At 31.3% G+C, this 60,948-nt stretch overlaps 6 protein-coding genes across 6 annotated transcripts; 5 read left to right on the top strand and 1 right to left on the bottom strand.

Annotated features, from left to right (window-relative positions):
- Positions 1-353: 353 nt before the first annotated feature.
- Positions 354-4,602, top strand: LOC132750957 (uncharacterized). The gene is made up of 4 exons (XM_060741052.1): positions 354-478; positions 1,225-1,788; positions 1,970-2,095; positions 2,628-4,602. The coding sequence occupies exons 1-4, from the start codon at positions 406-408 to the stop codon at positions 2,903-2,905; spliced, it is 1,041 nt and encodes a 346-aa protein (XP_060597035.1). The 5' UTR covers positions 354-405; the 3' UTR covers positions 2,906-4,602.
- Positions 4,603-13,138: 8,536 nt separating this feature from the next.
- On the top strand, positions 13,139-16,879 carry LOC132750918 (uncharacterized). The gene is made up of 4 exons (XM_060740989.1): positions 13,139-13,326; positions 14,192-14,755; positions 15,114-15,239; positions 15,979-16,879. The coding sequence occupies exons 1-4, from the start codon at positions 13,254-13,256 to the stop codon at positions 16,374-16,376; spliced, it is 1,161 nt and encodes a 386-aa protein (XP_060596972.1). The 5' UTR covers positions 13,139-13,253; the 3' UTR covers positions 16,377-16,879.
- A 7,165-nt stretch (positions 16,880-24,044) lies between these two features.
- LOC132750920 (uncharacterized) lies at positions 24,045-28,301 on the top strand. The gene is made up of 4 exons (XM_060740990.1): positions 24,045-24,236; positions 25,092-25,655; positions 26,019-26,144; positions 26,943-28,301. The coding sequence occupies exons 1-4, from the start codon at positions 24,164-24,166 to the stop codon at positions 27,314-27,316; spliced, it is 1,137 nt and encodes a 378-aa protein (XP_060596973.1). The 5' UTR covers positions 24,045-24,163; the 3' UTR covers positions 27,317-28,301.
- A 118-nt stretch (positions 28,302-28,419) lies between these two features.
- Positions 28,420-31,945, bottom strand: LOC132750921 (uncharacterized). Its single transcript, XM_060740991.1, has 4 exons — positions 31,802-31,945; positions 31,112-31,275; positions 30,598-30,690; positions 28,420-29,157 (listed from the first exon to the last, which is right to left on the bottom strand). The coding sequence occupies exons 1-4, from the start codon at positions 31,812-31,814 to the stop codon at positions 28,573-28,575; spliced, it is 855 nt and encodes a 284-aa protein (XP_060596974.1). The 5' UTR covers positions 31,815-31,945; the 3' UTR covers positions 28,420-28,572.
- A 10,248-nt stretch (positions 31,946-42,193) lies between these two features.
- Positions 42,194-44,584, top strand: LOC132750956 (uncharacterized). Its single transcript, XM_060741051.1, has 4 exons — positions 42,194-42,449; positions 42,764-42,887; positions 43,427-43,517; positions 44,326-44,584. Exons 1-4 carry the CDS (start codon positions 42,272-42,274, stop codon positions 44,419-44,421), a joined length of 489 nt encoding a protein of 162 aa, XP_060597034.1. The 5' UTR covers positions 42,194-42,271; the 3' UTR covers positions 44,422-44,584.
- A 743-nt stretch (positions 44,585-45,327) lies between these two features.
- On the top strand, positions 45,328-48,367 carry LOC132750906 (mucolipin-1-like). Its single transcript, XM_060740977.1, has 4 exons — positions 45,328-45,453; positions 45,701-45,832; positions 46,937-47,059; positions 48,200-48,367. Exons 1-4 carry the CDS (start codon positions 45,451-45,453, stop codon positions 48,365-48,367), a joined length of 426 nt encoding a protein of 141 aa, XP_060596960.1. The 5' UTR covers positions 45,328-45,450.
- Positions 48,368-60,948: the final 12,581 nt, after the last annotated feature.

Here is a 60,948-nt window from a genome sequence, read left to right as displayed (position 1 = left end):
ATGCAGCTAAAAGTAGCAAACTTAGGGGATATTATGGCTTTTTTTTATTAAGGTTCATAGAAAAGTTGTTGAAGCAATAAATGTTACATACCGCATGCATTTAATAAAACTGATAAATAAGAGGGTGGGTTAATTTGCATAACTTTAAACGGTTAATTACATGTATACGTTTAAAGTACATAAAGTATCTTTGTAAGTAAACTGTTTATTAGTGATACAAATTTTCTTTATCAACAAAACATTGTTCACAAATGTCAACACGTTATCAACCCTATATTACATTAGTTCAAAAAACATTTGCGTAATAACTAAAAATAGATCCTACATAGAAATTGGGTACTAGTATATGAAATCCCTAAACCGCTACGAATCAATATTTTTGGAGTTTCTATATTATTAGATAAAATGGAGTTTACTGTATTGATTGGTACAACAGTTGTGATTTTAATTTCTTTAGGAAATATGAATATAAGTTCAGGTACATTATTTCCACTAGTTAATTTTCAACAAAAAGAAACTTTTTAAAAAGTCGTATGTCGTGGCGCTAACTAAAGCTCAAGATCTCTATAACATTTTTAAAGTGTTAATTATCATTTATTTATTTTGATGCTTATTACATATAAATCGTTTAAAAGAACTGCTAACTAACTTATAATAGAATCTACTACTGTTTTATATGGATATAAACTTTCTCTTAAAAAAGTGCAATTTTTAAGGATCCCAACATCTTTATTTATAGCACAATCTTAGTTTTCCATTAACTAAACATAGATTCCCAGATCTAGTTAAAAAGTTATACAGTTTATTTAAGAATTTAGTAAATCTGTATGTCTAGTTATCATTAGGGGGTAACAATATTCTTAAAGTTTACCGTAACTCAGCAAATCGAAATTTGACGTTTATCTGTGAACAGAAATACTATTATGTATGACCAATACACATTTAAGTTCTGAATTTGTGCCACTTATACGCCTAACAACAGTTTTCTTGCAAACACGATTCTTCAGAACTATATCACAAAGTTTTATAAAGGCAAGTCACTTAAATTTTGATTTTGTAAACAAAATTATTATTCTAAATTAATACTAGCGATTTCAAGAATTGACAGACAGAAAGATTGGGGTGATTTTCATAATCTTTTAATATAATGTGAGATTTCGAATCTATTGCAAGTTAGTTTAGTTTAGCTTATTAATAAAGAAACATTTTGCAATTTTCTTTTAGGCACTAAGGATGCCGATGAGAAATTATCATGTAACCCGTATAGCGCTCTTATCATATGGTACACTGGTAGCGGAGAAGATAATTCCTTTTTTCAACAGAGAAGATTGTTGGTAGTGTTAATAAGTGACTTTCCTGAAAACACAAGTGTATCAATCGTCACAATTGGCGCTAAAGATGATATAAGACTACAGTTTAGAAAACAAGATAGAATTACGAATTGGAGAGACAAAATTTTACATCATGTGCCGGGAACGGCATCGAATCATACATTACCTTACACAGAAATACAAAAGGCAATACTATACCATAAGACTAATTCTAGTGAAGCAGAACTTGTTTATCTTCTAGTTAATGGCAAAACTGTAATACGCGATGTAGGAAACAATGGTATTAAAGAGCTTCGGAAAAAGAAAACGTTTGTTGTGTTATGTGAAATTCAAACGGAAAATAGATCACACACGTGGTTAAAATTTGCTAGCAATGAAAATTATTTTATCGCATTGGACAGTATAACAGGAGATGTCAATAAAACGAAGGAAATAATTCTGGCCAGGTCCTGTCAAGGTGAACATTATTATTAGTATTATAAAAGTACTTTAATTTGGGAAATGAGTAGAAAAGTTGTTTCTTAATTTTTATTGCTGTTTATAATTTGCTTGAAACACTTAGCAACCTTCTCACTTTCTTTTCTAAAGAGATTGATAAATATTGACACACAACACATTGTACATGGTTTCTTTTATAGATTCAAAATTTGTCTGCGACACTGACATGTACTGGTCAAGTGACAGGAAAGGATGTAATGCATGCACATATATATGTTCCAGTACCTGCAAGGTACAACCGGAGTATTGCTTTTATGCGTGTCCATGTATGTCTACTTACATTTCATTTTTTATATTTACCTGTCAAGTTATTTGATTCATCAATTGACCGAACAAAACAAAGCAAACATAAAAACAACAACAGTAAAATTGTTTAGTTTTCAGATATTTCTACAACAGCAGGTGTCAAGTCCCTTGTGGCAGCTGTAAAAGTACTTCACTTCAGCTTTGTTTTATTTTTCCGGTCCTTCGGATCATTGATTCCAGCACATTTAAGTGTTGAAAATTGAGTTCCACTCAAGCCAGTGGTAGGGCGCTTGAGGGATATAGCACTTTTTCATTATTTATCATGTACAGACCCATTCAAACCGAGTCTGCAATTTTCATGTAACTTTGCTGACTTAAATGTTTCAAAAGGACCACTCCAGGTAATCATGTCATGATTTAAGTGGATGTTTGAGAATTGCTTTATTATATCAAAGGAAATCGTATGATTTTATTTATTTTTACAGAAAAATATTAAGGCTTTTTAGATAATTGCAATTATATGTTTTGTATATATTTTTCTCTGTTTTGCAGTTTTTCACAAATATAAGCTTGCAAATAATATTAACAAGGACAAGGATTACACAAGTGAGCCATTACAAGAACATGCTAGGGAAGCATCCGACAATAACTCTTGGCTAATTATTACCCTGGTTGGCATTGTATGTATACTAGTATTAGCCACAGTTGCCCTCGTATACAAGAAAAAGGAAAAGTTATGGAGCTTCAAACACTATGTATGGAGTTTTAAAGAAAGAAGAAAATTCACAGAAGACGAGGTCAGTGAGCTCAATGAACAGCAAAACAATTGAAAATATAAAATGTCATCTACTGAATCCTATCATAGACGCCAGCATGAGTTACAACGTAACTCACACAGTGTCATTTAACCGGAACTGACTGTATTACATCAACACTGACCTTGAAATTGTGATTAATGTAATGTAGTGATGGGAATTCTGATAAACATATATTGGTTTAAACATATTTATATAAGCCCTATTTCGAAACAAGTTTTTGCAACTTAAATTAATCACTTTTGAGTCCGCTTCCTGGAACCAACCAGTGCTGGTTCCTGTCCGTGCTCTGCCTTGTGCCCTGTCCCGTTTTTGTTTTGGGTACGTCTTGGCTTCTTGCTACTGGTTCTTGTTGCTGGGTCGTGTTGGGGTTGCGCTCAGCGAATGCCGCCTTTCCTTGTTGATCTTGTTAATCATATTTCATATAAAGAAACAGGGTCGTGAAACGATTAACCACAAGGCCACCGTTCCCCTAACATATTTTAATAAATTAAAGCTTCGACCGTGGCGTGCCATGGTCAGTACTTTTCGGAGTTGGAGGTAAAATGACGTCATAAAGTGAATAGCGGTTAATTCCTGTAGGGTAAGTCACATCTATGTTTATTTTTCATAACATTTAGATAGTAAATTCGTTTAAATGTGCTGTTTGTCTGCAAAAATTGTAAAATGTGTTGTCAAACCGAACTTCTGTTAAAATAAAAATGCATTATTTAGGATACAAAATGTCTTTAGTTGTCTGCAATGAGTTAATATTTAACATTATAATGTTCGCTGAATGAACAAAATTGTAAACTAGACTTTAGAATATGTCCGCAGCTATTCACAATACTTATTTCTTTAGTATTTATCAGTTTATGTTTCTCTAAATATCACTACTATTAGTTCTTAAGTTACAATTAAGGGTTAGGGTTGGTGTTACATAGATCAGGCTAAGTGCTATGGGTTAGGGTTAGAGGATTAGTACACATGAATTTTACTGCGGACAGATTCTGTTAGCATACATTAAATAAGGCGTATCTTACTCCAGTGTCGTTTTAGTTTTGCAGTTGGCATTCACTAAGGTTATTACGCTAGATAAGCAGTTGACATTATTTAGTAACACTTTCCATCAGATAAGCGAGTAAACCTAGGCTTAATAGCAATTCGTCGCCTATTAAAGTTATAATTCGCTGTCTACCAATGATTACTTAGTAGACATCTTTATACATTATGTTTCTTTACTGACATACAGGCGATTGAATATTTTAAATGACAGGTAAATACAAAATAGTAGAGTTACTTGTAAAAGTAAAAAAAAGCTATATATCAATGAATAATATAATAGCTTATTGAAATAATAAACAATTGATAGTTATTTATCTACAAAAAAAGTTTACTGCTAATTAAACACATTGTATCTTGTTAAATTGACGGATACGAAAGCTGTTATATTACAGTACTATTATTTTAGCTATAGTCATTCTGTTTAATTGGATATCGTTTGAAAATAAAATCAAAACGCCCACAATTAGAAAAAAATGTTGTTATTTTAGATCACATTGTTGCATTTATGTGACCTGATTGTAGATAATTTATAATTATTATTATAATTATTATTATTATTATTGTTGTTGTTGATATTTATTAAGAACTGTACTTAGTTAAGATCTGTATGCAAATAACTGTTACATACCTCATGCATTTAAAATATGTTATGTAATATTGTCAATAAATTTAACGAAAGAGTAAATATTTTTATATTCTCTATTTATAATCTCCTCAGAAATACAAGGTTTTAGATGTTTTATTTATTATTAAATGTTTAAACGTAGGCCTTCCTAAGTATGCCTTTTATATACCAGTCGAAGGACGATTTTTATTGACGGTGTTTCATTTTCTTTACTACGACATTTCTATAATATTTGTGACAGAATTATGACCATATTTATACAGGTTTTGAAAAATAACTTGCATAACTTTCTTGACACTTATCAACCGCTTGGGTGACGAACATTTGTGGTACCAAAAACACAAAAATAAAAAGCTAAATTTATACTACTTGCATTACATATTGACCCGCCCCCGAAATGTCTTTTACACATTTTCTATAAAAAGGAACTACGAAGCAGGGGTAAATATCTAATAAGATTATATCATAGCCTTACGTTTCAATACAAATTTTGTAGCAACAGAGATAGTAATGGATATCAAAAAATTTGTATCCTCTCCCGTTTTTGGTTCGGCGCCTTTTTGGTGCCCTTTGCAGAACTGTATACGTTAGAACCATCATCTCATTTTAATCGATCCATTCAAAACCTTTTCTTTATAAACGATAAGGTCTGATATATATTTTGTTTCTAATAAAAATTTGCTTTTCTGAGGCACATTTTGTTTTTGAAGATGGCTCGCGGTAAAATGTTGTTACAAATCTTCAAAATCGGCAAGAAAAATGAAAAAGAAAAAAATGACCACAAGTTTATTGAATTATCCTCTTAGGAACACTTTTAACATCTTATTATAAGTTTAAAGTAAAGTCTCACTTTAAGAAATATGTTTAGTATTGTCAATAATTTATTTTACCAGAATCATCATATTTTCTGCAAATGTCACCATAACAACCTTACAAATTAACTACATTGTAATTACAAGAAAAGCATTGATGCAAAGCATCAAAGGGCGACGCCAAAAGAATTTGATCCAGGTTTGCACCTAAATACTTAACAAAAGATGTGTACTTTATAGCAGTACCATGTCATGTGACCTGGAGGCTAGGCCCAGTTTAAGTTGAAACTTAAACCAAAAAGAATAGACTCTGTCTTGCCAAGATGCAAAGACAATTTATAGTCAATAAACCAATCTTAAGATTTACTTTACCAGATACAAGGATACCTGAGTCATCATCATATAATCACAGGCACTAGTATCGGACCTGGGAAGAAAAAATATGACCAGATTGATAAAAAAACTGTTTTCATCTTAAAACCAAAGAAAAACAAAAACAAAATGTAAATAATAACCCCCTTTAAAAATATACTATTAACTTAAAGTATATTTTTAAAGGGGGTCATTATTTACAATTTTTTTTTGTTTGTGACACTTTTAAGATGATCACAGGTTTTTTTTTTATCAATCTGGTCATATTTTTTCTTCCCAGGTCTGATATTTGTGCATGTGCATATAATAAAAGCTTATTGCTTAGGGTTGCAGACATGTCATTTACATAATTATATTAGATATAAAAGAGGACCCAAAATGAACATCAGGGGGACACCAAAGGTACTCAGAGCAGTAGTAGGAGTACCAGCCACATTAACCAGCTGCTATCAGAGATAAGACTTGAACCATGTAAGAATGTCATTACATATGGCAGATGCTTGAAGTTCCATGAAGAAGAAGAAAAAGTATAGTGTGTAGCTTCTTTCCGGCCACCATCATCCTCTGGAATCACCTACCCATACAAGTTGTTGAGAAACCAACCTTGGAGGGGTTCAAGTCGGCGCTGACAAAACACACAACCACCAACTAGACACATTGCCAGTTTTTACCAGATTTTAAAAAGATGTAAATAGACAATTTTTAACTGTAAAGAGGAAACCAATTGCTGCGCATGTACATAGTTTTAGTTTCATCGCGATTATGCTCTATGAAGAGTGAGGCGATTACTGAAGATGATGATGTATCAACTGTATCAAATGCTTTTTGTAGATCTAAAAGTATCATGCAATACTGCCTTTGTCCATTTCAAATTAAATGCAATCTATTAAATGAATCAAACATGTGTCAGTTGAAAAACCACTTCTAAACCCTGACTTAAACTGCCTGACCATGACTCGAACCCATGACTTTCAGAAGACCAACTGAGCTATCCGGCCGGCTACACATTTTGTCTTTAAAAATTAAACAGTCCTAAACCTAAACCTATTTCCCCACTATATTGATTCATGTCCTTGAATTTCTGATGTTTACAGAGCATAGTGAATTAAACTCATGTTTATTTGCAGTCAAAGGATGAGAAAAACTTTCAGCTTGACCAGAACTCAAACCTGTGACCAACAGAATAATGTACCGCGGCTGTAGCGATTGAGCTTTGTATGCACATAGCATTAATAATTCCCAGTTTCTATTAAATAAATATGAAATCCTAACATTAACATTAACATTGGTACTAATGGATGGAATTCAAAATCTAGTAGAAAGAAAACTATAATATATAAACTCTATTATAGATACTATTATTAGCCAGCTAACACTGGGTATAAACATCTATAACCTGTAGACTGATCAATACATGTATTATCATTTATAAATTTAAATGCAAGTCTCATCCATCATAACTGTAAGTCTTTAAATACAGAAATACACATTATATCCATATACTATGATACACTTGTATGCACATTACATTAATAATTCTCAGGTTCCATTAAAAATAAATATAACATCCTATTAACATTGGTGTTTGGATGGAATTCATAATCTTGTAGAAAGAAAACTATAATGTACATGATATTGTATAGTATAAAAGTAAAAAAAAAATCCCAATAGTCTATATCATATAATAAAGATTAAATTGTGTGAGTGTCTAAACATTAAATGCCTATCTCTTACAGTAACAAATACTGTCTTTCTTTTAACCTTCCTTTAGTCTAACTGCATATATATATCAAGTGTTTAAAATGAGCACCTATATGTATAGCTTAAATATTCTACCTTTCATTTTCACCAAAGGTTATTTTATTAACAATTTATATACAAACACATAGAAAATAATAATTTCACATATTGATTGGAAGATTCCTCTAGCAGAATACCTAGGTATGTACTAACTGAACAAACTAGAAAAATCTGGTCTAGGGTATATAACGCCAGTAAAAAAAATATATATCAATATTCACTCATCAGGGCATCTATGCTTTTGATGACCTTACAACTGGTAATTTTATAAAACAAAAATAGTAAGTAATAACTAAGATAGACAGAAAATAACAAATAATTTAGTAAACATGAGTTACTTCCCCTTAAAATAGAAAAAAACCTGAAACCCAAAAAAAAACACCCTAAACATCAAATAATTAAGAAATGTTGCAGGCAAAGTTTTATTATGCCATGCAAATTAATGGTAAAGTATTCATAAAAAAAATAGATGGCCATGTGACAGCAGTAATTGCAGAAAATCGGAAAGCTGTCATCATCCGGATACTGGTACACTTTGTAAAAACAACCATTATGTGCAACAGATAAACGTAAAATGGATAAAATCAATAGCATAATCGTTTACAACAGTCCATTACCTATCCTTATACTCATTTGCAGTCGAACTTTCTTCTTGTAGGAAAATTTTGAAAATATATAAATGAATGAACGAATGGATACGGCATCAATGTAGACCACAACGATATTCGAAATCCGGGTTTTAGTATTGTCAATAAAACTTAGGGCCAAGCTGTTAAACTAAGCCTGCAATTTCGTGAAAATAATATCACAATGCACGTGCCTTTTATATAAAGTTATTAAATACAAATATAACAACATATTTGTTTACTTGATGTTTACGAATCAAAATAAATCTAATTAACACAACATGAAATTAACTGCTAATAATAACAGCTCCTTCCATAGGCCAAAATAAAAAGCATTCCATAAGAGACGACGCCGCTCACCGGCGTCGCCAATAAATGTTTATAAATTGGATTTATCACCCATGCATATGGATGCCGCTCATGTTTAAAAATACACAATTGTAAAACCCTTTAACTAATTATAGATAATTTCAAAAGCTGGTATTAAATGAAGAAAATAAATAATCTCAAGTTCACTTATGTTATCACTACGAACAAATATATTTTTTTCGATTTTCTAAATAAGTTACATTTGGACACATGATAACAAGTTCAGGTATTTTATTTCACTAGTGGATTAAAAATACACAACAAAACACAAATATAGTATTATACGCTGAATGAAGTTGCATTGAATCAAAATACAATGTTCTGTTTTGTAATTTAATGCTTCTTTCTTAGCGGAATACGACAGTTTTTTTTCTTAGCGGATTACCACAGATAATGTATAAAATATGCGCAGGTAATCCTGATGTTAACAAATAGATATTAAAAATAGTTACAGTTTTATCTTGTGGAAAGCCACAACTATATCACTTGGAAATCCAAAGTCTAACTGTCCAAATTAATATTTTATCCTTACAATATTTCTAAAAATGGATAAGTTTTAAACTGACCTATTGAATTTTAACTTCTTAAAACCGCCTCCGTGGTCGAGAGGTTAGAGTCGACGACTTCTAATCCAGTTACCTCTCTGGCGTGGGTTCGATCCCCGGGAGATGCTTTGGTAGTTTAGCGCGGAGGAAGGTAGTCTAGTACTGGTGTATCTCTCCAGGAACGATGGCTAGGAAACTACCCGCCTATATGACTGAAATACTGTTGGGAAAGGCGTAAAATCAAACAAACAAACAAACAAACAAAAACTTCTTAAAATACAAAATGACCTATCAGTTTAAATACAAAATAAGGTAGCATAGCAACATGGGATTCATAATTTTACTTTACAACAATCACCACATGGATATTTTATCAGTCATAGGTTTAACAAGTTAATAAATACAGACAGCTAAATCGACATTATCACCTGAGTATAATAAAACTTTTAGCACATTTGATTGGACAAAGAGGAAAAGCCACATTTAATCTTCCGGTTACATAATTATTTATTAGACATCTGTAATAAAAACATTAACTATTTGTAACTTAAACATATTTGAAATTTCACACATTTTTGAACATATAGTCTTTTTAGATAATTTTAAAAGTTAAAAGCATGCATATTTATTCATAAGTTTTTCGTTAAAGAATTTCTTGGTTTTTCGGCTGCACAACAATAGTACAAATACAAAAAGTCAAATATCGTGGCGCTTTTTAAAGCACAAATAAAGAATCAATTCCTTTACGCATTAATTACAATGGATAAGCTTCATGCTCCTTTAATTAAACCTCTTTAGGGAACTATGTCACAGAATGTTACCATTAATTTAAAGAGAAAGTAAATGTTTATTATCCATATAAAGACTGAAATCCCAACATCTATATATAGCACACTACACACAAAGATAACAATACAAATAGATTCATTTAATATTAAAGAAATGGGGAGGTTTATTAAAGATTTAAATAATATAGTTAATCGCATTGCCTGTCTGTCTGTTCATAGACATAAGAGACATTGCGTTTTGTATGCAACGTGACGTTATAAGTTTCATTTGTTTAAACTTCCATTATGGTTAAATAAGATAAGCAGACGATCAAAAGAATGATCCAATAGTGCAGACCTGGTAAATAGTTTGCAAGTCTAGAATTTTATACGGATCTTATTTTAATTATTAAATGTACACCTGGATGAGCCGATGGGTATAAGGTCCAGGTCTTTCACACAGCGATATTCAAGACCAAACGGCAATAAGAATGAGTTTGACATACTTCAGGATCTCACCGTAAGTCAGGTGCAAGACCCATATTCGTAGGCTAGCTCGGCCAGGATTGCAAAGAGATTCAAAACCAAAAATGTATTATTTTTTATATGCTTAAGGTCGATTATTTTTAATATTACTTTGAAATTACATAGCGCAAATGTTCACCATTTTGTAATCCGAACTAGATGCTATTTTCAACACTAATCTTCGTTAACTCTCTGGGATGAAACAGAACATACATTCCTTTAATATTTTGGGCCATGGGCCTTTTTTACCTTGAATTCATATGCAATTGTACGAAAGGAATTTTATATGATTAAAGTAGGATTTGCATAAGTCATTTTAAAAGTTCAAACTGAAATCTTTAACACTCTAAAAGAGGCTAAATAATTCGAAAACAATCTGAAAATGAACTTGATGTAAACCTTGTTAAATAATATTAAGGATTTCAAACCTAGCACCGACTTGAGCGATACAATTTGCAACATCAACGACCCCGAATAACCAGAAAAATATAAAACGGCTGCACCTAGTTTGAAAACCTCCGAATCGCCGCCCAGGGAAACGTGTATTAAATCTTCATGTTCTTCTTTAGTTTTTTAAAATTGTTCTTTTTGAAAATTGGAAAAAATGGTAATATTTTGAAAGTTAAAAATATTTTTTATTTGAAATTAATATTAACTTTTGGAGAATTGTAAGTCAATAGAGGAATATGTTCTTAACATTTAAAGAATATATTCTGTATTTATTTTGTATCTTTTTAAACTACTTTTCAAACGAATGCCTATAATGACTAAGAGTGATGATTTTTGCGCTTTAAAACTTCCCAGCAGTATTATAACTACTGACAGTTCCTAGGCGGTACCCTCTGTGTATCTTTTCTTGTTTCACGTGTATGTCTTGTTTATTGTTACCTGTTTTGTATGTATGTCAAAACGTTTTATAATGTCACATCTTGTCAAATTACCGTTAGCAGTAAGTATTTCCCTTTTAGTTCCCCTTATGTCCAATTTTGTGCCCCGTCTTTTCCTTACACCAAAACCTTGTCCATTTAATTCCTTTTAGTTTTTATCATTGTCCTTATTTCAGGTCCATTTCCTCTCTTCACCGCGCTTTGTGTCCGTTTTTGGTTTGGTGCCTTAAGCAAAATCGTAAAGTTTAGAACCATAATTTAATTTTGTTCAGAAAAGACTTCTATATAATTTTGATAAAATGGAGGAATTTGATTTCCGATCAAACAAAGACAATAAAAAACATGTATAAACCTATAGTACTAAAATATTTAATGTTTGTCTTTATTTTTGTAAGATAATGTATATTTCTCTGAGGCACACTTTGTGTTTGATGTTGGCTCTCGAAGAAGGGTTGTTACAAATCTTCAAATTCGGCACAAATACAAAAAGTAAAAAGTAAAGAGAGGAAGTTTACCATTTACGCTTTAAATATTTAAGATGCTGTATCATAAACTTTTCAAGATCAAATGTTTATGTACAATTCAAGGTTGGAGGCGAACTAGATGACCGTTTGTACTATACAGAACTTTGATTGAACATAAAATTTCAATTTCAAATGTATTCTAATAAATTTAAAAAATACTACAATAAACAGTGTGATGATATACGATTCTTTCAAGTGTTTTGCATACGTTAAATAAAACCGAGAGCAGAAGTCTATAAGCTAACATTAATTTCATGTGACGTTGTAGTCCATACTTTATTCCTAAATGGCATACCTATGTACCTCATGAAAAATGGTTTCTTCAAAGATTATCATTGAAAAGATACGAATGATATGTAATAGTTGTAGTATATGAAACGAGTTAGTTACGAGGATATAACACTGGCTGGGGCGACATCAAGGGGTGTTTTTGCTAAAAATTGTCGAGACCGTTCGGCCGAGACAATTTCTTTTTTCAGAAACATCCCGAGATGTCGCCCCAGCCAGTGTTATACCCCTGTAACTTACGAGTTTCATTTACTGTACTGTAACTGTTTTTTTTGCATTTTCATTTTTTTATAAAAGAAATCAGAAAAAAAAACAAAAAAAAAACAAACAAACAAACAAAAACGTGCATTTATCTATCTCTTGTGCTCTTTCACTTTTTTACCTTCTCACTCCAAGATACCAGCTAATGTCGTAAGCTACCTTTACAACTATAAATAATATTGCAATCTTAAAACAACGTCCAATGATAGAGACTGATAGTTAACTGATAGTTATTCGGATTCAAGATTTAAGGGTTTCTTCAGTGGAAAAAAATCATGTCGCGGATGTACCTTTTGATTTCAGCAGTTGCATAATTATATAAGAATAATTCATTTCATTAATTTTCTTTTTTACTTATGCTTCTTTTTTGTTTAGTTTGCTACTGAATGTTCGTAACCGCTGCTACAATTGGAACCTCAGTGAAAAAACTATACTGATAAAAAACGAGAAAAAAAAAACGAAAAAAAAAAAAAAAAAAAAAAAAAAAAAAAAAAGGAAAAGAACTCAACTGCTATATAGCAGTTGAGATTTTGGCCTATATGAATCAATGAAAAACTGTACTGCTATATATCAATACAGTTTAAAAGTGTACCAATACAGTTTAAAAGTGTACTGAGTATAATGAGATAGTAAGAACAATTAAAGAAAAAGTTCCAAACCATGCGATAATGCATTATTGTATAATAATGATGGGTGATACTAAATGTACGGGAACTACTTCTTTTCATAAAAAATGGGTAGTTCCGATACCCTTCTATAATTAGAATATATTGGGATTTCCACAATTGGTGTGACGAGCCGAATTTTTTGTTACGTAATATAAATTTTTCAATATAGCTACGATTTTGTACGGGAACTATTCGCATGCCAGTACGGATAAATATTATTTCGATATTAATATGAAAGTTATTAGATAAAATGAAGTTCACTGTATTGGTTCATACAACAATTGTGATTTCAATTACATTAGGACATGCGAATACAATATCAGGTATATATTTATTCAACTAGTCGATTTAAAAGATAAATAATACATGGAGGATATTCAAGTTTAATCTATAATAACAGGATTTAATTTCATTGAGTTGTATGATAAATGAAAAAAAATCAAGTGAAATATGACAATTTTATTACACAAAATGAAGATAAATCATGTATTTATAGAAAAATAACTTGAATTATCTGTTTATAATATACATTTTTCTCTTTTTATACTTTACAATTTGAAAGACCCCATCCCTCCCTAAATTTTGTGCATTGACTGAATTAGAAAAAAGTTGTTCTGCAAGACACCAGTGAAAAGACGGAAAATATGTTTCAGTGAACAAAATCTCGTGAAAATGTTGAAAATGAACTACGCATTTAATTTCATCTGTATTTCTCAATATTTCATTTATACGTATAAAATGAAATAAAACACGCCTTGACAACAGTTAAATACGATAGTCGAATGGCTCGGCGCTATTTAAAGCATACACGAATGCGCTATTAAACTGGAATTCCGATATCTATATATAGCACACTGGGTTTTTCATTTATCTAACAATAGATTTCAGAAATTGAAATGATTAAATAAGGATGTTCTTTAGTCAATATATAAGTTCAAACTGAAAACTTTAAAGCTCGTTAATCTCTCTAAAATAGACAGAATGATTAGAAAAAAGTCTGAAATGAACTCTGTAAACCTTGGTTAAGATATCAAAGATTTCACGTCCTACATTTTTTTAAAAGACTGAGAGAGTTATTGCTAATGATACATCTTTTAACACAAATTTCATACAACTCATTATCGAATTATCTAAATTATATATGAAATTTATTTTAAACAATAACCAATAACCGTTTTTGGCTTTCAGGTACTGAGGTAGACGACGAGGAATCAACATGTAACCCTTATAGCGCTCTTTTCATGTGGTACATGGGTAGTGGAGAAGATAATTCATTTTTTCAACAGATGAGGTTGTTGGTAATGTTAATAAGTGAATTCCCTGAAAACACAAGTGTATCTATGATAACAATCGGCGCTAAAGATGATATAACACTGTCTTTTAGGAAACAAGGCGGAAACACTAATTGGAGTGACAAAATTTTACAATTGTCAGGAAACACTTCGATTCATGCAACCTCGTATACAGAAAAAGTACGAATGACAATCTCAAACTTCCATAGAAGTAAATCAACTGACGCACAAATTGTGTATCTCCAAGTCGATAGCAAATCTGAAATACACGATGAAGAAAATGGTTTTGAAGAGCTCAGCAAAATGAAAACGTTTGTGATATTTGCAGAAGTAAATACAAGTATAGCAGAAACATGGGTAAAACTTGCAATCAATACACAGCATTTTGTCGTATGGGATAGTAGAAGCGAAGACGAAATAGAGAAAACAAAGAATATTATACTGGCCAGGTCCTGTCAAGGTGATTATTATATTGGATTCATAATGAAAGTAAAAATTATTAAGATTAAATGATTCTCTTTGTTGAACAAGAGCAGTCAATATAACCTATATCATTGATTTTCAAATAAAGCTCATGTAAATAATACAAAGGTTTAAGTTTTGATGACATTTTCTTAACATTTTTCGTTTTTTAAAATCTTTAATTCAATGTTATTCAAATAATGCTCCTGCATATTGTAAGGTTAAAGGTTTGGTGACATTTTTCACTTGTGTGGTTTTTGTTTTTTTATTTGCATTTTTAAAACTTTTCTGTCAAAGATAACAGATAAATATATTAGACACCTAATATCTAATACTTTACATGGTTTCATTATTAGATTCCCTGTTTGTCTGTGATACTGACAATTACTGGTCAAGTGATAGGAACAGATGTAATTCATGCACGTACATATGTACAAGTACGTACAAGAGACAAACAGAGTATTGCGTCAATGCATGCCCATGTGAGTTTATTTTACGTTTTTTTATTTACTTTTAGTATCTGCAATAAACCAATTTCACAGATTTATTGTAAATCTAACTGAGACAGTAAAGGTTGAATGACATGCATATAAAATACAGTTATCGTTAAATAAATTGATAAATAGAAAAAAAATATTCATTTAAAAGATAATCAAATATAAATTTCTGCTCATTTTCAATCAAAGCCGTAAATTCAAAACCGTAAAATAAAATCGCAAAATTGAAATTACTGAAAGGTCGGTTTGATTTAGCCTGTTCATGGATGGCAGTGTTAAATGCATTATACTTTCCACGTTCCAAGCACCGACTTAAGCAAGACAAAATATTTAAAAGATAAAAAAGGAATCTAATATAGTGTATTAAAAAAGCCATTGTCTTATTCATACGACGATGTTATTGTAACTTAAAAGTGTCACACCTACGTACATTACGCGGAAAGCGGCATGGCTACACATTAACAGGGTGTTAGGGCCACAGTCAATGCATCTCTTAGCTCCAGCAGGTGAGGTGGTTTGCTTTAAAATGACCCTGGTGTTGCTTTAAGTTGTTAACATTTGGTGTTAGCCATAATGATCTTTCCTGTTCCGGCGCAATATGACCTTAATTGTGTTGGTGCGCTGTAAAACCAAACAAAACATTCAAACATTTGCAGGAGATTAAAATGATATGTTCCTTGATAGCATTTTGACAATGTTTAGTTTTCTTTTTTCTTTCTTGCAGTTTTTCACCAATCTCTACTGGGCAATGATGTTACTACTGGTGACGGTCTGAATAATGAATCTGGTGACTTTCCCAATTATGAATCATCACAAAAACATTCTGGATATGTAGGCTTTATTTTCAAATGGCTATTTATTATTGCAATCATAGTATTTACTATTGCTGTATGCATGAAAAGAAAACAGATATCAAAGAAATTAAGTTCTGCAAAGAAATGGAAAGCTGATTCTCTGAAAAGCAGACTATATCATCCTCAAGCAGAGCAAAACAATGACATACATTATAACACACATTCATACGGTGTATCATCTGGACCTTTAGGCATATCTGGAAATCTAACTTCAAGAGATGATCTCAGTGGAAAATCTGATATTGAACTTAAAGTAATGTCATATTAAAATAAAATGGTTGTAACGTTACATCAGATGTTCCATCAAGAGAAAAGCTGGAATATCATAACAAAGTATTTACATAACCTGTGTAATATTTTGTCCTAAATTAAGCTTAGTAATTTTATTATTTTCTTCATTTTTGATGAAAAAGAATGATTTTATATGTAGATTTCATGCAAACCGTAGTAGTTTTCTTAAAGAATTTGTAAACTTATCCTTCTTTTCAGTTGCTCTCGAATAAATGCTTATTTCATGTACATTTTGAATTCTATTTGCAAGGTCAAACCATTAAATTTGTAGTTTGATAAACCTACTTGGTGATATTTATCTGCTTAAGTAGTAAAGAAAGCAATTAAAATCCTTATAATTGAATATAATTACAAAATACAGACACATAGAGTGGTCATATTAAGCCTGTACCAGTGTGTTATTTTTGTCACTTCTTGTATTTTGATCAAGTTTTTTTCTATAATTATTATTTTATTATTCATTATATTTATGTATATTTCTGTTTTTCTTTTAAAAAAGGGCTTAAAATAATTAAAAATTTCAGTCGGTCTATTTCTTCGCCTATTTAAAAAAAAAGTTTTTAATTACATGTATAAATGTTTGTAAAAAATAAAAAAATGATGTTTTTGGAAAAATTAAAAAATGACTAATTACCTTCCAAAAATGGGCTTTTAAAAGATTTTTTAATTTTTTTTAAATTCCCCCTAAAATTTTCCATTCAAAGTAAAAAACCATGAAAAACCTCCAAAAAAGCAAAGAAAAACGGAGGAAATCCCCCCCTATATTTCCTTGGTGAAAGAATTATTTTTCCAAAATAATCCTATGTTTAAATGTTTTATTAAGAAGTTTAACCCCCCGGTTTTCCAAAAATCAAAAAAAAACAGGCCGTAAAAATCGGATAAAGGTTTGTTTTTTAAAATTTTAATTTTTAAAGGGCCCCCCAAATCAAAAAAAAATTTTTTTTTTCCCAAGAATATTTTTAAAAAAAGCGTCACAAATCCAAAGTTTATTAATTTGCACAATACTCTCCTTTTTTTAGAACAAAATAATGATAATAAATACAAAAACATGTAGGGCTGAATTTAAAAAAAAAGCGTTTTCAAACACATAACTCAACCCTGATTGATATCACAGAACAATTTTTATCACATTTACTTACATAACACGATAAAGCATTTTAAAGTTTTTTTTATGGTATCAAGTCCTGAATAAACAGTAATTTATACGGCCTTGGAGTATGGGGGTGAGGGTGCACTTGGGTCAGGAAATGAAGCAGTTGGTGGGTATGCCGGATCCGTGTCGGAATAAGACGGCGGCGGGGGCGGATACATCCCCCTGTAAATTGTTGTTGCTGTTGCCTTTGTTGTGACATCAACATTGGAGAAAAATATTGTTATCTCAAAAATCTTTTGAAATCCATAAAATCCTTACTGAATGTTTTTAATTTACATGCACATCATTACAGTTTGGTATGTACATCGTTTGTGTTTAATAATGAATACACTTTTTTTCAAAAACTGCAAATATTATATGAAGACTTGATTTAGATAAATTATAATGGTGGAAGAAGACCTCAGGTCCCTTTGTGCATTGCTTCAGACAAGAGAGGGTACTAAAGTTGCAACACCTAGGGCCAAGGGCATCACCAAAGTAACTCTCATAAAATTAAGTTCTTTGCACCCTAGAGTTCTTTTCGCGTATAAAATATCTTTTTCTTGAATAGTCAAAAAGTAAACATCCGTTTTCAAGTTATTGTAATGTGAATAATTTTGTGTCAAACTGGAACATACAGACGATAAAAGCATACAACAAAGGATTTTTTAACATATTTAATCAGTGAAACGTTGCAGACAGAGTTTGCTAGACGCCCTTTTTGGGGAAAAAGTCTTTTAAATTTGAAAAAGAAGCTTTTGGGTCAAAAACCAATCGAAAAAATTTTTCTGGGATACAAAGGAAAGATTTAAAGAACCCAAAATTTTTAATGAATGGGTTTATTTGTTTTTTTTCCCTTAAAAAAAAACCCCAGTTTAATTTAGTTTAAATTACTGGAAGATATCAAAAACTTTTAAATAAAAAAAAAAAAGTTCTAAAAGTCCCATTTAGCCTACAGTTTGGAAAGGTACGACAGTTTTTTAATTGGTTTCCCTCTTTTTATTTTTATACAGTTAAAATTTATTTTCCCAAATTAGATTTTCCCCCAAATTTTTTCGGGGTAATAAAGCACCCCCTGGGGAAAAACAAATTTTTCCTCGGGATGATTTTTTAAAACTGAAACCCCACAAACCCATTTTTTAATTTATAAACAAATTTGGGAACACCTCATTAAAGATATGACAATTCTTAAATTAGACTGATATATTAAGGTATATTACATAGACATGTGTATACATTTAAAGGATTAAAAATGCATTTTTTTATCAAATCAAGTCTAAAAGACATCACATAACATACTTTCTTTCTATTTAAGGCGATTTAAATTGTTTGTACACAATACGAGTAGTCTAGAAATATGAATTCATCTTAGATAGATAGATAGATTTATTTCAGTATTCAGTAAATAACATGGTAAAAACATATCCAATACATGATAAAACAATAAAAAACAAATATCAATGTAAAGAAATGCACCATATCAAAAACATCATACCAAGGATAACACAAAAAAGAGAACTAAATCTCTTATTTCCATTGTGGTCCTTAGATACTGATGGTTTTGACAAAGAGAGGCATGAAAATGACTTATCAAAGTTTTAAATTAAAGAAAGACAAAAGTATACATAAAATTTTCAAATTAAAATAAATTAATAAAAATAATAAATATTAAGACTAGAGGATAGACACCCTTAAAAGAGATAATTACCCATTAAGTAAATGTTTTTTAACAGATAATTTAAAATTGTATAATTTTGATTCCATCCTAATAGAAGAGGGTAGTTTATTCCACAATACACATCCATTATAAGCAAAAGACTTTGATCCGAAACCTTTGACCTTAGGTAGCATATAACAACCGCTTTCACTTGACCTGGTCCTGTATGTATGAACAGAATCTAATGGAATAAAGTTTTCTCCCATATATTCAGGGGCAAGTCCATGTTTTATTTTAAAAACATTACATAGAATGATTTGATCAACTCTTTTCTGGACAGGTAGCCAATTTAAAATTTTAAAGTGTTCATTATCAATATGTGACATATAACCAAGATTTAGAACAAATCTTATCAATTTATTTTTTGTGACTTGGAGTTTATCTTTCCAGTATTTAGTAACCCCAGGAAACCAGAAACAACATGCATAATCAAAATGACATTGGATGAGGGCCATAACCAGAAGTTTTTTAGTGTGAAAAGTGAGATAATCACGTTTTCTATACAGAAACTTTAACCTTGCATTGGCCTTTTTAATAATAGAACTTGCCATTGCTTCACCGGAGAGAGACTGATCAAGTGTTGCACCTAGATATTTGACATTAGAAGTTGACTGTATATCAGTCCCTTTACAACTGACATGAAGAGATGAACCTGTTTTTAACCTATGTTTAGAGCCAAATAAGATTGTCTCTGTTTTGCCTAAGTGAAGGGAAAGTTTATTGTCAATTAACCATTGACTGACAGAATTTAGTTCATCTGTCAGTTCTTTTTCAATAGATGACCTATTTTTACCTGTAACAAGAATAGCAGAATCATCAGCATAAAGAAGAAGTTTATTTTTAACAACAGCCTGCATATCATTTACATAAATTAAAAACAATAATGGTCCCAAGATAGACCCTTGGGGAACACCACAGGTAACCCTTTCATGTGAGGAAAAAGTACCAGATACATCAACAAGTTGCCTATCAGACCGAAATGACCTAAACCATTGTAAAACATCAGTACTAAGACAAATGACTTCTAATTTCATTAAAAGGATTGAGTGGTCCACTGTGTCAAATGCTTTTTGAATATCCATACAAGATTACCTTTATCCATATGCAACTTAATGTAATCAGATAGATGTGTAAGACAAGTGTCTGTGGAAAAACACCTCTAAATCATGATTGAAATTTATATAATATGTCCATTTCTTTAAGATAGGAAGAAATCTGATCATAAGCAACCCTTTTAAAAAAATTGAAACAATGCTTAATATGGATACAGCCTGTAGTTGCCAACTTCAGTTTTGTCATTCTTTTTGAAGAGGAACAACTATTGCTGCCTTCAAATTATCAGGTACTGTGCCTTGTATCAATGACAAATTTATAATACGGTTTAAGGAAAGGCTATAATAGATGCGCTAACTCTAACAAAACAAGAAGGAATACCACCAGACCAGTGGATTTGTTTGAACCTAGTTTATTCAAATACTTAATTACACTTTTTTCAGACATCAATGAAAAAGAAAAAATTATTAAATATAATTCTTTTTGATAAATAAAAAGAAGATGCAACATTACAGTAGAAATTGTTAAATTCTTTAGCAACCTTTTGTTTATCAAAACAAATTTCATCACCTATTTTTAATCCAATATTAATCTTACAAGATGTATTGTCCTTTTTAGAAGGTAGACCAAGCTCCTTCAGGGATTTCCATAAGGTATTTGAATCATTTTTATGATTGTCACATGAATTATTAAAATGGTTCTTTTTCGCCATAAAAATAAGTTCATTAGCTCTATTTCTATATGTTTTGAAATTCTCAAAATTTTCATCAGTTTTATTCTTTCTATACAAATGAAAAGCTTTATCTCTATCATTTAAACATTGTAAAATTTCTGGACTAATCCATGTTTCAATACGTTGTTTAATACGCATTTCCCTAACAGGAGCAATGTTATCAACAACATTTAGAAAAATAGATTTATTTAATAAAAAGATTCCAAGCTTCAGATACACAGTCACATAATAATACAGGAGACCAGTCAACTGCAAGTAAAGATTGCTGGAAATCATCCTTATTATAATTTTTCATTGAACGTGCTTTGATAGTGTTATGCTTGCCAACATAATTCCTCAAATTTGATTCTTCCTAGGTTTTACTAATAAGACAATTGGGAAAAATAAACCTTTTTGGGTTCAGAAATTTACTAAAAAGTGTTAGAAAAATCACCACAACTATATTGAATTATCCTGTAAGGAACACTTTAAACGTTTTATAATAAACTTACTGTAAATTCTTACTTTAAGAAACAATCTATTATTGTCAATAATTTTCGTTATCAGCTTCTTCATATGTTCTGCCAAAGTCAGTGTCATTTATCAACAATATGTAATGCCACTCTTCTGTGTACAAATACACAGTTATAAAAACCTTTACATACTAATTAATTATAGATACTTTAACAAGCGGGTATATAAAACAGAAAATAAGAATTTCCTATATTTACCTAGGTTATTCCTTGCGACGGGCATATATATTTTCTAATTTTCTATATAAGTTATAAAATAACATATATATAAATATATATATCAATCAGCTGTTTGATTAATACAACAGTTGTGATCTTAATTACATTTGGACATGTGAATACAAGTTCAGGTATTTTATTGAAAAATGAAGCAAGAAAACACAGAGTATAAATACAAAAATTCGAATATCTTGGCGCCCTTTAAAGCATTGATTGCAACTATAAGCTTGATGCTCGTTTTATCAAACCTCTTTAGAAACCAAGTCAGGTAACTAATAATTTCAGCTTTTTTATAAGAGATAGTATATGTATAAATGCACCCTAGACTGGAATCCCAAAATCTCTATATATAGCACACTTTGGTTTTCCATTCACACACAAAGATGACAGTACACATAGTTTTATTATATTAAAGAAATCGGGAAGTTTATTACAGATTTAAGAAATATTGTAAATCGCATTGTATATCTGTCTGTTCAGTAGACATCAGAGACGTAATGTTTTGTATGCAACTTGATGTTATAAGTTTTATTTCTTTAAACTTCTATTATGTGGTTAATTTTGCATAAAATAAGATAAGCGGACGAGGAAAAGAATTATCAAATAGTGCAGGTCTTGTAAATAGTTTGCAAGTGAAAAAATTTAACGTTCTTAAATGTTCATCCGCATAAGCCGATAAGTATAAGGTCCAGGTCTTTCACACAGCGATTTTCAAGATCAAATGCCGGTAAAAAAATCGAAATTACTACAGGATCTCATCATATGTCAGGTGCAAGACCCATATTCGTAGGCTAGCCAGGTAAGGATTGCAAAGAGATAAATAGCCAAAACTGTAATAGTTTTTTAACTTTTTATATGCCTAAAGGCCGATATTTGTTACTTGAAATTACATAGCGCAACTGTTCACCATTTGTAATCTAAATTTGATAATTTGATGTTTTGGCTCAATCAAACCGAGCCTGCAACATTTTCAATTTTGCCGTGTTGGGCTTTCTTTAGGGATTCTGTATTTATCTATTGTTTAACACTGATCTTTGTTTACTCTCTCGACATACGTTATATGACTAAAGTAGGATTTGCATAAGTCATTTTATTTGTTTAGATTGAAATCTTTAGGTCTCGTTATACGCTCTAAAAGAGGCAAAATAATCTGAAACGAACTTGTTGTAGACCTAGTTAAATGATAGCACCGACTTGAGCAATACTTAAAACTTCAACACTTAAGTGCTGAAATCAACGACCCCGAAGAGACAGAAAGATATAAGACAGCTGAACCCAACCTTTGAATTGCCGTCAAGGGAAATGTGTATTAAATCTCTATGTTCTTTTTTAGTTTTTAGAATAATTTTCTTTAAAACAATTTGGAAAAAATGGTAATCTTTTCAAAGTTCAAACTTTAAAATTAGTATTAACTTTTGGATAATTGTAAGTCCGTGGAGGAATATGTTCTTCACCATTTAAAGAATATATTCTGTGTTTATTTTGTATCTGTTTTAGCTACTTTTCAAACAAAGGCCTATAATGACAAAGAGTGATGTTTGGTGCGCATTAAACCGGTTAAATCTTCCAACTAGTGTTATTATCACTGACAGTTCCTGTTACCCCTGTGTTCCTCCTCTTGTTTCACATGCATGTCTTGTTTATTGTTACATGTTTTGTATGTCTTAACGTTTATTTTATGTCATCTTGTTAAATTGCCGTTAGCAGATAGTATTTTCTTTTTATTTCCCCTTATGTCCTATTGCGCGTCCCCGTCTTTTCCTTATACCAAAACCTTGTCCATTTAATTCCTTTTAGCTCTTATCATTTTCCTTATTTCATGTCTCTTTCCTCTTTTCACCACCCTTTGTATCAGCTCCCGTTTTTGGATTGGTGCCTTCTACAAAACCGTAAACTATAGAACCATAATCTAATTTTGTTCAGAAAAGACTTCTGTATAATTTTGATCAAATGGAGGAAATTGATTTCCGATCCGACCAAGACACTAGCAATTTTTTTTATAAACCTTTAGCTCTAAAATAGTCAATGATTATTTTTTTTTGTAACAGAAAGTAAATTTCACTTAGGCACAATTTCTTGAAAAGGTTGAAACAAATCTTCAAAGTCGGCAAAAATGCCTGAAATAAGGGAGGAAGTTTACCATTTAATCATTGTCCCTTATGATCTTTAAGATAAACATGTTTCAATGTTGTATCATACCCTTTTCAAGGTCAAATAAAAAAAATGAAGGCACGCCATTATATACCATTCTTTCATTCAGGTGTTTTGCATACACGTTAAATGAAATCAATATTGTTACGTAATAAATAATTTTCAATATCGATTTTGTATGGGAACTACTCGTATGCCAGTACGGATAAATATTATTTCGATATAGATATATAAGTTATTAGATAAAATGAAATTCACTGTGTTTGTTCATACAGCAGTTGTGACTTTAATTACATTAGGACATGTGAATACAAGTTCAGGTATATTTATTCCACTTGTCGATTTAAAAGACAAATAATACAAAGAGGATATTCAAGTTTGATCTATAAAAAACAGGATTTAGTTTCATTGAGTTGTATGAAAAATGAAAAAAAATCATGAGTGGTGGTAGCCACGAGTGAAATATTCTAATTTTCGTACCACAAAATGAAGATAAATCCTGTATTTTTAGAAAAAAAACTTGAATTTTCTGTTTATAATATACATTATTCTCTTTTTTTACTTTACAATTCGAAAGAACCCCCCCCCCCCTCTCTAAATTTTGTGCATTGACTGAATTTAGAAGAAAGTTGTTCGGCAAGACACGAGTGAAAAGACGGAAAATATGTTTCACTGCAGTGAAAAATAAATCTCGAGAAAATGTTGAAAATAAAAAACGCATTTAGTTTCATCTGTATTTCTCAATATTTCATTTACACGTATAAAATGAAATAAAACACGCCTTGACAATAGTTAAATACGATAGCCGAATTCCTCGGCGCTATGTCAAACATACAAAAAGAATCAATACCCACTGTTTTTATATTAAAGAATGCGCTATTAAACCTATATATAGCACACTTGGTTTTTCATTTATCTAAAAACAGATCTCAGAAATTGAAAGGGAAGAATTCAATATGAAAACTAACAGAAATGAACTATGTGAACCTTGGTTAAGATATCAAAGATTTTCGAAAGTCACGTCCTACATATTTTTAAAAGCATGGAAGAGTTATTGCTCATGACACATCTTTTAACACAAATTTCGTACAACTCATTATCGAATTGGATTCCAAAAGCTAAATTATATATAAAATTTATTCTAAACAATAAACATTAACGTTTTTGTCTGTCAGGTACTGAGGAGGACGATGAGGAGTTAATATGTAACCCGTATAGCGCTCATATCATGTGGTTCATGGGTAGTGGAGAAGATACTTCATTTTTTCAACAGATGAGATTGTTGATAATGTTAATAAGTGAATTCCCTGAAAACACATGTGTATCTATTGTAACAATTGGCGCTAAAGATGATATAACACTGCCTTTTAGGAAACGAAACGGCAATACTAATTGGAGAGACAAAATTGTACATGTGTCTGGAAACACTTCAAATCATGCATCCTCTTATACAGACAAAATACGAATGACAATCTCAAACTACCATAGAAGTAATTCAATTGACGCACAAATTGTGTATCTGCTAGTCGATAGCAAAACTGCAATACACGATAAAGAAAATGGTTTTGAAGAGCTCAGGAAAATGAAAACGTTTGTGATCTTTGCAGAAGTAAATACAAGTATAGCAGAATCATGGGTAAAACTTGCAAGCAATGCACAACATTTTGTTGTATGGGATAGTAGAAGCGAAGACGAAATAGAGAAAACAAAGAATGTTATACTGGCCAGGTCTTGTCAAGGTGACTATTATATTGGATTCATAATGAAAGTAAAAATTATTAAGATTAAATGATTCTCTTTGTTGAACAAGAGCAGTCAATATAACCTATATCATTGATTTTCAAATAAAGCTCATGTAAATAATACAAAGGTTTAAGTTTTGATGACATTTTCTTAACATTTTTTCGTTTTTTAAAATCTTTAATTCAATGTTATTCAAATAATGCTCCTGCATATTGTAAGGTTAAAGGTTTTGGTGACATTTTTCACTTGTGTGGTTTTTTTGTTTTTTTATTTGCATTTTTAAAAACTTTTCTGTCAAAGATAACAGATAAATATATTGGAAACCTAATATCTAATACTTTACATGGTTTCATAATTAGATTCCCTATTTGTCTGTGATACTGACATGTACTGGTCAAGTGATAGGAACAGATGTAATGCATGCACGTACATATGTACAAGTACCTACAAGAGACAAACAGAGTATTGCGTCAATGCATGCCCATGTGAGTTTATTTTACTTATCTTTTCTTATTTACTTTAAGTATCCGCACCAACCAATTTCACAGATTTATTGTAAATCTAACTGAAACAGTAAAGGTTGAATGTCGTGCATATAAAATACAGTTATCGTTAAATGAATTGATAAATAGAAAAAAACACACTCATTTATTCATTTAAAAGATAATCAAATATAAATTTCAGCTCATTTTCAATCAAGTAGTTATATTGGAAGCCGTAAAATCAAAACCGTAAAATCAAAACCGCAAAAATGAAATTATTGTAAGATCGGTTTGATTTAGCTTGTTCATGGATGGCAGTGTTAAATGCAATCTACTTTCCTCGTTCCTAGCACCGACTTAAGCAAGACTTCTCATTTAAAAGATAAAAAAGGAATGTAATATAGAGTTTTGAAAAATGAAGCCATTGTCAAATTCATACGACGATGTTATTGTAACTTAAAATGTCACACCTATGTACCATTACGTTAAAAGCGGCATGTGACACCCAAATAGCTACAATAATGTTTGAACACATTAACAAGGTGTTATGGCCAGAGTCAATGCATCACTTAGATCCAGCAGGGGAGGTGGTTTGCTTTAAGATTACCCTGGTGTTGCTTTAAGTTTTTAACATTAGGTGTTCGCCATTATGATTTTTCCTGTTCCGACGCAATATGACCTTAATATTGTGTTGGTGCGTTGAAAAACCAAATAAAACATTCAAACGTTTGCAGGAGATTAAAAAGATATCTTCCTTGAAAGAATTTTGACAATTTTTGTTTTCTTTTTTCTTTCTTGCAGTTTTTCACCAATCTCTGCTGGGCAATGATGTTACTACTGGTGACGTTCCCAATAATGAATCATCACAAAAACATTCTGGATCTGCAGGCTTTATTGTCAAATGGCTATTTATTATTGCAATCATATTATTTACTATTGCTGTATGCATGAAGAGAAAACAGCTATCAAAGAAATTAAGTTTTGCAAAGAAATGGATAGCTGATGCTCTGAAAAGCAGACTATATCATCCCCAAGCAGAGCAAAACAATGACATACATTATTTCACACATTCAAACCGTGTATCATCTGGACTTTTAGGCATATCTGGAAATCTTACTTTAAGAGATGATCTCATTGGAAAATCTGATATTGAACTTAAAGTAATGTCATATTAAAATAAAATGGTTGTAAAGTTACTTCAGATGTTCCATCAGGAGAAAAGCAGTAATATTATAACAAAGTATTTACATAACCTGTGTAATAATTTCTTCTAAACTTAGCCTTGTCATTTTATTATTTTCTTCATTTTTGATGAAAAAAAAAGATATGTAAGCTTTCACATACTGTAGTAGTTTTCTTAAATAAATTGTTAACTCATCCTTAATTAATTTGCTTTTCAGTTGCTCTCGAATAAATGCTCATGTACGTTTTGAAATCTATTTGCAAGGTCAAACCATTATATTTGTAGTTTGATAAACCTAATAGGTGATATTTATCTGCTTAAGTAGGAAAGAAAACAATTAAAATCCTAATAATTAAGTATAATTACAAAATACACATATAGTCGTAACATTGAACCTGTACTAGTTTGTTTGTTTTGTTACTTGTAGTATTTTTATCAAACCTTGTTTTTTATTATTTTCTTGTTCATTATGTTTATGTATATTTGTAGTTTGTTTTTTGTTACAAATGGCTTAACTAATATATTGAAATTTCAGCGGTCTATTTCTTCTGCCTATTTAAAAGAAGTCTGTGTGTATATGTATATTATGATAGAATGAAAATGATGATGTATGACGAATGTAATATGACTTATGTACTGCAATAAATGTGCTTTAAAGATACTAGATTTTGTTTTATTGCCTTAAACTTCTCCATTCAAAGGTAGAAACCATGAGAAATCGCCCATTACAGCGAAATGAAACAGGATGCAAATACCCTCCCTTTAGTCGGCTGTAAACGAATTTATTTTTACAGAAATCATCCTATGATTATGTTTTATGTAAGAAGATAACGGTATCAAAATATCAAAACAAAAGGCAGTAATGTCTGTCAAGGTGTATCAATAGTTAAATTTAAGACGCCCGGTCAAAAGATCTGTTTGTTTAATGAATATTCTCATTAACATAAAGCGTCATAGATCCAAAGTTTATTTTTCGCTGAGGCAATATTGTATACTCTCTAATTTTCTGACCAGGAACCGTACTTCTTACGGTTGTTATTAATTAACTTTACCAATTTATATCCTTCTTTTTATTAGAACAAAATAATGATAATAAATACAAAAAGCATGTAGGGCTGAATTAAAAAAGCGTTTTCAAACATATAACTCAACCCTGATTGATATCACAGAACAATTTTTATCACATTTACTTACATAAAACATTTTAAAGTTTTTTCATGGAATCTTAAGTCTTAAATAAACTGTTATTTATACGCCCTTAGAGTATGGGGGTGGGGGTGCACTTGGGCCAGGAAATGACGCAGTTGGTGGGTATGCCGGATCCGTGTCGGAATAAGACGGCGGCGGGGGTGGATACATGCCCCCTGTAAACTGTTGTTGCTGTTGCCTTTGTTGTGACATCATTTGTTGCTGTAAAGCAAGTTGTTGTTGCAAAAGTCTGTTCTCCCTTTCAAGTTGACTGACATGTTGCTGGTTTGTATCGGTCGAGAAGATGTTCATATTGTTATGAACTACCACACCACTAGAACTTTGATTGGCTCTACCAACGCCAGCTCCATTATCAGATGTATTGTTTGACACAAAAACTGTCTGTCTGCCTCTTTTGTCTATGATTACACCGAAGTATTTACCATACGATCGAATCGTGCCCATCGAAATGATGGTTACCACAAAAACACAAATAATTGCTGTCAGTATGATAATAGCAATATTTTTGTTCGTTTGGCTATTTTCCTCATCCTCATCGGAATTTAAACCCCAGATACCAGTAAAAATACACCCAATGAAACACCCAGGAATAAGGAGCGTCGATAGTGCATATTGACAAGATAGCTAAAAATAGAAACAATAAAATAATATAGATGTATTCAAATCGTTTACGTTATCCGAATGATAGGTTAATCAAATATGAGTGATTCTTTTGTATATCTAAGAAGATAATACCAACATACCTAAATTGATAGACCAATGTTTGTGAAAGTAAGGTTAAGTGTGTGTTACATGTACAGCATAACATTTTGGTATACATCATTTGTGTTAAATTTTATACTTTTATTTGCGATATATGGCCACCAGCCAATACACATATACATGATATACATTCAAATTATACAAATTGTGATTGTAAATAATAAATGTACTTTTTGCAAAAACTGTAAATGCCATATGCCGACTTTAAAGATACCCAGTATATTGGTGGAAGAAGACCTCAGTTAACTTTGTCCATTAAATCACACAAGGAAAGGTTACCAGAGTAGAAACACTGTCCTTCTGTAAGCTAGCTTTTGAAATTGATAAGCAAAAGTCATTTAAATTACGATTAATATGATCTTTTAGTGCCTTTGAACTTGTATATATCAATAATTATTACTATCATAATTTAAATTAACAATATTCACTTTGTCACGGTACTAAAACGCCCTAGTTGAATGATTTTGCAAACTAGCAGAAAAACAAGCCCGAATCAACAAACAAAATGCTAATTTAGATTCAAAGATCACACATTAACATAGTTTCTTTCTTTTAAGAAGGTAATTTAAATGCCTTGTTTGTACATAATACGAACAGTGTTAAAATATAAATTCATCTAAGCACGTAAAATTGGATCTTCGTAGGTTTCATTATTTATTGTTGATAATTTATTTATTTTGTTCGCTCAAATTACCTGTGTACACTCTCAACAGATATTCAATGTTTCAAGCTTTGAATGACATAGTCTTTTTTATGTATACTTTATTCACATACTGCAGACTTACATGCCAAAGCTTACAAAATTAAGTCATGCCAAATTACTGTTATACATGCATAAATGCAGTAAAAATTAGATTAATTACATATATTCACTTTATCATCGGATATTAGCTTCTATTCTTTGTTCATATTGGTCTTTTAATTTGGATGAGATCAAATTGTTTATGGAATTGTTGAATACCAATAAAAAATTTCCTTCGTTCTTGCTTTACTGCCCTACGAAGGATGCGCGAAATAATACTTCCGTTTCTAAGGAGATATCGTAATGTGAAAAGCTCTATATTCCGTTAGTCTCAACTCGACATACATTAATAATAATTAATAACATTAGTAATAACACTGATAAATGATATAGCGACAAATGCATGTTAATATACTTTATTTTCAATTTTTCAAAAAATATGTACTTAACGATTGAAAGAAGTCTTATTCAATTTGAAATCACCCATATCCCCCAAAAATAAGGACAGGATAAAAAAGAAAAACAATAAAACTGGCGTGATCATCCAGGCACATACTTACCCTGGGAGCTAATTCTGTCCATTGGTCATCCTCAACAGATTTACCCATTGATCCCATTAAGGAAATCACCAACAACAATGCTGCAAGAAAGGCCTGTTGGAGAAAATCAAGAAACTGAATCAGTCAAAACACATACACTTTCAAAGAGATGTGAGTTAGAAATACCTAGAAATCTGACTAAAATGTAGCTTTGATCAAAAGCTGATTTAAACTTAAAACTTAATCTGAGCATCATATTTATGATATAAAACCATAAACAATGTGTCTTACAGGATCTTTAAAGATAGACAGACGGACAAACGGACATGCCAACATTTGGGATTAATGAACTATTTTTTTTATATATCTATGTGACACTTTTTCACATAAACTAGTAAGATAACCACATTAACCAGTAAGTTTATGTGATTTCTTTCTTTTTATACTAGGATCATGGACAGAATGAAGCTCACATAGATAGACAGGCAGACGGACGGACGGACGGACAGACAGATAAATAAATAGCGAGACTAACCAATGGTCCGACAATAAATCCACCAATATAATACGGCGGTCCAAAAGCATCCTTGTCACGGTAAGTGGTGCCTAATCCCGCACAAATCATTATAATAATGCTGAGTACCACAAACAACCCTGCTAACACTTTCAGTCGTTCAAGTGCAGACTTCCTTTTGTCACCTTGAATTGCAAAGAATACAATGATTAAATCAAAGATATACAATTTTGTTTGGGGAAAAAAAACAAAAAAAAATAAAGCGTTTAAACGCAACATTGTAATAACAGAACGTTGACAGATAGTTCAATGACAAATGTATGTTAACAATTCAATTTTTAAAAAACTTTTAATATACGGTTGGAAGAAAAAACAAACAAACAAACAAACAAACAAACAAACAAACAAACAAACAAACAAACAAACAAAAACATCAACAAAAACAACAAATAAAAAAGACAAAACCACCACCAACAACAACAACAACAAAAACAACAAAACAACCACCCCCTCAAACAATTCGTGCGAGTCCTGGTTCAGGATACCTACTACAATCGTTCTTAATAGCACGAAAAGTTCAATGCCTTCCTATTTTATTTACGACCAATTGAATCAAATGAAATTTAATACGACAAAACTATTTTCTTATGTTAAAATGAAGGTTTACTGTATTAGGATATCAAAAATTATAAAAAATCTATACACTCTCACCTTCTTTACTCATATCCGAAAATCCAATATATTTGGCTATATCTTAGAAGTATTCAACATTTCCCCACAGTTTTTATGAAATTTAAATTTGCCTTTAATGTCCTTCTAAAGTATTATTCTTTTTAGGATAAGTAATTAAAAATGGCCCCGTCCTTACCAGCAGTACACACTTAAACTTTAAATTTTGAAACTTGATAGTCACTCCTTTATATTTTTCCAATATTATATGACATGCTCTAAATGGTGATTTAATCTTGACATTGTTCAACTTTATGAATAATTATACGTTGCCAATTTGCTTTACAATATAAAAGAACAATTAAAATACAAAAAAGTTTAAAAAATAGCGTAAAATAGATTAAAGATTAGTGAATAAAATAAACAAGAGAAAAACCTATCACGTGTGGGTTATTTTTGGAAATATTTCAATAGCGGTAAAGTTCGTTGATTTCAAACCACTTTCCCATCACCGATGTCGGTTCGAATCCCGCCAGAGACTTTAGATTCTTTCATGTGAGGATGTTATCCAGCTAGCCTACGGAAAATTGATGGTTCTACTCAGTTACCGGTTCGTGCATGAAAAACGCACTGAGAACTTTCATTACCATAAAATGTAATGTGCTAACTGTAAAATGTTCACCGATGTCTTTTCTGAATCACTGAATAAGTATGGATCATATGAGCCGTGTCATGACAAAGCCAACATAAGGGTTTGCGACAAGCATGGATCCAGACCAGCCTGCGCATCCGCACAGTCTGATCAGAATCCATGCTGTTCGTTTACCAACTCTATTTCAAGTAGAGAAACTGATTAAGAAAATTAAGAAACTTTGATTGGTCACTGAAATGGAAATGAGACCTTTTTAGCTATTGCAAAATCAAAACACAAAACATTTTTTGGGCCTAACTGGGCCTTTAAATAGGAAAAATGATTTTCTTATTAGTATTTCATGTGACGCTTCCCTATTTACAAAAATATAATCTATTCCAAATAACATCATAACGTAATCTTCATCATTTTTGTTAAGTTACACGACATGATATTATCAATGAAGATAAATGGCTAGTATACCGAAATCTTTTGAGATATACCAAGTAAATATTAAGGATTATTATTTCAAACAGTAGGTTATATCACTAGTGGCGTAAGGCATTCTGTAAGTATTAATTTTATATTTCCAAATCTAAATTTGTAAGAATATTTTGTTATAGTATTTTCAGAACAGGAAGGTCCGTTTAGATTTATCTTGCATTGTTTGAAACACGTGTACAAATAACATAGATCAGTGAAAACTATGCCAATGCAATTCGCACTGTTTTAATAAAATAATCAAATTCTATTACATTCAATGTAATGATTATTTTTACACTTGAAATATTGCTTTAAAAAATTACTTTACCTTTCTGTCTTTAAAGCAAGCTTTTTTGTATCTTGAAATACAGCGTTTACTCTAAAGACAAAATCACGAACAGACTTAAATTTAAACTCAAATATATTATCATAAATACACATAAACACGAGGACGATTAATATATAATGTTTATCAAAATGAATTGGAGAGCTTAAAAAAGAGGTACAATTATCAGTCTTTAGAGCTCGCCAATTTTTTTAAGCAAATCACCGACGAGGATTTTTCAAATTTTCAGGTTTCAAATCTTCATAGAACATATTTCATATAAACTGGACGTTTTATATTATAAAACGCAAGTGGGCGGAGCACTAAGCCGGTTAGAGTGCATATTGGATGTTCTTCGTAAATAAGAAAGCTACAGTCGCCTTGCACGCTCCGCTTCTTTTTAGCTTTCTTATTTACGAACAACACCCAATATGAACTGTAACCTATACTTAGAACCTCGGCTGGAATCTTTACCTCCGATATTTTTTTAACAAGTCTGATATTTTTCTACTTACACCGTAATATATCGTTTTCTGCAGATTAATGCAAGCGTTTATTTATATTTTATTTTGTATTATAGCTAAGTTAAATTGTCCATTAATCTATTGTGTATATCATTTCTCTTTATTGACTAAAGTAAGAGTAATCTTGTATTTTGTCACATGACCTGGCTCATTCTGACTTATTTATGCATCCCCAAATTCTGACTGAAACCCACTTACGACTTGAAATTGAAAACAAGACCGTTGGGCAAACTCCTTGGGTTGAAAAGTCTAAAATTTTTTCTGTAGTTTTACAATATCATAAACCGTTCATTTAATTATCATAATATGTTTAAGAAGATAGACATTTTTTTTTCTCTTGTTAACGTTTATATGTGCCGAAAAGCTGACTGAATGCGTAACCAAAATGCGTTGTTGATAATATACATATTTTGATTTTGAGATAAAGCGAATTTTCAGAAAGATTTTATCTGCAGACACTTTTATCTAAATTTTATCTATTAATAAGTGAATTAAAGGATTATAAGTGTCAAGGGGGGAAATCTTCAGCACGCTTTATCTATATAGTTATATGTACATGCATTTATCGTACGTATATTATCATATTATTCGTGTGAGCTTGATTTCGCGAAAAACCCTATTGCGGATTTATGCATATAAGACGAAGGGGCTTGAAATTTAATTTCACTAAGATCAAAATACGCATGTAAAATAATAAGCATAGTACATAACGTGTATTTAAGAGGTATTGTTATTGTTTGACATTACTAATTAAAAATGTTAGTAAGAGTGAATAAATAACAATGCTAACATTTTTAATAAAAAAAAAAAACAAGAATTTGAGCGAGTATTACGACTAGTAATATGTTTTTACAAATTTTATTCAAACATGCAAGGCGATAATTAATTTTGCTAAAGATTGTCTATAGTTGGGGCAGAATAACAAAAAAGTGATATTCGGATTCAACAAAATAAGAACAAAGTTAACATACGAGCGTATTCTTTTTTTATCGGAGCCAGCATATCTTCAATAGAATGAGAGCCTGGTTTTAAATCAGACAGTTCTTTTCTATGTGAATCATATTTAACAGCATGTAAATAATTTTCATACATAAATACAATTTTGAATTGTATTTAGTAGAATTACTAAGTCTGATTTTTCGAATATATTATCCAAGTCTTTTACATATTGGTTATTTCATGATTGTTCAACTTTTCATATTGTCAAACAATAAATGGTACCAACGTTTTAATGTTCTATAAATGGCTCCTAAAATGTCCTAATTATCTAACACACATTTTATCTCATTGTTATTGAAACTTGGCAAATTAAACAATTCTCTCTATATATTATTCATTTTTGTTTGTTTGGGGTCCTCCTGGGCACCTGGCCGCTGGTACTAGATGCTAGGTCGTGTGGGTTTGCGCTTATCGAACGTCGACTTTCCATGTAGATCTTGTTTACCATGTTTTAGGAGTATTTTTCAACTTTCTTAACAATCATAAATCCCTTAGACTTCAAGCTATGGAGTAAAACAAAGACAACTGTGTTTTAAGGTACTTCTTAATTATACAGAGCAATGACAAAAGATAAGTGCATGCCTTTGGTTTGGTTTAATTTTAAGCATTTATCATATTGATTGGCTCTTTTTTGGGTTTACTTATTGTGACGGCTGAGAAAGGGATAGCGATAGAGACATCATATTCAGATGCTCTTTCATTGGTAACTTTTCCCGGGGTTTCATATTGTGACAACATGGAAGTGCTTTTATGTTTGACTATGATACAAAAGAGAATGAACATCAAAACACTCGCAAACCTGATTAATACTCGGGGGCTATGCCCCCTTCGTACAAATAAGATAACCTCTTGTTTCGATGCTCTTTCTATTACTTATCTTGTGTCCTTTTCAGATATACATGTATGTATAAATGGTATATAATATGTTAATAAAGACTGTATTATAGTGGAAGTCTTATTTTATATACTAAACTACATGTATAAACACTGAAATAAATATATTAACTACAGAATAATGCTAAGAACACATAACAAGCGCTGTCTTAAAACTGTAACATTGGCAACAGTATTGCATAGAAAAATAATTATTGCCAAATTTAAATTCTATTAACACTTAGTTGTAATCCTCATTTCCTAGAATAATCATAAAGGTTATCAAACTGGTTTTGGAGATAATTCGGGTTGGTTGTAAATAAAGCAATATCATTTGCAAATACATGTAGAAACAAATACACATACTTCAAATTGATGTCCTTATTAGTAAGTTTCGATAAATGAATAATATTACTTACATTATTGATCGAACAATATAAATAACAATGGTAAGAGAAGTTTCCCTTGTTTTTTATCCAAGCGAGATAAACACTATAGCACTGGTACATAACTGAAAACATATAGTAGGCTAGGCTTATGCGCTTGACAACGGTTTAACTGTCAGAATAATTCAGTATTGCATGTAACAATATGTAATAACCCTATAATATTTACTATATAATTTTGTTGAAACCAAACATAAGATATTCCTTGATTTTTATTTTACAAGTCATGTGTGTTCGCTGAAACATAGTTTTTTTTATATCAGAATCCTCTATAAGCATATTGTGTATATTTATAAGAACAGAATTATTAAATGTCTGAAGTACTTTAATTCAATAATCTTAAACAATAATTTTACAGTCACTGTGTATTGCGGCTTAATTGCTATGGGATACTCCATAAAACACATAAATAAAACTGCCGTTTCTCGAACACTATTTTTAATAACCTTTTTGGTGGAATTAACAGTGTATATTTGCAATATTTTTCAATCGTAACTTCCAAAGACTTCAGTCCAACATGGTCAAAATGAAAATTTTAAAGGCACTGTATGATTGAGTCGGTTATTTGATGATAGTAAGTGATGAATGACAGACTTGCGTATCGACAAAGCATAGCGTACAACTCAAAAGTTTATTCGCACCTCCAATTCAACAATCCACACACATCGATTCATTTGAATAAATTTTCAGATTTAGGATATTAACACTCGAATACAGGGATGGCGGATATCGACGAGTCAAGCAGTCATTCAGTTGGTCAATCATTATCAAGTGCAGGCCGTACAGAGGAGATGACACATGTTACTGAATCTAATGAAATGGAAACTTTTGGAACCTCAACTGATCCTGAGGTAAAAGCATACTAACATTTAATGTTATCATAGAGCATTTCTAACTGATACAATTCATATTTTGGCGAATATTTACAGCTTGAATTGGTAAAATATATTAGTAATGAATATTTGTATCGGAACTTGTTATATATATTTTTGTATAAAATATATATGTTTAGTATATTTGCATATAATATTTGTATTTGACATCAAATTTGAGAATATTTAATAAACTGTTGAATCGTAGACATGTATTTAAATCTTATATTTGTATCGAATATTGGAATCGTACATTTGTATACAATATTTGTATTGGCTATTTAAATTGAGAATAAACAGGTTAATCTTTCTTTGATTGACATCATCTAAATCAAACAAAATAGATTATGACAAAGTCTAGAAAAAGATTTACTATGGTGGTAGTGCTAAATGATGTGTGATTGTTTTTTTTTTGAGATCTTATTTACGTTTAACTATATTGACCATAACTTGTAAAAAAAAAAACATTAAGAATATTTTTAAAGAAAAGGGTAGTGTGATTATAAGAATAAAATCTATCTTTTAATAAATTTTACCATTCTGATTATAAAGTTTCAAAATATGCCTTTTAACACATGTATTATAGGCAAATCCATCAACTCCAACGGGTAAGTAAAGCACATATCTTTAAAATGTGTTTCACATGATTTCTTTTCATAGCAATCACATCACGTAGTCATTCACGATTCCATAATATATATTTTACCTGGCACCAATGCTAAATAATTTAATTTCTTAATTTCGGATATTTATAAACTTAGTATAAAATCTCATTTTAGAATATAAATCTAAATTTAATATTAACTTTTCTGACCTTCGTAAATAAATTGACGTTTTAAATGATACAGACACTCTTTTTGAATTTTCCTATTTTAAAAAAGTAAAATATTTAGTTGAAGTGTTTTAAAATTTCAGATTTTGGACATCAGCCTTTGACAGAGAGTTCTGGCAGTCAATCAACTTTATCAGCAAATGGAACAATATCTGTAAGATATTTCGAATAAGTGCATGTCAATGTCTGTTTCTGGTTGATTTAGAAGTTTAACAGTTTTAAAACCTTTGTCGACATTTAGCTTTTGGACATTAGTAAACAACGGAACTCAGTACTCAGTACAGTTCAGATCTGTGTAACGTCAAAGCATTTGTTTATTTTGTCTTTTTAGTGTCAATTTGATAAAAATAATTCAAATGATTATTTACATTGCTCGTACAGCTGACATAAAATACAGAAACAAAGAAACTTTATTTGCAGAATGGTCCATCGACAGAACCAGGTATATATGTTAATACATGTGTATGTACTTGACAAATGGAAAGAAATGAGTATGCAATATGATTATATTTCTTTAAGCAACATGCCTCCAGATTCAGATTAATTGTCAGGAATAAATTTTGAAAATAATTTTGAAAGTAAAATATTTTAAAGCGAACAGCACTTACAACGCAGGTCATGTTAATTACCAAAAAAGAGGTCAACATGTGCAGAAATAATCTTTACTGCGTAAGTGCCACAATAGAAATTTGGTGATGAATAATGCATAATCTGTCATTTATCACACATTACATGTAATTTATTAGTTTAATTTTTAAAGTCTTTACAGTACATTTCTGAAAATCTAAAGTATATCTGTCGAACGTTTGTTATTTAATTCATCTCGAGGTATGCAGCTGTAATGAGACCTTAACTTGTAATTATTTAGATACTGTAAGTGTAAAACTGTTAAAGACTAAAGACTGACCTACTAGAACCGGTGTCAAGAGGCGTGGTAAATGTACACCCTAATTAAAATTTTATTGAAGCATTTCTAGTATTTCATTATGTAAAGGTATATTTCTAATTTAAATTTTAAAACTGAGCTTTTTTTGAATTTCCTGTAGGCAGCGCGTGCCGCGTTTATATCATAACATCCATGAATTATAATATTATAATATGCCATGTATGTATGCAGCGCATGCCTTGTAATGAATCATAAAACATATCTAGTTTTATAATTTCAGATCCATTCAATTACAAATTGGCATTCGTCTTTCGGCTGTGTGTGTATTCACCAATAAAATTGCATGATGACAAATGCAAATTAAGCTTTTTTCATCTAATATGGTTCGGTATCCATACAACTAAACTTGTTTTCCTTACATTGCTTGTAAGTTAATTTTTGTTTCTGATACTTCTGACCCCGAGGTTATTTAACAATTTAAACCCCAGTCACACTAGAGCTTAAGATTACTTGCGACCACCGGCGACTTGTAAAACTGACGATCATCAGCGATTGTCTGCGACCAAAACCCTTTTTGCACAGATAAATTTACTTTTGCGAGTATCGTAAGACAAGTCATCATTGACAATCGCACGACAGGTCATAAGTAAACGTACGATGGTCTCAAGATTGCCTGGGATTACTTACGACTACCCGTGACATAACATGCGATCACCTACAACTTGTCTTACGACCATCACACGATTACTAAAAACTTCTTAAGATTATCAGTGACTAGTGGCAATTTGTAAAGACTATCGTAAGATTGTCGCACTTCCGAACGACCATCGTGCGACAGCCTTAAGACCTTATAAGATCACTAGCGACCTGTTTGATCGCAAGGAGGTTTTTGTGCAAGCTCAAAAACCTCTCTACGACTGAAATTGGTCGTGGGACCCTAATAAGATAACCTGCGACTGTCAAAGATCACCGATGACCGTCGTAAGACGTTTTAAAGATTGTCCGCGACCAGAGGTCACTGGAGATCGTGAACTGGTCTTCACTGGTCGTAAGCTCTAATGTGACTGGGGCTTTACCAGATCAGTGCTCCGAGACATACCTCACTGCAATGAAGGTGAGATTCACGAGATCGTGTCGGGTTTGTTTATCTACGATCTACTTAATCTTCTAGAGGATTAGATGTTAAAAAGTTCGGTATATATGGTCTAAAAAGAATTGAATTTAAAAAAACCGTCTGGATGACGGAGAGTCATGTTTGTTGTAAACTCGAGGGTATTAGGCAAGACCCTAGAAAGGTTTTTTTTTTTACCTGAGACTCCGATTTCAAATTCAGATTGAATGCAAACTCGAAACTTTTATAACCTCAACTAACACGAGTTTGATCTCAAAGTTGAGGCAGGTATGAGCTTTGAGACTGATCTAAAATCTTTCTAACCTCGGGGCCAGGTGCAGTGAAAAACACGTAACAAAAATTAGTGTTATTTTTTTCTTATGCCAATTATCCTCATTTCTGTACGAAAAAAGACTATTAAGACATTTTTATTTGTTGTTAATTATTGCCAATTATTTAGATGACCAATGAACACTTATATGACGATTTTAATGACGTTTTTTGAAACGTGTTTGAATTGAAGTACATCCTCTGCAGAGCAACATCTTTTGGGAGACAAATATGTTAGTTGTTGCTGAAAGGTGCTGCTCTTGATAGGTAAAATGAGCCGCGTCACGACAAAACCAACACTGTGCGTTTGCGACCAGCATGGATCCAGACCAGCCTGCGCATCCACGCAGTCTGATCAGGATCCATACTGTTCGCTATCAGTTTCTCTACTTGTAATAGAGTTGGTAAGCGAACAGCATGGATCCTGATCAGACGGCGCGGATGCGCAGGCTGGTCTGGATTCATGCTGGTCGCAAACGCACTATGTAAGTTTTGTCGTGACGCGGCTCAAATGTATTGTGACTTGTTTCTCCTCATAATGCCTCTCTGTCAGAAGTTATACTGTAACAGCTTTAGATAATCGATATAAAGCAAAAGTGATTTGCTCCTTATACAAATCCAGTACATGAAATTTTGGACAAATGTAAGATTATAATGCATCACAGATCTCTGTTTTGTCCCTCTTTATTTCGAGATTGTATCGACATTCAGCGTAGACGTTTTTGTTTTGTATTATTTTTGGTGTGATAAAATCACCAAAACTGTAAAGGTTATGTGCTGATTTTCTAGCTTTACAGGTGGAGGAAGACCCCAGGTGCCCCTCGGTACCTTAAACCAGCACGACGGGCACCGGAGTAGAACCACAACGTTCCATAAGCTAGATTTATAGATGTCTTACATGCTAAAATACAAAGTCCTTGGCTGGATTAGAACCCACAGCGGTGAGAAACAACTATCTCAATGTAACGATTTGATTGGAAAACTATAATTTATGTTATTAATAAACTCCCAACCATTAATCAATATTTTAAAATGTTCCATATATGTTAATTTCTTGTTATATTTTCATAAAGTTATTTATAATTTTTAATTTGCACTAGACATTCAAGATTGGTCACTGCCGAGAAATACTCGCCTTCACTGTGACAGACGGATACATAACTCTTCAGCATACATTGCTTAAAGACTGGAGCGCAAGTAAGTAATAATTTATCATTTATTTATAATATTAAAGAAATGCTTATCTTAAAAAAAATGTTGTAATATCTGATGATATTTGCTCAAACACCCTGTTCCTGTTATTCTTTAAATGTCATATATTGATATTTAAACTTCTGTTAAACGTCAGAATATTAATTGCTTAATCAATATAAACTACTTGAGTTATGTCTTATGTTCGCCAGGTTTCGAGACTTTGCCATACCCACCAGCTCATGGACAATTTGCTTCATATACCACTGACGATCTTAAGAGTAGAATAGATTATACTGTTTCTCAGGAAAGTTGTTTTAAATTCAGTAGTAATTAAAAAGGCACTTTAAGCCTTAGGAATAACGTTTTTTCTTCATTAGAATAGGCAAACATGTGTGTTATACTGTTTTAGCATGTGTAAATCTTATCAGTTAAAGGTAGTAGAGCTAAATGTAAAATAATTTGTCAAAAAAGGTATGAAAATCTTAAAAAGAGTGGTATTTTGATTGCCATACTAAATACTAAATCACTTTAACTGTACTAATTGTAAAGAAACGTCAAAGAAATAAAGGATAAATCATCTTTATGGTCAGTGAGTAACCTTTTCGGAAACTGTATTGTACACAAAAAATAAGGATACAAGATTTTTTTATGGCTTCAGTGGGCATTCGAAACAACACCTCTTTCCAAACATAAGTCATCAATTTATTATAAGTTATATTTATTTTTATAATCTAGTATAGAAAAACTACATAACGGGGTAGGAAAATTTACTTATTGGAACTTAAATACATCTAGTCGTTTTGAATTTAGCTATAAAATGGAATTTTTGCAATGTTAGACTACAATGTAGATTCATAAAATCCTCGCAGAATTAAAATGTTATGTATTTCTTTTATGTTAATCATGTCAATTATAACACTTTTTTTACATATTGTTTTGTAATACTTGTTTGTTAAACGTGTATCATAATTGACTTTTGTTTTCATACGAGAATTTATTTCGAATAATGTATAACAAACTTATTTTAAACGAATTTACGATTTTTATTTTACAGATTTACAATATTGAAGCCGAGGCAAATGGTCATTTTATAAAAATACCTGATGATCAAGTCACTATCAAAATTGGTTACTACGATTTTATAAAAAATCAAAATGGAACTGTCTCAAAAGTTAACGTTAGAGGTAAGCAATCATATTTTATCTAGAACATAAGAAAATGCTGGGGCTAAGACATGCATAAACTTCAGTGTTTCAAACTCATTGAGTCGCCTCTTACGATAACGCAGGGATAAACGGTGGCTGCAAGTCTAAATTAAGTCAGCTGAAATCTTTTGTACAGGTTTATATAGCTAACCATGAGTAAAAAATAGAAGATGATGATAATAGTTAAACTTGCGGTGATGTGGGTGATCATATTTAACGCTGAAATACTTAGTTCGTTTTTATAGATTTAGATCTTGCTTAAATGAAAGATGTATATATGCATTGTTTTCCAGGATGGTACAATTTTGAGCCAAGCCTTGGATTAACTAAGTTTACAAACACAGAGAACATTACAGAATACGAATACGATCTTACCAAAGATTTGGACAGAATGAATCTCTCAACTGTTCTTCATAGGTTCACTTAATTTTTATCTTATTCTCTTTTCTGCTTTTTCTCAAACATCCTAGACACTATCAATGAATTTCAGCTAGTAACTAAATGCACTTTAGCGTTCATAGTCACCAGAAATCCAATGACATTGTTCGGAATTTTATTACATTCTTAAAAAAGCTATGTCAGTAATGCATTTTTCGATAAAAAGAGTCAGTCAAAAGAAACTACATTTGAATGGCTGAGCAATAGACACTGCCCATTCTTTACACCAGCCAATAAAATTGCTTGAAATTCGAAAAAAAAACACACTTAAACAGGCTATAAAATTTAATCGTTCTTTCTTGATAAAAAAGAGTCAATCAACATTTTGTTCCTTCGAATGGCTGAGAATAGTCATTGTCCATGCTGTGCACCATTTCATATAAAAATAATGGTAATTTTCAGGCAGAGGATCCGAGAATTGTTCAACCAAACTTAACCTTCCCTTCAGTTCAACCTGAATAAACACATTTTTCAAACATGATTTTATGATAATCAATGACAATCTTTTTATTGTTTAGGATGCTAAAGCTGGATGTCAACTTTGCACTACATTCAATAAGAGTTGATTGGGACAGCCAAAATACTAGATGCCTCCGTATTAATGGAACCGTAAGTTTATTTTGGAATGCATCTTGATCTGTCCTGATTGATTCTCAATTTTAAATCACATGTCGCTCACCTCTGTTGATGACAGTGACTTTGGATTCGTTTACATTAGGAAGCTTTCCATTTACGTAACGGCTAAACAACAGCGATTCAACTTTACATCTACCAACATTTGTTCTGATTATATTGACAATTTCTATTATATAATATTCCATTTATAACATGTTAAATGTTTGATTGTAAATTATTGCAAATGGCAATCATAAAAACGGTATCCCAATCGTCAGATTTTTGCCTTTGATTATTTCAATTTATTGTGCCTTATTGGATCAGAATAATACGACATAAAAGATTAAACTTTTATAAGTTTTTGATTACTTTATAATCTTACGATATAGTAACATAAAGAAACTCAGGAAAACTGAAAACTGTACGACACAATATATTTAAAATTTGCATGTTTTAATAAATTAAATATGATTACAGAAAAAAATGCAGCGAAAAATATTTGGGTCATAATTTTTATAATCTTTTTTTTTAATGATACTTTGCATGTTTTCGTTTTAAGTGCAAACCCCAGTGGAGTTACGTAAGAAATTGAAATTAAATCATTTACGCATAAATGTTTAGACTTAAGTTTAGTTCTTTAAAATAATTTTCTATATCTTTACTCAAACTGAAAAAGACACTAACAATTCACTTGAATTAAATAAAAGGGCATACTTTTGCTTTTATAAAACAAACAAAAAAACCTTAAAAAGAGATTCTGTTATAAAGGTTTCACTAAAGTAAAATATTACCTTAATTTTAGGTTTCGTTTAACAACCTCAACAATAACGGACAGGTAGTCATCAAATTAACAACTCTCACGTATCCTGTCACGTGTGACTTTTCTACCAATGGTTAGTTAATTGTGGAATATGTTTTCTGTTGTACTGAATGTGGTATGTATGGCTATACTAATTTTGACAGAGGCAAACAACACATAGAAAGGACACTATTAATTTAGTACACCAAAGACGTTTTCGACTGAAACAATTTAGACTAAAAAGTATCAAATGATTTGCAAAGGTGACCATTAAACATGAAAAAGATCTGGGTTTTTACGATCAGTGTGAAACGATTATAGATAAGGATAAGCAAATGATTTGCAATACGCGAATCAAATCACTTTCAGAGCTTGATGAAACAAAAGCAAACAAATCAATTGCAATGAGGACCATACTACTGTGATCAAATACATATTTTATTACAGATCATAAGCAGTGTGAACAAGAGGTGGAAGAATATGAGTGCAGTATAGTTGAAGGGTTTGCAATTACGACCGTTATTGGAGATACCATACTGTTTTTAGCCGGGATTATCATAGTCAGTGATATATGTCAAGCATACATTGTACTTTGTTTTTTATATTTGAGTTGTATTAAGTCTGTTTCATACAATTTTCAAATTCGCCTGAAATGAAAATGTCTCTTTATGTAAGTACCCTATTTAATAAGATAAATTACTTTTTGTGGGTACAAAATAAAAGTTTTCAATGGTAAAGTCCGGATAACATTCTTACTTAAAAAATGTGAAGATATTTAGTTACCTAGCTAATTTGTCTTCAAGTTGCTTTTATATATTGATATTACTAAATGCATACCTACCACAGGATCTTACAAGGGCTTAGTTTTGTTTAATAGATTATACAGTAGCATACATGTTTATACATCAAATGATCTACACAAAACAACAAATAGGTTGAAATGCACGTATATGTAGTGGCAACTTATTTACTTAATATATATTTCTTATTTTGCTAAATATTGGTTATTTCTACATCTCGTCAAAAAGATACTCTGTTTCCGAATGTTTCTCAAATGTTCAATGGTGGAATGTAATCTGTGTCACAGGAGATTGTCTTACATTGCATGGCATCTGGTGGATAAGGAAAATGGTAGGACAGTTTTTACACAAGATTTTAAACTTTTAGTTTTAAATTTTGTTTTGAAATCTTGGCTGAATTGTTATCGAATTGCAAATATGTGAGTACAAATGTATATTGCTTTATTAGATTATTTATGACAACGCATCTATATATTTATCTCGATATGACTGTATCTCTTCTCTAAGCTGCTAATGTATGACGTTTTTATCCTGCGCTTCTTAAATACCACGTATATAATTAAGCATGATTTTTGCAGTTGAAGGGAGAGTTATCTGGCGAAGAGGTATTATTGAAGAACTGGGACGTCAATCTTGTTGTACTGGGCCTTGGATGTCTTTTAACTTGGTTTTCATACGCGCGCTTCATCAGGATACATAATAAATTTACCGTAAGCTATAAGTGCTTCTTACCTTTGTTACAGACATTCCAATTATATCAATTTGTACAATAAAATTCTTTTGCAGCCGTTTTACACGATTAAAAAGCAAATTCCAGTAAAGCTTTATTTTGGTATCTGTTTGAGACTCTATTTAAAAAAGTCACAAAAAGGCCTTTTGGACTCGTGTTTCTTAAAGAAATCGTTCAATTCAGTATTGACAATAAAAGGAATAACAAGGACTTACATCAGGAAAATAAGGTGGATTATTTACAACTACAACTTCTCAGAAAAAAATACATTTGCAAGAGAAGTCAAAATATAAAACTACGAAAGCGTCCTGGTGCCAATTTATAATGATTTAAAAAAAGGATAACTCCTACGTAGGAGATAAAAAGTCTAATTAGGAGTTTTTAACTCTTACTTAGGACTTTACAACTCCTACGTAGGAAATGAAGAAGCCTAATTAGGAGTTTATGATGTCATGAATGGTGAAGTGTTCTCAAAATTTTAGATTTAAAATTTCTCGGGGACACAAGGGCCTTCCATATAGGTTTTAATAGTCATTTTTCCATTTAACCATTCTGCATATATTTTATTTTTCTCTGTGTTCATTGTTAGATATTTAGATTTTTGACTAAAATAAACGGTTTCACGCTTAAAAAGCCTTTATCGCTAGCAAAATATTCTGTACAATGCCTTTTTAACAAATCAATAGTACTGCGCACTATTATTTTCTCCTTTGTTTTATTTGTAAAATCTATTTAAATTTTTGGATAAATAATATTTTTATTATGATGATTGGTTTGTTCAATGAAAAAAGTGTTAAAATGTAAAATAATGTAAGAATTGTTTTCCAATTTTGAAAGTTCAGAATGAACCCAGTTGCATGATATAAACTGATACTTTAAGTATATGGACTAAATATATATAGATTTGTATAACAACAACACACACGCACACACGCAGCACGCACACATACACAAGAAAAAAAAAAACAACAGAAAAAAAATCCGTTTGATATGTACAGAACATTTTGCAAGTCCTTAGATGTAATAAAATATGCAAGTCCTTAGATGTATTAAAAAGTGCAATTTTATGTATTTCATTTTTCAGCTCTTAGTCAAAACCATCCGAAAGGCAGCAGTTGATATAGTTTTTTTTCTTACTTGCGTAGTACTAATGTTTGTCGGATTCTGGTCATGTTCTTATATTGTCCTAGGACCTTACCATATTAAGGTAAATAATCATATTTCTTTCATTTTTGAAGTATTGATAGACTGTGTAATGGTCTGATCTAAGAAAACAACATATTGAAGGAATTATTTAAATCATTATTTTCTGAATTTTGATTTAAATGCTGATAAATGTTATATGAACAGAAATGCAAGTTCATATGAATTTTGGAAAAAATCCCTGTAGAACAGTGAAAAAAAAATACTACAAGATTAGATTTTTGATGATAGATGATGATTCATCATCTGCTACGCCCTCTAGCACCGGATAACTAGTTAACCTCATTTCTTGAAGAAACTTTTCAATTAGACTGTCAGTCATTGTTTAAGTGTAACTGTTAAAAAAACCTAGTATTGAAAGAGCAGATACTCGTCAAGGAGGCGCGACCTCAAATCAGAAAACGACGTAGATTTATCCCTCCGTTTAAATTTATTGTAGTGTTCCTTTTGGTAGGGTAGGGTAGGTGGGCTTTTATTGGGGAGATGAAGGAGAAAACATTTTTTTTAAAGTCATTTAATATTGCACTAACCTCGGAATTGATTAATGTTACAATATCTCCTCCGGTTTTACTTATATGAATTATTGAAAAGTAATTTGTATTGGAAGTATAAGGGCAATCGTTTAGAATATAATATTGAGCGATTTATAACCAAATATTGGTTTACTAAGAGAGTTTGATATATTGTTGGAAATGTTCAGAGGTGCATGAGTGCCGCATATATATTTGAGGGATATCCCTACGTCATCATCGGAAAGAGTCGCAAAAGTTAACAATCTCATTACTGGAAAATAACACAACGAATTACTTAAGCACGTTTTTATAAGGCTTAGCATTTATCTACGTATCTCTGTTTAAATAAGAAAAACAAAACATTTATATTATTAGTGGTTGACATTAAAGCAGTATTTAGTATTTAAAGCTGATGGTATTCGAATCTATGATTTGAAAGAAGAAACCATTGAGATGAAATGCATAAGTCATTCGTTATTTCTACATAAAGGATGTTTTTAATGTAAGTCAGAATGTTAAAAATATCTCACGGCATGACGATGTAACCTGAAAGAATGTCTGCTAAATGAGTCAATGTCTCTATTCAAAATACTATGCATGTTTCAATAAATAGTATTTTATTTTTATTTCAGTTTAGGAAAATGTCCACTGCTGCAGAAACATTATTCTCTATGAGTCAAGGAGATGAGATATTTGCGACGTTTGCCATACTTCAAGACGAATATGCTGGGGACAAAACTGTTCATTTTGTTTCTAAGAGTGGTTATTTACGCCTACGTGTCTTTGTTTTACTATTTTAATTTTCAAATTTCTCATAGCATTGTTCAATAGCGCCTACGAGGTTGTAAAGGTAACTGGGTTATTTAAATAATTATGTTTTAACTTTCAAATATAATATTTCTGTTTTGAACATGATTGCAAAGGTTAAATTGTATGCTGTAGAGGTTCCAAAACTGACATTTCAGCATACAGAAGTAGTAGCAAGAACGTTTGATTTTGAAGTTAAGTCTTATTGTGACTGGCAAAGTAACGTTTTACTTCTTTCGAATAGTGCACAATTTAAAGTAACTGATGCTTTTGTTTAGAATTGTATGTATATTATAACATGAATGGTCCTATATCTGTCTTCTTGAAATTGCTTTTTTCTCTTGTAGGATAAAACAAACAATCAAATAACATATCAACAGCAGGACAGGGAGTTAGGGTCTGCTGGAGATATGGTATTATTTTCTTTTATTTCCATAGGGCATTTAATTTTGATTATAATAAGCATGGGCGAATGTTTTGGCCTTGTCCATAAATTTTAAAAAACGAATTCTTTTGTACTTGTAAAATTTCAATCTTTCAATAGAAATGATTTTTTAAAGATATCACTATGCTCAAATTTGATATTAGTAAACATTGATAATTGCTACAGAGGACTCTTTGTAGAATAAACATGTTTTGATTTCACACAAAGTAGATATGTGTAAGATTCTAAACACTATAGGTGGTCACAATATCCATATATAGTGTCAATTAAAATCTTGCAGTTTTTTTTAAAGATGAGACCAACCTTACTTGACCTGCAATAGGGAATGTTGATTTCCATACATATTTATTTCCTTTCCTTTCATTTACAAGGGACATATTCTGTTAAAATTTCATAGATTTTGAAAAAAATTGATTTCTGTGATTAAAAATATTATTACTCAAGAAAGAGCATAAATCTTTAAGTGACAGGAAAAAGATGTGCCAGTGATTTTTAAATATTATTAAAAGTCAGAAAATATAAGAATCAATAAGATTAGAAATGTTAATTACTTCAGACGCTCGCACACTCACTCACTAACTCCCTCATTCAACTACTAAAGGCTCACATCTCTTTTCAGCTAGAAAATGTCATGATATCTCTGAAACTAGTACATGAATTTTCAAATGCTCAGTTATATATTTTTTGTAGATAGAGCCAAATGATTTGTTTACACTTCTATGTTCTTTATGCCCCCAAAGTTTTTTTGTCACCTTAACAGACGATCCATTGTTATCTTTGCACATTAGTGTGGTACAAATGACAATCGGCAGTAGTTTTAGTTCACTAATTTCCATTTTCAAAATTGTATATATAACTATTTGACAGATATTCGTTTTATGTCAAACCTAACTGTCTACATATACATTATTTTAAAATACCACATTCTTTAAGTCTTTGATACGCTCGTTATTATAGACGTGTATCTATGTGTTAAAACGTAAATATGTATCTATGTATTATAACGTAAGTTGCTTACTTTTATTTTCAATCAAGGTAAGTCAAAACAACATGGAGACACTAAGAGATATTCTGGTTGGAGATCAAGATAGCATTAATGCTTGTAAATGGAAACCGTGGTTTGGCATATTCTTTCCAATATATTCATGGAGCAAAACTAACAATTAGAAGTGTCGACAGTGCACATAAGAGATTTTCAATTAAAAAATAAATAGATAAGAAAACAGGGAACTTTTAAGACACACAATTTGCACTTCTAGCAAACAGAGTTAAAAGTATGAGACATTTTAAACCACAAATGCTGTTTAAAAATGATGAATAAATGATCATTAATTGATGCAAACCCGACATGTATCATATATTATATAGAATAATATGGCTTTTGTTTTCATTACTTTAATCATGCCTTTTATATATTCCAATTGGGGGCTATTGTGACCGAGTGATTCTTTGACATCGGACATCTTTCATCTCATCCCTGTTTTTGATTGCTGGGAATTTTAAATGTTTCTTTGGGTTAGATATCAAGCTAGCTTACGTTCTACCAAATTGCTTGCTCGTGCCTGAAAATGCACGAAGGGGCAAACGCGATCTTCTTCCACCATTAAAGCTAGAATTAGACATATATAACCTTAATAGAGTCAATAAATATCAGTTTTTCATAGAGTCAATATATTTTTGAAGGGGTTACAAACACTTTAAAGAGTGATGAAGTAAAAATATCATTATTGAAATGAAATATTACATTAAAAAATGAAATACCAAAAAGAGTAATCCAAATTTGATATTTTAAAAACCTTTTAGCTCACCTGAGCTAGCTCAGGGTGAGCTTTTAGTATCGTTGAATGTCCGTCGTCTGTCCACATTTGTTCGTTAACACTCCAGTGGTCACTGTTTGCATCAATTATCATCAAACTTTGTAAGGATGCTTGTTCAGGTAATTTCTTGGGGAACTTTGAACATGGGTCATCTCAGATGAACAACAATGCCACAGGAGCTAAAAATTGAAAATCTTGTTAGTACTCTAGTGGCTACTGTATCTATCCAAATATCCTGGAAATATGATTGAAAGTTTGTTTTGATGATTTCTAGGTCAAGTTCGAATATGGGTCACCTGGGGTCAAAAACTAGGTCACACCGCTCAAATATGGAAAAACCTTGTTAACACTCTAGTGGTCACATTTTTGACTCAATTGACATCAAACATGGTCAGAATGCCTGTCTAGATGAGTTCGAACATGGGTCATCTCAATTGAAGAATTAGGTCACAGGAGCTTAAAAACAGAAAAAATATTGTTGACACTCTAGTGGCTTCTGTTTTTTGATCCAAATATCCTGGAAATTAGTCTGAAAGTTTGTTTTGATGATTTCTAGTCAAATTCGAATAATGGTCACCTGGAGTCAAAAACTAGACCACACTGCCCAAATATTGAAAAACCTTGTTAACACTCTAGAGGTCACATTTTTGACTCAATTGTCATCAAACTTTGTTAGGATGCTGTATAAGTAATTGCTTGGATGAGTTCGATGGGTCAGGTGAGCGATGTAGGGCCATCTCGACTTCTTGTTGCTATTAAGGTGATACAGATTAAAGAAGAAATTGCATTGTCAAATGACAAAGTTGACTCATACAAACAAAAACGGAATAAACTATCTGATACTCTAACAAATAAAAACTGATGATAGCAACAAAGAAAATATGTAATTAAACCATAAAATTTACAAAATGAAACGAAACTTGTTCACTTGTCTCTATTTAATTTTTTGAGTGCAAGTACGTGAGTGTCTGTCTTAATTGTATTTTGTTACTTTGTTTCAGGTTTGTTAAGAGTTTTTTCTTTGTTAATTTCTGTTGTATCTACCTTTTTTCTTATTCTTTCAAGTGGAAAAATGTTATTTTTTTATTATTAATGTTTTCTTTTTCTTTGGAATAAGTGACGTGCGGTTATTGAATGTGGATTTAATTGAAGCAGACATGTATTTATATTTAGTAACAAAATGATGTATGTAAATGTAATTGATTGTATTTAATATGCTTTTGGTTAATGAAATAAAAAAAATCTTTATATTCGAACAGTCAATTTGACTTAAAACCCAACCAATCTATCAGCCAATCAATCAATCAATCAATCAATCAATCAATCAATCAATCAATCAATCAATCAATCAATCAATCAATCAATCAATCAATCAATCAAACAAAAAACAAACAAACAAACAAACAGACAAACAAACAAAAAAAATAATCAAGCATTTATCCTTATTTTAACAATTATTTTCTGATATTTATGGTTAGAGAATAGATTTGATTTGGCATTTGGCAATTAAATTACAAACTGCATTATGAACGGATCTAGTAGCCATACCAAAAAAATAACAGTTCAAGACTATTTTATCTATAACTGTCAACCGACAAAACATGACGTCTACAAATGCTTATGCCCCACTCGCCCCTCCCCCCCCCCAAAAAAAAAAACAACAACAAAAAAAACTGAGTACTATGACGTTATAACTTCCAAAGTATTATAATATAAGTACTATTGATAAATTGGCATTAAGGAAAAACATACTTGCCAGCGTATAAAAGTAAAATAAATCCAAATTTGCTCAAAATTAGGTAATAACAATTCATACAGCAAATGTGAAAGAGTTGCTTAAGTGATATTGTTATAAAAGAATGCTTTTTGTACTAGATATAATTAATTCAGTACATGATTCCTATAGTTCTGAGTTCATTCCGTCACAGGTCAAGGTCACAGTGTCACTTATTGTTAAATAATTTGCCGGTCAATAATTACATAAGGAATAAGCTGTGGATTTGTGAATTAATTAGGACAATGAACATGACCAGTATATGGACCAAAATGATTTTTAGGTTTATAAGATGAAAGGTCACCAGGTATGGTGACTGTGACCCTTGATGAGAAATCCTTTTCTTATCAATAACTAGAGCTTCCTCAGTCACGTGTTTGTGAAGTGTATTAGTTAATATATTTTTTTTTATCATTTATTACTTAAACACTTGACCCCACATGAAATATAAACCTAAAAAGAGAAGTATGCTATGGACACAACTCTCGTTAAATAAATAATATTGTTGTTGTGTGTATGGGAAAATATAGAATTTGTTGCTTTATGAATGATTCTTTACAGTTACTCGTATATCTATAATCTTATACATGTATACAATGCAGTTTTATTATGTAAAATATGTTTTTTAAATTGTGAATTATGACACTCGCCTTGTTGTAAAAGACGTATATATTTTCAGTTTTAAAATTACTTTTGATTTAATTACCTGATGTTTTAAAAAAACTCTTTTGATAACTATATATTTTTATACTGAGGTGTAGTTTGATTGCATTTATTTGTTATAAACATTAAGATACCGTAACGTCAATCCAAACAAATTTCTTTAAACTTTCAAAGAATGTTTATCATGTTTAACTTTTTTTCTTATCGCTTTTATTTGTATTGCTTTGCATAAGTAATAACGATTTTTTTTTTTTTTTTGTATGAGAAACTAAATACGTATTAGCTATCGAAATACACATTACCTACCGAAATACACTTTACCTACCGAAATAAACTATTTTCTTCTTCATAAACATTTTCTTAATCACAATTGAATGAAGCAATTCTTTAATCTAAAGTTATGTTATTTCAAAAACATTGCAATCTGTATCGGTACTGCACTTGTGTTTGACTTTAGCATATATGCTTACCGAATAGTATGATAAATGCTATTAATTCAAATTTAATTACGAACAACAATACAACGAACGGTATATGTGCAATTGCCTGCGTTGGTTTATTTGTTGAATAGGATAAGACCAATATAAGCATAAGCTTTTGGTTCTCGTCCTTTTTAGTGCATTCCATGTATTGAACAGTTCTATATGTCAATTGTAAAAAATGAATATGTGTTTGAAATAAACGTTTAAACTAAAAAAAACTACTAGTTCAATTATATTTTTAGGGCTGTTTTGTACGATTTTTAATATTAGTAGTATAAGCACAGTGATATAATAATTCATTGTGTATGTGTACACAATATAATATTAGAAATGCATTTAATAAATACGTCATCTTTTGCTACTTTCGCTGCTTCTATCACTTGAACAAATATGTCTCCTTAGACAAAATTTATACGCATATCAAGATGAATGAAAATGTACTCCAATATTTCATGCGCTATAAACGTTTCTGTGAGACCGGAGGGCAGACACTTAATATGAATGGTTTAAACATATTTTTTAGCTCGATTGCGAAACAAGTTCTTGCAACTTATATTTAACATTTTCGAGTCCGTTTCTTGGAATCAACCAGTACTGATGTCATATGAAGAAACATGGTTGTGACCCGAGTAGGGATCGAACCCATGATCATGGGTTGAGAGGCAGACACCTTAACCACAAGGCCACCGCTCCCCTTAAATTGAATAACTGTCTTATAGAAAATTACACTTACAAATAAAACAATACCATACTTCGCATATTTCGGCAAACAACAGTTGTTTTTGTCATAGATAAACACTTTTGAAAACCATACTGCAATAGAGTCAACAATGCCTGAAAGGGTTTCGTACAAAGTACATTATGTGACAATCGGAACTAATTAACATTTTGTGAATTATCTATTTATTATTTATGATTGCTCAATTTCAAAAACTTTTTAATTTAGTTGTTCTTATGAACTTTTAAAATTATTATTCTTTAAGTGAATAAAATAACGTCAAAGTAAAATAAAATAAACCTCGACTCACAGATAAACTGGTAAATAGACTGAAAATATTTTTTTTCTTTTCAAATTTTTTATGACAGTCTTGACCGATAACTTGTGTGAAAAATTTCAAATAATTCTCTCTCAGTTTTCCAGAATGATAATTAAATTGTGTAAAATTACCTTTAAAGGTCAATCATTGAAAGGTTTTAACTCAAATTGAGCGAAGAATTACAAATTACCGATTATCTTTTTTATACTGAGTATATATATTTGTTATATATTTGCGCAAGTGACCCAGTTGATATATGAAAATGTTTTGAGACCCGTGTCTCTAACTTGAGCTCTTTTAAAACAGAAAGTGTAATTTAGAATGTAAATTTTCATATAAAAAGTCGACTTGAAGACCACGTCTAAATGCGAATACCATACAGTAACATTCTTTTTATAGAAATATACATTGTATTGCAAAGAACAATATCTGTTTTTTTCCACATATTAATTAAAAAGCTAAATTGCTTCAAGGCTACATTAATGTTATCATTTTTCATTTTCAATTAATAAAGTTATTAAAAATTAAATTGTATTGAAAAAGTAATATACGTATATATATTTTACATGATTTGCTCATAAATGCAAAGATGGTCTCTCCGAACGTCGTTGTTTTGTTCCTTGGATTGATAACATTTTCGCTTGCATTTGAAGAATTGATCGGCAAGCCTAAAAGAATAAACCCAAATGACAAGAAAGTCATGAACGTGGCAAAATCCGCCGTTAGTCAGATAGGATTAAAATATAAACTAGACAAAGTGGGCGCAGGGGAAAGACAGGTATATTTTCTGTATTTTCTAATGATTGATTTAAAATTGTTTAAATAAATAAATTTGCTGCCTACAATACGTATTTGCACATTTCTCTTAATATAATAAAACTAGTCTATACTTATCGTAAAACAGGTAGCTATTATTTGTTTAATTTAAAAGACCGCGACAAGAGCATCGTTATATACGCGGTATATCGTGATAAGAGAAATCGTGATATAAAGTGAAGTTTATTTTTTATTAATCAGTTCCCTTAATTTGCCATTAATGTCTGATTCCAACTTTTATTTAATTTAAAGCAAACGACTTCTGGATATATGTACTACATGCAACTAGATGTAAAGAGGAAAGATAAAAAACAGGTAATTAACATAACTTCATCATCATTTTGAAACTGAAACTGAAACTGGTTTATTTGGTTAAACGCCTATTATTTACAATTAAACATGTATTCAATGGCGTTTTACAATAAAATACAATTTAAACTAAAATCCCATAATGATACTGTTTTAACATGAATGCAGCGTCAAAAAATGCTAAAATACAAATAATAAAAGTGATACAGACAATTTAAACAATAAGAATTATTGCCTAAAATATACCGTAGAATATCAGAGACCCAGCACATAATACAAAGAGCATAAAAACGAATAAAAATAACTAAAACATATAAAAATATAGTTGGTTCTTACACAGTCATTAAAAAATTCAATACATGTATTTCTGGTAAAACACATAAGTTATGTAAAAATATCAGACTAAAACGCAGAAGTTACTTGAATTTTACAATAGCAATTGTGCTAGATTATTGCTTAGCAAATTGTTCTGAATCACCGTAGTTGTTAAAGCCAAAAAATAAATTAAAACAATGAGTAGAAGTTATTGAAAAAGTGGGTTTTTAGTTTATGTTTAAACACATCTAGAGACTGAGACTGTCTAATATCTATTGGTAATTGGTTCCATAATTTCAGTCCCGCCGTACCAAAACTTCTGTCACTGAATGTTTTTCTTTTATTAAAAGGCACTTCGTAAACACTGTCTACTAAATCAGCTGATCTGAGCCCTTGTCGCTTTGGAACCTGCCGGCTTAAAAGTTCAGCCAGGTAAAGCGATGCGCTGCCTACAGAACATTGGTACATGAATGCTAGAATTTTCTGATTTATTCTTGCTTTTATAGGTAACCAATGCAAATCGTACAATGCCTGTTTAGAACTATCAAATTTCTGACGTTTTAAAACCAACTTTGCACACATGTTTTGTATCCTTTGGAGTTTGTAAATGTCTTTATCGGGAATACCATACAAAATCACATTGTAGTAATCAAGATGTGAGATCACTAGGCTTAAGATCAGAGTTTCTGTTGCTTCTTTGGTAAGATAGTTGCGTTTATTCTTAATTCTAAAAAAGTTGAGCATGGCTGTTCTACATTTATTTTTTACATGTTCTTTAAGGTTTAATGTTTCATCGAGATAGGCTCCTAAGTAACGAATACATTTTACGCGACTGACTTTGTCACCGGCGATGTCAATTTCAGTTGTCTGACATTTGTGAAGTTGCTGTTTGCTCCCAAAAATGATAAACTCGGTTTTCGAAGTGTTCATTTTCAGCTTATTCTGGTTCATCCAGTCGTTTATGGTGATTGCACAATTCTCGATGTCTTTGATTACTTTAGTTTCACTGTTTTGAGTTGCGGGCCTGAAATTTTTGTGAGCAATGTGGTCATCTGCGTACCCATAGACGGAAATTGAGGGCGGTATAACGTCAAAAAGTGTCCCTGCATATGCAAGATATAGCCATGGTCCTAGGCAGCTTCCTAGTGGCACACTGCATTCCAACGGATGAGGATTTGACAAAGATGAATTAACGCTAACTACACAAGTACGTTCATTTAAGTAAGAACCAATCCAACACAGCACCTTGTAACTAACACTATATTGCTGTTTGACGACATCCAGTAGTATTTCAAGATCAACAGTGTCAAAGGCTGCACTAAGGTCGAAAGCAATAAGTGCTGTAACCTCTTGATGTTCCATAGCACAGAGTAGGTCATTTACCAATTTAAGTAAAGCCGATTCACATGAATGATTTTGTCTGTATGCAGATTGATTCTTTGGCAAAAGATTATGCTGGCTGGCATGATGATTAAGTCTTAAAAGTACTGCTTTTTCTATTAGCTTTGAAAGAAAACTCAAATTACTCACAGGCCTATAATTGCTATATGTAAGTTCTAGCCCACATTTCTTCAAAAGAGGTCTAACTATAGCCTGTTTCCATCTTGATGGGAACACGCCTTGTTTCAACGATAGATTTACCAGTTTAGTGATAGTTGGAAGTAAATGTGTTAGGTATTGTTTGAGAACATGTGTAGGCAATATGTCTAACTCACAAGACTTAGTGTTTAATTCACCTATCAGTAGTTTGACTTCGTCTTGTGAAAGCCCCTTAAATTCATCAAGGACTGGGACGCTTTTATTAATTGGCTTGTATTTGTTAAACTCATGAAGGGAGTCTCTGATTTTAGAGATTTTATTCATAAAGTTATCAGTAAAATTGTCCGACAGAGTGCTGTCACTTATTCCACTTGGCATAGGATTTTCAGATTTTGTTCCTGTCAGTTCAGAAACCAGAGCGTAGAGCTTTTTTGAATCACCTTTAGAGTTGGACACTTTTTCACTGAGCGTTAATGTTTTTTCTCGTTGGATGACATGGCAGTACTTGTTACGTAAATTCTTATAAGGGGTTCTTTGTATTTCGTCCATAAACGCTCCGCTTTTCGAAGTTTACGTTTCAGGACAACAATGTTTTCGTTAAACTTAGGTTTAGGTGCTCGACATATTTTGTCTTTTCAGTTAAGGGTACATGTTCATTAAGAATATGTTCAAGTTTTGTCTCGAATCGGTTAACGTAAGTGTCGACATCATCTGTGTCAATATCGATGTTTTTGAATTCTTGTATGAGAGCAGGTTCATTAACATCTCTCCAAGATCGTGTTTTGAAAGTTTTACTGAGGATATTTTCCTTCTTTACATTCAATGTAACTTTAACAACACAATGGTCTAAAACTAACGTTCCTGATTTTGTAATATATATTCTAGTAATCAACAGCAATTTATATAATATTGATAATTACATATTTTTTGTGTATTTGTCGGACATTTTTTTCAATCAAGTTGGTACCTTAACTCAGCTTAAGTGCAACTTCAGTCACATCTATCAAGATAGTTTTTATTTGTTTGGGTCGTCAGACCAAACAAATAATGGTAGCGAAATTTCAGACTATAATGCTGTTAATTGCAAGTGCCGAAAATAGTCCGCTTTTTTGGAGCGGTTACTTCCCTTTATATGTAAACTAACGCCGAAAATTTCAGGGGAGATCACTGCGTAAACATAATCAAATTACAGGCGCATTAATTTTCAAGCAAAATAATTCCCGAATGGTCAAAGATTTCTAATATTGTTTGATTCTTTATAGATATACATGCTTATAGTAAGCTCCATGATTATTTACATCTGTGTTAAACAACAGTTAGCGTCGTTACAAACCCTAATATAGAATATTATAGTTTTCTTCAGACTGTTAACAAATAACTTCACCGTGGCCGAGGGCTTTGCGCGCTCGCTTAGGAAGCGAGAAGTCTGGAGTTCAAATCCCAGTTAAGGCAATTTTTTTTCTAATTGTTTAAGTCAAATAAACATTGGGTTGAATATCAGTGTTTAAATTAGTCTCATAGTCAATTTACTACAATTTAAACGCTGGACAGCATTGGTGGCACTTTACAAAAACAAATTGGTTTATAATCTCACAACCTTCACCTTTCTGATATTATGAGACCCAAACAAATTCAGCGCCTTCTGTGCTTTGATTTCTTTCAATCAAGTTGGTACCTTAACTCAGCTTAAGTTCAACTTAAGTCATATCTATCAAGATTTTTTATAATGGCGTAACAATAAAAAAAATCAAAGTAATTAAAATGAATGTTTTAAATAATTATTGTACAAAATATAATTGAGCCGCGTCACGACAAAACCAACGTAATGCGTTTGCGACCAGCATGGATCCAGACCAGCCAGCGCAGCCGCGCAGTCTGATCAGGATCCATGCTGTTCGCTATCAGTTTCTCTACTTATAACAGGGCTTGTACGCGAACAGCATGGATCCTGATCAGAATGCGTGGATGCGCAGGCTGGTCTGGATCCATGTTGGTCGCAAACCCATTATGTTGGCTTTGTCATGACGCGGCTCATATCTTTTTTTGTGATTTACTATTCACTACTCTCTTTTTTCAGACTGAAAGGAGAAGATGCAATTTACTGATAACAGTTTTGAAGAAAACTTTAGTTGTTCCAGAGTTTCATTGCTTTTTCAAAGACATAGGACCTGTTTTCTTTTAAAACTATTTGATTTTTGTATTTACTCATTTCTTTGAGCATTGTCATAATAAGTGAACTATATTACAAAGTGGACACTAATTTTTACATACAAAATCCTTTAATACTGATGATTCTGGCTATTTTTAAATGTATTGATATACTACTTCCAGTTTAAGTTCTTCACATTTTGCTACGAAGAACGATTTTATCCTCTCATCTTTAAGCAGCGAGTGTACTGTTAACGTTGTTCAATGGAAATGATAAATAAGGGAAAATTGCGAATTTGCTTTTGCGAAAATAAAAGTTATTACAATTATCATATGAATTATCATATTTTGACTTGATATATGAATAACTAACATGTATTACCATACGTTTTTACGACTGTTAGGAATTACTTACAGAATTTAGCTCTTATTAGTCCTAACGCTGCTGAAACGTTAAAGGGCCTCCAATAAGTGAGTTCATGATGTTTAAATCGACTTATTCTAATCGATTTAATTAGACGTTTTAACACAAATCAATTTATTTCATTCACAAAGATTAAAAGCCGGAACGTTTCTCGATATGCTTGAAGTTTTTGTCAAGGCGAAAAGTATGTGTTCGTATTTGTTGTTTTGGGACAAAAGTCACTAAGACAAAAAAACTTTAAGCATTTTGAGAAAAGTGAGTAAGAATGACAAAAATGGTCTAGCCTTTGTGAATAAAATGAATTGATTTGTTGTAAGACATCTAATCAAATCGAACAAAAACAAGTCGCCTCAGACTTCATGGTCGCTCTAAATAGAGGCCCTTTAACGTTTCCGTTTAACGCATATATTTTGTGTATAATCTATACATGTATCCATACATTTTACTTTTGAAGGGAGCCTCTACTGTCGGTTAAACTATTTTTTCGGACAAAGTCCGTCTGTTATCGGGTTGACTTCCTGTAAAATTTTCAGTGTAGGACTGAATATAAGAATAATTTTCATTGGTCATTTTAAAATTACAAACTGAAATCGTTGAATCTTATTGGTCATTCTTCAATAAAATGTACAAGACAGTTCTAAGCATTCTAAAATCTGTTAAGGATAGTTCTTACCATTGTAAAATATAATTTTAAGGATAGCTCTATGATAAAATTTAAGGGATAGTTTTGTCACAATAAAGTAAAATGTAAAGGAAAATTTTCAAATAAAATGTACAGGAATGAGGATAGTTCTTTAACGTTTAG

The sequence above is a fragment of the Ruditapes philippinarum genome, unplaced genomic scaffold, assembly GCF_026571515.1.
Source record: "Ruditapes philippinarum isolate M1 unplaced genomic scaffold, ASM2657151v2 ctg795_1_1_1_1, whole genome shotgun sequence".
Taxonomy (NCBI): Eukaryota; Metazoa; Mollusca; class Bivalvia; order Venerida; family Veneridae; genus Ruditapes; species Ruditapes philippinarum.
The sequence above is the reverse complement of the archived record's forward strand: the minus strand, read 5'-3'. Positions and strand labels throughout refer to the sequence as shown.

Excerpts from the sequence above, each read along its gene's own strand:
- LOC132750957 (XM_060741052.1), top strand. The coding sequence starts at position 406 with ATGGAGTTTACTGTATTGATTGGTACAACAGTTGTGATTTTAATTTCT. Across the intron at positions 479-1,224 it reads AAATATGAATATAAGTTCAG|GCACTAAGGATGCCGATGAG; the intron begins GTACATTATTTC and ends ATTTTCTTTTAG. Across the intron at positions 2,096-2,627 it reads TTGCTTTTATGCGTGTCCAT|TTTTTCACAAATATAAGCTT; the intron begins GTATGTCTACTT and ends TCTGTTTTGCAG.
- LOC132750918 (XM_060740989.1), top strand. The coding sequence starts at position 13,254 with ATGAAGTTCACTGTATTGGTTCATACAACAATTGTGATTTCAATTACA. Across the intron at positions 13,327-14,191 it reads ACATGCGAATACAATATCAG|GTACTGAGGTAGACGACGAG; the intron begins GTATATATTTAT and ends TTTGGCTTTCAG. Across the intron at positions 15,240-15,978 it reads TTGCGTCAATGCATGCCCAT|TTTTTCACCAATCTCTACTG; the intron begins GTGAGTTTATTT and ends TCTTTCTTGCAG.
- LOC132750920 (XM_060740990.1), top strand. The coding sequence starts at position 24,164 with ATGAAATTCACTGTGTTTGTTCATACAGCAGTTGTGACTTTAATTACA. Across the intron at positions 24,237-25,091 it reads ACATGTGAATACAAGTTCAG|GTACTGAGGAGGACGATGAG; the intron begins GTATATTTATTC and ends TTTGTCTGTCAG. Across the intron at positions 25,656-26,018 it reads ACTGGCCAGGTCTTGTCAAG|ATTCCCTATTTGTCTGTGAT; the intron begins GTGACTATTATA and ends TTTCATAATTAG.
- LOC132750921 (XM_060740991.1), bottom strand. Across the intron at positions 30,691-31,111 it reads GATTTATTGTCGGACCATTG|GCCTTTCTTGCAGCATTGTT; the intron begins GTTAGTCTCGCT and ends TTTCTCCAACAG. Across the intron at positions 29,158-30,597 it reads GGACAGAATTAGCTCCCAGG|CTATCTTGTCAATATGCACT; the intron begins GTAAGTATGTGC and ends TTCTATTTTTAG.
- LOC132750956 (XM_060741051.1), top strand. The coding sequence starts at position 42,272 with ATGTATAACAAACTTATTTTAAACGAATTTACGATTTTTATTTTACAG. Across the intron at positions 42,450-42,763 it reads CTCAAAAGTTAACGTTAGAG|GATGGTACAATTTTGAGCCA; the intron begins GTAAGCAATCAT and ends ATTGTTTTCCAG. Across the intron at positions 43,518-44,325 it reads GCCTCCGTATTAATGGAACC|GTTTCGTTTAACAACCTCAA; the intron begins GTAAGTTTATTT and ends CCTTAATTTTAG.
- LOC132750906 (XM_060740977.1), top strand. Across the intron at positions 45,833-46,936 it reads GGATACATAATAAATTTACC|CTCTTAGTCAAAACCATCCG; the intron begins GTAAGCTATAAG and ends TTCATTTTTCAG. Across the intron at positions 47,060-48,199 it reads TAGGACCTTACCATATTAAG|TTTAGGAAAATGTCCACTGC; the intron begins GTAAATAATCAT and ends TTTTTATTTCAG.